The following is a 72,089-nucleotide window of genomic DNA, read 5'->3' as shown; positions in this document are numbered from 1 at the left end:
CATACATTCGTCCCTCTTGTCACTCTCACCTTCTGGATGGCAGCCAAGGTGATCTCCCCCTTCCCCCACTGGCATGTTATTAGAGAGACTGATAGCCACACACACTGACAGATAAAGCAGATATAAGAAGAACAGCTGAAGCAAAATACCTTTCCCGCACTGAGACACTGCCAGAATCCCAGATTGTACCACCTTTTGGGGGGGGGGATTTGCATATCAATTAACTGCAATATTTACATATGAATGAGTCGCTTCTTATTCATATGTACTTTAAATACAGACACCATTCATATGTAACTCTCACAGCAGGCCTATTTTTAGTGGTGGGCTGGGAGCTGGTGCTCTAGTAGCCCCTATATTAATCTGGCCCTACATGTGGGGAAAAACCAATAATGATATTAAAGCTAAGTTAGAGTTTAATATTCTCAGCACAGTTTCACCCCATTTAGGAAAATACCTAAGTTTCATTTTACCACCAGGGGATTTTGCCTCTGATAGCAATTTGTTTTCCTCCTTCCCTTTCTATTTCGCACCCCTTCCCCTCTATTGCTCAATCCTACTGTCTCTGCAGTTCCACGATCCTCCCCGTCACAGCAAGTTCCCAATAATGCCATCCCTCCAAACCAAATCATATCTCTGAAGGACGCCATCTCTTTCCACAACTCCACCCAGTCAGATTGCATCCTCCTCAGCCCCTCACTCACATCCCTCCCTGCAACTTAGTAAGCGTTATCACAGACCTAAGGAGGCGGCAGGGACTGCAGCATGAAATGGAAACTATTGGAATGATGCCTAAGGGATTTCATCTACCTTCAAGTATGCAATCTTGCCAGATGGTGTCCCCTCCCTCAACAGACATCTTGCCTCTTCACGCACCCCACTGATTCACACACCCCTAGTGGACCTCCGCCAATTGCCTCGCCCACCTCACAAACAGAAATTCCCCATACCACTTCATGCCCTCGCTGAGAGACCTTTCCCCCAGCTGCCTCATGCCCCACACTGAGAGGCATCTTCCTTCAGGATGCCTTACACCCCTGCAGCCAGACATCTTTCTCCGGACCCCCTTCCACTGACAACTTCTACTCCTTTCCTAGGGACCATCACACCCCCTGCTAACAGACAACCTCACAGTTGCCAGAAACCTCTCACATGCCTTATTCCACCTATGAAAGACATCTCTCCCCAGGCTACTTCACGCTGTCTGTCCCCTGGTGACATATACCGCCATAGCCACCTCACACCCCTTCCTATCCTAGATACCCCCCCTCTTTCCTTACTCCTCTCTTGCAAATGCTGCCCAGCACCATACTCTCTGGGCGTCTCTCCTGCACATACTGCCTGCTGTCATGCCCTCCTCACACCTTTGCTGCACAATCTACCCACTGCCATTTGCTTTGCACTCCTCTCTTGCACACACTTCCAACTGTTATACCTTCTACACTCCACCTTTGCTGATACTTCCCACCGTCATAACTAGGATGCACCGATACCGGTTTTTCGGTATTGAGTACGAGTACCGATAGCTTCCTGATTGCCTAAGAAACTGGTGTTCCATCAAAAGAACACCGGTTTCACTTCAGGCGGCTGCCTGGCTTCCTGACCAATCAGGAAGCCGGGTGGTGTGTCATGAGGTGCCGTCCAGCTTCCTGATTGGTCAGGAAGCCAGGCTGTCTAGCAACAAGTGAAGCCAGCTTCCTAGCCAATCAGGAAGCCAGACGGCACGTTATGACCCGGCTTGCTGATTGGCTAGGAAGCGGGCTTCCCGACCAATCAAGAAGCCAGACAGCAGCTCATAACCCGCCGCCCGGCTTCCTGATTGGAAAGGAAGCTGGCTCCATGCCCCATCTCCCTCTGACCAGAAGTTTCGCTATCGGAGGTAAGTATCGGAGCATTTGGACAAGTACGAGTCCTCACCCAAATATTCGGTATCTGTGCATCCCCAGTGGTAACTTATGATCTGTGATGAGGCACTGGATGGTGATCTGAGCACAGCTTAAATAGAGAGGTAGATTGAGAGCCTGGGCAGGAACGGGGGGTGAGGCAGGGTGATGCCCACAGCTTTCAGTCCTATGCGCAAAGGAGGGAAGATCAGACTTACAGAGCTATTCACTAAAGGTGAAGGGTTTGGAGAGGGCAGGAGAAGTGAACAATAAGGGCCAAAATAGCCAACTAGGAAAAATTCTCCAATTCGGCTCACTTTCCAGTTCAGCTTTGTTTTCCTGTGCACTTCTCCTGCCTTCTCCAAACCCTTCACCCTTTTGTGAATAACCCTTTATATGTTTGTAGAACTACAGGCACCAAATCAGCCTTGCCTGTTTGTAGGACTACAGGTGACAGATCAACTCTGCAGCTGATCTGTGACAAAAATCTGTGCTGTACATTACATAGTCCTGACTGTTGCACTGCATACGCTATGTTGTATGCTACATAACCCTGACAGCCACATTGTAAATCTCTGGTTTGAAACACAGACAGCAAAAAAAACAAAAAACGTTCTCTACTCTATCCAAAATGAAAACAAAATGTTTTTTCTTTGTGTACACCTTTAATAAGGTTTAAAAAAAACTGTCATCCATCCAGCGCAGCCTCCCACACCTCCTGCAGCTTTGGTCCAGAGGAAGGCACAACAAATCCCCTTGAGCAACTGTTGCCAATTTTGACACACAGGAGGAACACAAATTCCTTCCTGACCATCAACAACAGCTGGCTCAATTCCCTGGATCTAAATATTGTTCTCTTAGCCTTTAGTAATTATAACTTCAGATATTATCAGTGCCAAGGAAATCATCTACTCTTTTTAAATTCCATTACTTATGAATATGATCACAATTGCAACATAAACATAGATGTTTGGTTTGGATAAGTGTACTTTTTTGTGCATTGAGTTGTCACCTCCGGGAATTTAAAAAATGTACCCTTGCAGTAAGGGCTAGTTCACACCAAGCACGTTCCAGGAACAGAGCAGTTACAGAACGGATCAAAACTGCGTCCAATGTATTGCAATGGTATTTTGGGCTATAGTTCACACCGCAGTGTTCAGTTCCAAAGCATGTAAAAAAAACTGCAGCAAGCCCTATTTTACCTGCTCTGGAATGCATACAAATGCATAAAAAATGCATGCAAACGCACTGGAACGCACTAAAAGCCCATTTTAGGCTAAAAATATATATATTTTTTTTTACAAAAACAGCCCGAAACGTGGTAAAAAACGCGGCAGAACACACTGCACTGCGTGTGCAGAAACTCATGCAGATCTGGTCTGCATTTGGTGTGAACAAGCCCTAAGGGTTAAGGGCTCATTTGGTCTAGGGGGCTCAAATTAAGCTGGTTTACTTACCTGATCCTCGGCCCTGTGGCGGTCAGTGCTCACCCCTCTTCCCCTTTGCTCCAGCTGTGGAAAGTCTCTCGGTGTCCTCACATCTAATGCAAGTCAATGGACCTGATTTGACGTGATGATGTCAGCAGTCCTTAGACCACTAGAACCCAGGGGAGAAGAGGCTGCAGGGACCAGTGTAGCAGCGTGGCGAGACCAAGGATCCGGTATAAAGGAGTAAAAAAGCTTTATTGGAGTCCCCTGGACAAAACAAGCACCGGGGTAGCCCACTTCAAGGGTACGTTTTTTAGATTCCTGGAGTACTTCTTTAAAACCATTTCAGATGATGAATTTTATCTCTGTAATCAGCCAGAGGTATCAGCAGAGGACGCACACTGCCCTGAGACATACACGTGTTTCCTTATCTGAACGTAGTCAGCTGGGTCTGTTAATGATCATCTCCTGCCTGTGGCCATCTTTAGAGATTATATCTACCAGGTACATTTTCAAGTTACTGTAAATTTGTGAGCTCAGACTGGCACAACCCATATAATGCAATTTAAAAGCAAAGAATATCCTGAGCCACCTTACGTATGCCATATATAATGCCCATTATGTAGTACTGCTATTCCCAACTATTTTTTTTTATCAATCTATTTAATTGTGTATGTACAGCTAAAACCTTTCTTTTAAGTTTTGGATAGTAGGTAAGTGTTCACACCCCAGCCAAGTTTTTTGTTGTTGTTGTCTGTGTACCATTGGGAAAATTTCACTTTCTGATGCAGATATGGAACAGGAAGTTAGTGAAAATCACCCAAAGTGAGAGGAATTTCCCTCTTAGGCAGTTTTACCCGGAACAGGTGTCACTATTGGATAATTTCTATCTAGCTCTTGTTCTGGGGATAACGCTAACATGTTAGATTTCCCTTCACTGTCTTTCTCAGGGACAATGGTCACCAGTATAAATAGAGGGGTGAACATCCCCAATGGGGACACAAGCCACAATTAAAACTTACAGGAAGGTCTAACCTATTCCTACTCTACGCAAAAAAAAAGATTTTGCCTAGAAATACACTTTAAAAATTAAAAGTGGCCATTTTACATGCCACTTCAGGACTTTAGCGCCTCAGTTCAGCTGACAGCTGAATTAAGCACACTTGCAACCTTGACAGTTGCCATGCCTTAAAAATAACTGTTTAAGGAGACATTTAAGAGGAACTTTACTCACCAATTTAATGTCAGTTATGTTTACGGTATGCCAACTGTTAAGGTTGCCATTTTGCTTATTTTATCTCTCAACCAAACTTTCAAGCCCTAAGGCCTCATTCACACAGTGTAGAATCGGGCCATACAGATCCGTGTGGCGTGTATCTCTGTGGCGTGTATCCGTGTGGTGTGCATGGTCTCTATCGGGCCATTCCTGGGAGGGACAAGTGCTGCGTGTGATTCATGCAGCAGCCTCTTCTTCACTAAGGGAGGACGCGGCCGTACATATGTACACCCGAACTGCACATACTTGCGGGTTCGGGTGTCCGTGCTCCAGGGATCCCAACTGGAAATAGGTCATTTCAGGGTGGTGCCTTTCTCATTTCAGGGAGGTGCCCTGTGTCATCTAATGCTTCCTTTGCTATCTGTTGTTTTTTTTAGTGTTCTGACAGCTGCTGCCGTCAGAAAACCCCCCCAAAAACAACGGCATAGGAACTAATAGCTAGATTGCTATTGGCTATTTCAATTTGCAATAGCCAATAGCAAGCTGGCTATTGCACCCGTCCTCTGCTGCTGTCAGTCAGCAGAGGTGGACCTGATGGAGAACTTCAGGTCCACCTCTGCTGATTGACAGCTGCAGTGGGCGGGTGCAATAGCTAGTCTGCTATTGGCTATTACAAACTGAAAATTTAAAATATTCAATAGCTATCTAGCTATTAGTTCCTATTTTTTTTTTCTGACCGGCCGACGCCGGCAGCCCCGATGTCAGAAAGCAAAAAAAAAAAAAAAACAGCACAGAAAGGTTTACTCTGCTAGATAGAGCAGAGTAAACCTTTCCAGGAGAAAATGTTTCTCTCACCCAGGTGTCCAGGAGCCGCTATCTAATAGTGGGAGACTCCTGGAACCTCCGGGAGAGTTGAGATGTCTGGTGCTCGGGCGCAGACAGGATCCATCCTGTCAGAGTCCGAATGCAGACACCCGCACGGATTAGCAGCTCGGATGTGCGTACGGCCGCGTCGTCCCATAGGGAAGAACAGGCTGCTGCACGCAATCGCACACAGCACCTGTCCCTCCCGGTAAAGGCACAATGGATCTGTGTGGCCCGATCCTACTCTGTGAGAATGAGGCCTAAATGACTGATGTCATGATGTTGTAGCTGATCACATTTACAGCACCATGGCAGCAGCATTTCAAATAGTGGTTAAGATGGCACCTTCCTTGGCTCTAAAGGATAGAAGGTTGTAGTTCCGCTTTAAATTGGTGGGTAAAATTCTTCTTTAATATCGGTCAAAAGGGTAGCTATTAGATCAGCTGGATGATGGATGATGGAGACGGCAATAAAAATGTGATGGGGGGACTAACCCTTCCACACTCTATCCAAAACTTTAAAAAAATGTTTTGTCTAGAGTTATCTTTTAGGTTGTCCAGTATATTGACAATCTTTTATAGCCAAGTATGAAATTCATTGCTCATTGGAAAGTGGATTTACAGTTCCCGGTGCTGACAATTTTACAGTTTGCAAGCAGAACACTGTAATCTTCATATCGTTCTATGCAGTAGGGACATTGATATGAAAAGGTCACATACAATAATAACCTAAAATCTAAGTACTATACTTCAATCACATTTTATGACAGAAATTTTGGTTCTAGTTAGTGGTTTACCCTATGCCTGCTATTTTTACTCAAGCTTATGTTTTAAACATTAGCATTATAAATAAAGATGTTATACCCTTATTTAAATTCTAGATATACTGTGGCGCGTTTTTTTTGATGGTGCGGATACGATCTCCATATCTCCTAATGAAGCAATAGATAAACTCAGCAAGGTATTCAGCTATAAACTTTATTATAATACAGACACGCTAATTAGATGGTTGACTCACTTATTCAAAATAAACAGTTTTACTCATTAGCATACTTACTCATGGGAAACGAGTCTTATCATTAAAGGGGAATCATACCCCAAGAATAGATCAAGCTTAATTATCATTGTAAAACTCATAAGCCTTCCTGAATTCATCTTTTTGATGTATATATTTGCAATTTTTCGATGTTTATGAGATGAATTGCCGCAACAGAGCTCCGCAGGCTGTCATTTCATTTTATGATAAAGGGAAGAAAAACAATTCCACTTCATGATAACTAGGTGAATATGCAGCAAACCATAATCAGAATTACGATTGACCGATAAATATCCTGTTCAAATGATAGCCATGATTTCAAGGCACTCTAAAATGTGTATTACCACCCAACTAATAATATTTATAGGTATATACTTAAAGGAACATTCCACATTTGCTAAACAAATGTATACCAAATACTGTATAATTGCTACAGAGGTCATTTAGTAAATTCATGTTTTGAATGTTTAATTTCTGCTATGATTCTTCACACTACCCAAAAATATGTCATGCTTCCTTGCAGCCAAGGCAACACTAGTGGCATTCTATGCACTGGTTATAAATCCCACATAAGATATGTTAGGCATCCCCAGCACTGTCCTTAGGTTTTCCATAGTGTGCCTTTCATTTTAGTGATATACTGGCATAGGTTAATGCACATCTAAAGTGATGCTGAGATTAATGGATTTGTAACAGGGGAATAGGCTTGTAGTTCTCTCCATTTTCTCTCTGTTTCCATTGGATTTCTCCACCTGCTCTTATGTCCTCTACTTTGGGCTTTGAGCGCCATCTTGCGGAAGCCTGTGTCTAATGAGGCACTGAAGTCTCACGAGATTTGGGAGCTAATGTGAATGGGTTTATATACTTTATAAAGTTATGAAGTGAGTGGGGGCGGGGGGGGAGTAGAAAAGATGTCCCCGTACATAACTCATGCATCAGGGCCTACACAGATGGTTCTATGCCTCTACCATTTTAAAGTATTGAGCATATTGCATTGATGTGTACTGTATATTCCTGTGAATTTCCATTGGATCAGGCAGGTAAGGTGAGATTCAGCTACCAGTGAATAACAGCAGAAATTAATTTTGTCAGCAAAATAAAGTGCCACCAAGCAAATTAAATTCTCCTCCAAACAATTTGCTATCTGTGTTTTATTTCTCTCTGCTTCTAACTCGGTCTGACATGTATACTGCTGTGTATTTAACCATCTCTGAGTACAAGCAGAAAGCCAACTATACAAGCTCTCACTATAAGCTTCTCATTGCAACACTCAATGATTTTGTATTGTGCTGGGTCTTACCTTTGTATTAAGAGCCAATCATCTAGCTGGGTCTATCAGGGGCGCATTGAGTGTTGTGCGTGACAGCTCCTAGTGTATAGCACTCCCAAGTCATCCAGCTTGTGTATCTTAAAAAGATGATTATTTAATAAATCTACAAAGTCAGTTATCAAATATTGATGTCTTCAAACTAAAGAGTATAGAGTTTTAATCTGGCATAGCTTATTTAGTGATATTTAAATTAGTGTGGTAACATCTATCCCTGATGTTGTCTTTTTTACTTTACATTTCTAATGTATTTAGCAATAAGATGGCCACTTTTTATTTTTAAGATGTATCTCTTAGCAAAACCTTTCTTGCTGTTTTGTTTTGCATAGAGTAGAGAAGGTTTAGACCTTCTGGCAGGTTTTGTATTGATGTTCCTATTGGGGAGTTCCACCCCTTTATTTGTACTGGTGACCATTGTCACCAATAAAGAAAGTAAGGGGATATCCAAAATGTTAGTTTTCTTTAGAACAAGAGGTAAGGAGAAATCTTCTTATGGGGATACATGTTCTGAGGACAACTGTTTTAACCCCTCCCTTCATTATCTAAAACAAAAAAAATTATAACTGTATCAGCAGATTACTTTTGAATTACTGCCACTGTTGTAACAAATTCTCAATTGCTTGAAAGGGAGGAAATGCTTAAAGTGTCTTTCCACTCTTGCAGCCAAATTGGGACAACATGTTCCCATTCACATAGCATAACCTATTGTCAGAGATCCTGTCAGAGATCCCCTGTAAGTGCGCATGCGCCAAGGGCGCATTGTGGTACCAGCGAGAATCGCGTCATTCCGAGCATGCGCAGAAGATCGCCTCCAGCCGCGCAAAAGCACGCCACAATGGCGCACAGGAAGTGACACATAGAATGGAACACAGGCACTGCCATAGATCCTGTCAGAGATACACTGTAACTGCGCATGCGCCAAGGGCGCATTCCCTTACCAGTGAGAATCGCGCCACTCCGCGCATGCGTAGAAGATCGCCTCCAGCCGTGCAAAATGGCACACAGGAAGTGACACACAGAATGGCACACAGGAAGTGACACACAAAATGGCACACAGGAAGTGACACATCAACCTAACTACTTCCCCTATAAAAGGCCGGCTCAAGCACCACCATATTGCTGGTTTCTATTTCAGCTCTCCTGTGTTCCTGTGATATTCTTCTTGCCTTGCTTTGACCCGGATTGGACCTGTCAATTCTTGCTTGCTGCCTGCCCCCCTGACCTCGGATTTTTTACTGGAATTTGATTTTGCCTGACCCCTCTGTACTGTGATTGCTCGATTGGATCTGACCGCGGGTTGCTTACTTGGATTTCGGTTACCAGCATTTCTGGATATCGGCTTGCACAGTGTTATCACCACTGGCACTCATGCCATTCGCTGTCTACTTGGACTCTGTCTCCAGCCTCAGAGTCCTCGGGACACGAGGTGCAAGGGAGGCCTCCTCACACTCAGTCTCTAAACCAGGTATGTGATACCTATAAATATTTAAAAAATGCTTCTTGTAGTTTAAATTGCTTTTACTTAGGTTAGGGTTTCTTGAGGGTTAAAATTTCTACTTGCTTATCCTTTGTAATGTTATTAGGGAGTGTCAGGGGTGAATGGTTTAATGATTACAGCCCCATGTGTAAGATGAGAGTGTGCAAACCACTCATTTGAAAGGACTCCAAATGCACACTCCACAACTCAATGTGTTCTGGTGAGCTGATAAATGAACACCCTCTTTTGTAAAAGAGTGAGCAATTTGAATAGGGCCTTAGGGGGTTCTCACCCAGGGCTCATCCCCCACAAATACACTTGTAAGAGCTGGACCTTCATACAGCATCTGTCCAAATGAAGTGGCAAAAAATAAACGAGTCAGAGCTGCTCCCATGGGTACTACAAGTCCCAGCAATACATTATAGTAAGTCAGCTATGCAGAATGCCACCAGGAACCCCCCCCACTATAATGCATTACTGGGCAATGCCGAATACCACCAGCAATGCATAAAAGTGAGTACTATATCACCAGCATCCCACACACACACACACTTCCCCGCGCATTGAAGAACCTGGCCTCCAGGGGCAGCAGGGAGAGGTACACCTACACGCAGCACGCCCCGCCTCCGAATGACTCATCACTCTGAAGTCTCAGAGAGATCTCTCTGCCCTCTCTGAGACTCTAGAGCTAAGATGCAGATAGGAGAGAAGCAGCTCAGACGGGCACAGCTCCTTGCAGCCGAGGCCGCAAGGAACTGTGCCGGTCTGAGTGCGTGCGGACGGCAATGCATCCCTGCCGCACAGCTGCCCGTACATGCTACGGGTGGCTGTGCAGGGATGTAGCGGCAACTCTCTGAAGGGGGGGCCCTCTTCTTCCTCGCTGGGCCCCCCCCCAAGTCGCGGAACACCAGGGCCCAGTCGCAATTGCGACCCTGGTAGTTCCGCCAGTGCATGGGACCCTATGTCAAGAAAACTAAACTTAAATAACTGGAATGAGCCACTGCTAAGAAAACAAATGAAAAATATTTCTTATAAAGTATTTGCTGCCACTCCCTACTAGTTTGGAAGTAAGATATCAGCTGTGATCATGTATGTTTTTTACAAATCCTGGCATATATATTTTTACATTACGGCACGGAAAGCAGATGGGGAGCTTCTGTGGCAAAAGGGCTGCAATAGGGAGAACTTCAGGCCACGATATCCACCGCATGCTGGGGATAATGGCAAACATGGCCAACAGAATGGATGGAAATCGGTTGGAGGAACTACCTTTTGCTAAGAGCTTGGAGGAATAAAAAAAAAAAAGTACCTGTCAACCTGGGGGTGATTTGATACATCACCATGTTTTTTTCACCATCTACCTCTCCTTCCAGTGAGTGTTATGGAATCAAGTAAAATGACCATTTGTCTTACTAATGTATATAGGTGTGTAGCTATCCTCTTACTATTTATTCCTTGCTCAAAATGGCCATTAGCTGCACCCCCTCCCATCGTGTGAAGAACAAGAAACTAAGATGGCGCCTCCTTTCGGGACTACACCCAAGATGACAATGTTTGGATTCTGAAGGAAGTTTACCTTATATGGACATGACCAATCAGAAGTTTATGACACTATGCTCACATGACCTTTGCACACAGCACTAGCTGCTTGCCTATAAAAACCTTCGTGCCTTAGCGTAATAAACAGAAGCATCATAGACCTGATCCTTGTGTCTGTGTGATTCTTAAGGTGCACCGTATACAACAAATTAGGACGGGAGCAGATACTCATCAGATGGTTGATCTGACTCCATTTCATGAGGAACCCATATTTCCCTCTTCACAACCAGCACCACCATACAGTATGGCCCACATGCCCATTACACCACCCCTCCATCACCAACACCATCTTTCAACCTTCTTCTGCCAGCACCACTATCTTTCAACCCTCCTCCACTGACACCATCTTTTCAAGCACCACAAAACCACCCCTACACTCCCCAACCTTTCTCACCTTGTCTGGCTACAAATTGGCTCCACACCCAGACACAGGTGCAGTCAGTACTTCCAGGCAATTGAAGTGGCAATGTCATCTAATGACCCCAACCAATCACCCAGTATATACCACCATTTCCTTGTATATACAGTAGTTGTTTTATATTATTTGTTTAGAGTTTTTTTTAAATAGTTACTCTAATTTGTACTATGCTGGAAGATGTCTTCATCAGTTGTAAAGTCTGTTTAAAGAGTACCTTTTCTAGCAAATTTTTTTTTCAAAATGTTCAAAATTTCAATATTAAATAATTTCTTTCTTTCTTTCTTTCTTTCTTTCTTTCTTTCTTTCTTTCTTTCTTTCTCTCTTTCTTTTCATAGAATATTCCCTACACAGATGTGTAAATGTTTCTCCTTTAGTCATATTTGAGCATGGCATGCTGGAAAGGCATGGGTAACTTAACTGACATTACTTCTAGATGCCAGAAAGGGGAAACTTGGTTTAATTCAATCAGCACAGACCACCTTATTATAAATCGTCCATCCCCATGTAAATGTTTGCACTGGAAATTTTGGGGATAATTTTTAACAAATATTTGCCAATAATGTTTGATACTTGCGAAAATTTTATTGGACAGAGAATGAAATTGAGAAAGGGTATCCTATTGTGTACATTACATTCTCTGTTGCCCCCAGAATTTCCAACTGATTTATACTCTTTCTCAATCTCATGTCAAGGATAACTCCGTTCTACCAACGTATTAACCATTTCAGATAGTCTTTTCTCTCTATACAGTGAGGAAGTGGAGGGGAGACGTACCTCCCAGAGACAAACCAACCCCAAGATTGTCAAGAGAACACAGTCCGTATTATTTCTTCGGTTCAATTATCCGACATAGAATTATTAGTATTAAAACAGGGTTTGGGTTTTTGCACTGAAGAAACTATGAAGATCTTCACAGGCAGTCTCATTTGAATGTATTGTTTTTCAACAACTCCTTTTATGTCCCATTTACAAAACGTGAACACCCTTTATTTGTCAGATTTAAATTTGCACAATAAAAGTAATTTTATTTCTCCCACCATTTTATCTGCCGTGGAAAGGTTTAATGAGGATATTCCCACGATATTGTCGGATAGAACATTTTGGGATCATGTCCCATTGGCCTTTAGAACAATGTTATGCAATAAAATCTGCATCTCAAAGAAGTGATATCATTATTAAACCTACCGACAAGGGCGGTTCAGGGGTGGTATTGGATATAAATCAGTACTGGGACAACATTATATCACAATTATCTGATGTAAATGTGTATAGAAAACTGTGTGATAAAGAAGATTGCACAAGTGGTTATTTCTGCTTTTAAAGAAGGTGTAACGTGCCCCTGCTCGCTCGGTTCCACTCTCCCAGCATTCCTCAGATTTTAGACCGCAACGTCTGATTTCTCGGTCGTCCGATGCTTCGGGATTCGAACTACAGCTATGTGCCGTTCGAATCCAGTTGTAATAACTCAGAACAAACATCAGGCAGGCCATGTGTAAGTTCCAACAGGAATCTGCTTTATTGAATGCACACACACACTTTTATACACAACAGTTTGAACATCCCGCCCAAACAACCATTTCCTATTGGTCAATTGTAAAGTCCCCTCTAGTCCTCACTTAGGTCCTCTTGGCCATGCAAATGAGGACTTGAAACAGGGTCAACAGGGATTGGTCCGATAGCTTGAAGGGGAGGGCTGATATGTGTAATGACACAGAGAAGTCCCAGGAGATAATTACATTACATAAGCAAACAAAGAGTCAAACACATAACAATGCCTTCCTTCCAGACCACGGAGCCGTTTGGAGGGGATTAGCCTTAAGACAAACTGTGAACAATGAAACAAACACAGAGTGATTTAAACCTAAGACAGGGTGGAGGACCCCCCCCCCCCTGTGTAATATAATCAAGGAAACATGGTTCAGTTTTCCAAGGACCATACTCCCCCCTGGGAAACAGTCCAACAGCCACAGTGGGACCCCGAGGATGTTAGAAAAGTAGTCTTAAGGTTCCACGTCCGTCTGCCTGGATAATCCATTGTCATTAACATTGGGTTTCCAGAGCCGGTATTGAATTGTGCAATTGGACGGCTGTAGGGCCAGGCTCCCCCGCAACAGCCGTCCATGGGCCCCGGACACCAGGTTCAACCCACAAGGGGGGGGTCTCTATATTTCTAGGTCCATAGCTAGGAAGGAGGCTAGCCCTCAGGCTCCTCCAGCAACCACACTGGCGGTTCAGTCCGTCACATTTCTCCCCTCCCAACAGTATACTAACCAGATACCGGACCCCCAACTGGTCTCGACCTGTGTTAGTTGGACAAGACAAATTCACATGTCCGGCATCTGATTTCCTGAAAACAAACTGCCGCTGGGGGTTATTGAGGGCCCCTACATCTCCCTGCACCATGTCCTGTCACTGGGGAGTGAGAATGGCTGCCTCGCTACCCTGGGGCAAAGACTGCCACTGGGAACAAGTATCCGCTGCACCTTTTTCCAGATGCTCCATCTCCTGCTGGGGAGAAAGGTCGGCTACCTCCTCTCCCTGGATCTCCATCTGCAGCTGGGAGAGAGGCCGGCTTCTCCCTGGAGCTCACAATGCTGCTGGGGAGAGAGGTCAGCTACCTCCTCTCCCTGGAATTCCCTCTGCCGCTGGGGAGAGAGGTCAGCTACCTCCTCTCCCTGGATCTCCATCTGCAGCTGGAGAGAGAGGCCGGCTACCTCTTCTCCCTGGAGCTCACAATGCTGCTGGGGAGAGAGGTCGGCTACCTCCTCTCCCTGGAACTCCCTCTGCCGCTGGGGAGAGAGGCCGTCTGCCTCCTCTCCCTGGACCTCCATCTGCAGCTGGAGAGAGAGGCCGGCTACCTCTTCTCCCTGGAACTCCCTCTGCCGCTGGGGAGAGAGGTCAGCTACCTCGTCTCCCTGGAACCCTGTTGCCAGCTCTTCAGCTGGGAGTGGATGTGACAGCGGTTCCTCTGCATTCAAATCTATAAGGTCCCCCAAGCCTGAAGATGGTGACAAAGAAATGGGGTTGGCCGCCATCTCTGGCAGGAGCTTCAGGGGGGCTATAGGTGCGGGGCAGAGGATAGCAGCACTCTGCCCTGATGCCAGCTCTTCTGCTGGGGTTAGTAGTTCCTCTGCATCCAAATCTATAAGGTCCCCCACATCTGAAGCTGGTGACGAGGAAATGGGGTCGGCCGCCATTTCTCCCAGGAGCTTCAGGGGGGCTATGGGTGCGGGGCAGAGGATAGCAGCACTCTGCCCTGATGCCAGCTCTTCTGCTGGGATTAGTAGTTCCATCTGCTGATGGGGAGAGAGGTCAGTTACCTCCTCTCCCTGGATCTCCATCTTTAATAGTTTGAACGCCCGAAAGGGCAACTTACAGAAAGGCGCTGTATCTCTAGGTGTTGTCTCTGATTGCCGTAGTTGCGCCATTCTCCACTCATGCTGCCGCTCTAGTTCTCTCGCTTGTCGCTCATCCTGCAGCTGGATGCCTCTAATGGCATTTTGTATGGCGGTCTCTAATGGGTTGGCACCATATAACGCCAACCGCTGTCAAACTCGTTGCTGAAACAAGTCTCCAACTGACCGGGGTCCAGCATCACCATCCCTCTGATCCATCCTGGCTTGCTCACTGATCAGGGTGGCCTTGTTCTTTGTCCCAGCGATCCCTCCTCGGCTCTCAAGTAAGTCTTTCAGTGTGTCTCTCCTGCAGGCTGCATAGCTGGTCATTCCCTGTGGTGGTTTGGACTGTCCCAGTAGCTGGAGAGCAGATCCCGCCGCTTGCCACCAATGTAACGAGCCCCTGCTCGCTCGGTTCCACTCTCCCGGCACTCCTCAGATTTCAGACCGTAACGTCTGATTTCTCGGTCGTCCGATGCTCCGGGATTCGAATGCGCCGTTCAAATCCAGTTGTAATAGCTCAGAACAAACACCAGGCAGGCTGTATGTAAGTTCCAACAGGAATCTGCTTTATTGAATGCACACACACACTTTTATACACAACAGTTTGAACACCCCGCCCAAACAACCACTTCCTATTGGTCAATTGTAAAGTCCCCTCTAGTCCTCACTTAGATCCTCTTGGCCATGCAAATGAGGACTTGAAACAGGGTCAACAGGGATTGGTCCGATAGCTTGAAGGGGAGGGCTGATATTTGTAATGACACAGAGAAGTCCCAGGAGATAATTACATTACATAAGCAAACAAACAGTCAAACACATAACAATGCCTCCCTTCCAGACCACGGAGCCGTTTGGACGGGATTAGCCTTAAGACAAACTGTGAACAATGAAACAAACACAGAGTGATTCAAACCTAAGACAGGGTGGAGGACCCCCCCACTGTGTAATATAATCAAGGAAACATGGTTCAGTTTTCCAAGGACCATGACAGATGGCATTATAGATAAGAAAATCTTTTTACAAGTAGAATGTCCTGTTAAACCTCTGCTATATCTGCTGCCCAAAATACACAAAAGTCTAATTAATCCACCAGTGGGACTCATTGTCTCGCGTATTGGATCGTAGTGTTCTCCATTAGCTCAGTATTAGGATAAGATTATGCCACACTAAGTTTCCTTGGGCATATTTTATCTTCTTAAAGTTAAAAATAATAGATATTTTATATGAGATTTTTCTAGTCATCAGGGTTATATCATCCTTGTACGTTTCCATCGTTCATAATCTGGGTTTTCGTGCATGTGGTATACATCTTAAACTCTCAGGCTGATTTAACATGCAACAAATGCAGGTTATACTAAATGTGTTACAGTTCATGCTAAACTTGTTACATATTACTTTAATAAATATATAGAATGAATATTACTTACCACTATGGGTACAGTGATGTGTTCTCATGCTGCGCACACACACACACACACACACACACACACACACACACACACACACATATATACAGTATATATACACTGTATATGCATATGTTACTATGGTGGAGGAGAAACATGTTTACACAGGTGCTTTGTTTTAACAGCACTGCCTAACTTGGATGAGATTCATAGACTTTTTTGTTGTTTGGCAGGAAAAAGTGGAGTCACGTGAGCATTCTTTGTCCATTAAATGTTTTTGCAAGTATGGTATAGTAGTTTAGATTTATAGATGTATAAATCTGGTTTGGCCCCATCTTGAGTATACAGTGCAGTTTTGGTCCCAAACTCTCAGATGTCAGGAAAGATGTCCTTGAGCTGGAGAGAGTTCAGCAAAATTAATGAAAGGGATACAAGTGAATTTAAACTTATTCACCTTAGAAAAGAGGCGATTAAGAGGGGACCTCATTGCAGTCTTTAAAATCATCATTGACAACCACAATATTTGGAACATCTGTTTAATCCAAAAACTGTATTGAGAACATTTACACATCCTCATAGGGGATATTATATGTCAATCTAAAATTATTACATGTGTTATGTGATGTATATGATCAAATGAGGGTTGTGTCATATTGGAGCAACTACTCAAAAGGAGTAGTTGCGTCAATACAAATATGCTATCAAAGATAACTGGGTGCCCAAAGGTAACCATTGGCAAGACATTTTATTGAAAAATCTCATACAGTAGCTTAACTTTAATATATTGTCATAGATGCAGCACCTAAACTAAAGTGTGGAGGAAGTAGGGAGTTACTGTTAAAAGGGAAGGAGGTGTTTTGGAGCCATAAACTCAGCAATTTACCCCCATTAGGCTTGAATTGTGATTTGGATTCATCATTATTCCTATAAAATGTTGATTGTTGCATGTATACTTGTTAAAATCACTAGTGGTATTATGTCCTCAATGAATTATGTACTGGAGAACTGCAGCGGCTGCTACCGTCTCTCGTTAGAACAACTGCTTAGATTGACTTGCTGTTCTTTTAGCAATAAAATGTTTGAGTGTTGTTACTATTTCCAGTTTTTAACTATTCATGTGATATATTTTTTAGATATAACAGATCTGTTATTTGGCCTGACAAAGGTCTTGTTGCCCAGGAATGTTGTCAGTTTGTTCATGTTCTTTGAAACTAAAATAAATGACTGAAACACTGGTAATGATAGTCCTCCCGCTAATGCCCTGACTCCACCTAGTTTATTGATGTCCCATAAACTCTGCCCTATGCGTTGTGCCATTGAACTTCGTCACAATGACGTTTGAGTGGGAGGTACACACTATGGTGAACTTTTGTGATTAGCTAATTGGTTGATAGTTTCCCTACATTTTATGTATATATGTTTGCACTTTGTATTGGTGATCACACTTTTTGTTTGCCTGAAGAAAGGAACGCCTGGTCCCAAAAAGTCGCTTTGTTTATGTGACATCATGTTCAGTCAATAAAGGAGATTGACTGCTATCTTCAACGGAGTGCGAGTGACTTTATGGTATTTTATATTGGGCATGGCGTTGGTGACATGTACTTCCCTCTTACCTCTGATATGCATATCATTACCACCGTGACATTTTCTACAACCCATTTTTATTGTTTATTTGTTATTTATGTAGTTGTTTTTTACCTTTATTTTGGGGATTTTTAGGTGCAGATAGCATTGTCATGATTTTCTGTTTGTTGCTTGCAAATTATTACAATTATGTAATACCATATATTACCATTTGTTACCTGCATATTATCACAATCGTTTGTTTTTTTGTCTGAATATTCCACAATTGCCCATTTGCTGCCTGTATATCCTCACAACTGCACATTTGTTATCCTTGTACTGTCATGACTGCCTGTTGGTTGCTTGCAAATTGACATGGTTCCCCTTTTGTCGCTTGTGTAATGTCATGATTACCCACTTATTACCCACATATTTTAACAATTGCTGATTTGTAGCCCAGATATTGTTAGGAATGCCACCTGCCTTAGTATTGTCCAGTAAGTAACTATATTAAACCAATGCTTGCTTTTTGCCATAACACACTTATGGGTAACGGCACTGCTATTAGCCCCTCCTCTTGTCCCACCCCCACCTGTCACAATCTCAGGCCAATTGAGGTATGTGTATCTGTTAAGTTTCAATATAAGAAGCTCCACATTATTGTTAAGGTGAAAATGATTCCATCACGTTGTTAGAGCCACTAAGTAAAGAAATTGTTATTGGTTCGGTTATCCCTGGGCTTATTTCTCTCTGATGCTAACTTGGTGTGACATCTAGATGTGCTCATTTTAATACATTTCTTAGCCATGGAATAGCTTCTCTGTCAGATAAAGATGGAGCTGAAGCTATTGCTTCGAAAATAATACAGAATTTGAATAGTTTTATAAGCGGATGTGTCAAGCAAACACAGTGGTTTGGTAGTTGCATAAGAAATAACTTGCTAGAATACTATTGTCTGTGTTATTGAAGTAAATTTGATTGACTTCTTTTCTGGGAATATGTGGCTGCACTTTTTTTTTATTTTTATATTCTATTGTCCAGACCCAGGAATACACATATTTGTACTACAACCTTAGGATTTCATAGGAATTTCTAACATGAAAAAAAAAAAGTAAAATTTTCATCCTCAGAGAGTGCTATACTCTATTCATAGTGTTATTATTATTATAGAGGATTTATATAGCGCCAACAGTTTGCACAGCGCTTTACAATATAAGGAAGACAGTACAATTACAATACAATTCAAGAAAAGATGGTAAGGAGGGCCCTGCCCCTGAGGGCTTACAATCTAGAAGTGTTATACAATTATTATAATATAAGGAGGTAGGGCTGTACTTACCATAATGGTTAAATAGAACCTGAGCCTACATGCAGTATATGCTTCTGTCCTTGTACTCACACAGTACTTCTTAATTACTGTGCCACAGGCAAGAGTCTGCTAGACACACATAAACCTTAGGGCAAAGGATCATTTAAAAAAAATAAACTATTCTATTACATATGGATTATATATTAGGATTATTTAATGGTCCGAGTATCATGCTCGATTAGAAGTCTCTCTACATCTTAAAGTTTTATTATGCCCTCAAAGATTATGTATATACTGTATGTAAAAACATAAATGACATACTTCTTATATTGCTGTTGGATTTTTCTTTGCATCTTTTTTTTCCCAGCAGACTCTTTCATCCTAATTGATGCCTACTGTATTTCCTCCTATAAAGTGACTACGCTGCCATTCAGGGTATTCCTGGAGACCCAGTGTAGCCACTGTAATGTGCAGGCTCCCAAATTGGCTCAAGTACGAGCGGAACCAAGTCTTTATTCAAAGTCATTCCCATGCTCCTTTCAGGCTGGTGACTGCATATGATGTAGACAGTGCACATCCCAACCAGTAGTTTGTTGAAACGCAGTGAAGAGACAGCAAAGCATCTGGATGAAAGCAAAAAGTATGTTCTCAGTACATCAATGATTTAAATGGCGCTAGAAGGACTGCCATTTTGCAGTAAGTGTTTATTACTACTTTAAGGAAAACAGAGCCCTATATTGAGGACAGTGAGGTGCAATTTGGGAAAGAGAGGAAAGGCAGTTAACAAGAGGCATGAATGAGGCCATCTACACCAAACTAGAACAATCATCCCTAAACAGAGGTGAGGGCCTTTGACACCATCTGTCACTCAAAATGAAATGCCATTTTAACATCTCTATATTGAAGATTTAACAACAATTCACACTTTCATCCATGTAAATCATAGTAAGGACACCCTTTGCAGACTTCCTGGCACCATTGGATGATAGAACATGATGTTTCCACAAACTTTCATACCTCCCATCCTGTTCTTGAATTATCAACATATGTCTTGACATATTCCATGGTTATTGAATTAATGCATCTGTGTTACCTGTGTGGCATTAAATGCTGGGTTATATTCCAGACACTCATTAGAACTGAAGACGCGTCTTGGATAAGCTGCAAATCGTCTTCAGCATTACAGAATAAGTCTAGTTGAATTTGAAGAAGTACTAGTAGCTGTACGATGACCTAGACACATGAGAACTCTAATAGATATAATAATAATACATTGGTAAGCAATAGCTAATGTCCTTATATTATCGATACGGAGTATAGTTGATTGTCAAGAACATTATAAGTCATCCTGGAAACATGTCAAATTAATTGAGAGAGCAGCAGTAACACAATTTCTATAAGGCTGGAGAGAAGGGTGAAAGATCTCCTTGCCACTGTATCTTCTCTGTTATGTCTAGTGCATGAAGTAAATATAGTATTTGGTGTTCTGATGTTTCTGTCTGACACTGACTGCATATATATTTGCAGCATGTACAGAGTTCTACTTTCTTTAAGTCCCTGGTCACAGCCTCAGATGATAACAGCATCTTAAAAATAAGTCCAAGAAAAATCGTTCTACAACAAAGAAAATAATATGTGACCACATTTAGCAAGTACTTTTAAAGATGCAATCTGGGCAGAAAAACTTGTATTCAAATTTATTCCTTAATAACCATAAACAGTAAAAGTCCACTTTGTGTGCACCAAATGCCTTTGCAAACCCAGAAATTAAGGGCAGTGGTAACATTGTCACTGTGCGGCATATAACCTGTGCAGAGAACAGAACTGTGGAAGGGACCCAGCAGGCTCCACCCTCTATAGGCTGCCTGCAGAAAACTACAAGAGGGGCGGAGATAAGACCAGTCACCCTGCACAATGAGAGAGAGCAGAAGTGACCACTCATTATTGCAAGAAGCTCCTACACAGAGGCAAAGTTTAACCCTGGATTACTGCACAGATTTGGAAATAATACACAAAGCACGCCAAGATTCAATTAGGAATACATGAAGCTCTTGTATTTAGACAATAATTGCTTACCCGGTAGTAGTAACTGTCTTATTTAATAAGGTAGAACGTTAGATTTTGTCTTTTAAACTCCTTGAATCTGTTGCTGCTCCCCCTTGCTGGACCCACTAAATAATTCACGGTTGGGGTTTTTACACCAGATACTTTGGGTTGCACTGCGTAGGCTTGTCCAGCCTGGTCCTAATGCGTAGACAAGGCAGACTGCTTGTTCACCATGAAGTCAATGCATGCCACTGTGTTGTGGTGAATAGGAGACCTAGGGGTTGATTTACTAACCTTATAAACACACCACGAACAAGTATACCCCTCTGTAGTGTGTTCCCTCCCAGCATGATCTATTGGTGGAATCTAGACACCTTTGTAGTGTGTACACACCCAGCAGGTGTGTTGTGCAAAGCCCTCCATGAATTGCAAGGTGATGTTGTGTAAATTAGCTCTATGTTGTGTTGCTTGCGTTGATGAATGCAGGGATGTAAATGCATGAGCTAACCATCTTTGTCTAAACTGTGAAGCAGCATTATATATGCATCATGTGCATGATTTTTCCATATATGGCATTAGTGGAAATATGCTTTTAGAGACTTTTTGGTTGATAAATACGTTTTGCTGTGCACAAATCACACGCACCTGGTGCGTGCGTGTGTTTAGGTTAGTAAATCACCCCCTAAAGTCAATTTTTTACTTTAAATCCACTTAAAAGTGGACCCAAGAACCCAAAACAGTCCTTTGTCCTAAGTCTTTAGATACGGTGGCTGCATTAATGTTTCTTTTTTCAGGCTATTTTTCCTTTATTTTCACCTGGTGATCTTTCCAGTAACACACCTTCTGTTATAGGGTGAGCAGCTTTGTCTCCGTTGGACAAGAAATGTGGTAAAATTACAGAACATTCCCCCTTACCTCATCTCCATAATATAGGGAGGAGGTGTTCTGTGGTTCACATAGCTCACTACAGGAAGTTAGACATTCCCATGTCATCATGGGAGCGAGCTTGGAACGGTGGCTACTTTACAACACACACAGGGACCATGGGGAAGTAGCCATCATCCAGAAGGAAGAACAGTGTCACCTTAAATTCAGAGATGATATGAGCATCTATAGCTGAGTGATGCACAAATAACCTACATTTTTGTTAATAGTTAAAGTAATTAAAGGCAGGTTTAAGATTTCATTTCTGAGTTTAGTGTCACTTTAAGTAAGGGTATGCATGTGTAGCGCCCTCTAAAATGTCGCTATTCAATTTAGAGATACCTGGACTGTAACCAGTCTAGATACTGATTATACAGAGCTCTGCATTCTATATGTGTCCCTGAATCTGCTGGATCGATTGCTCCTCATGTTGCTGAGGAAAAGGGAGCCTTGGCATGCAGTGAGGGAGGATCCACCCTCAGGTTATGACTATGCACCTGACCCTAGCCAATCCCTGAGTAGGATGATTCAGAGGCATGATGAGGGCAGGTAATAAAAGGTCTGGGGACACTGTGGAGAGCTCTCTTCCCCCTAGGGGCCTCGCCCCAGGAGGTCTGTGGAGATGCAGGAAACTGGCCTGGGCCTCAGCACATGGCAGGTGCTGAGGGACCTAGATGCCTAGGATACACTGATATTTTGCTGGGCCCATACACGTGGCAGGTGCTGGGTGCCTTGTTCTAAGAAGATACTACCACTAACCTGGAGTGCTCCTTGGCAGTTGCAGATGCTGAGGGCACAGAGATTCCAGATCCTGTTGCTAAGGAAAATACCTGATGGAAGCTGGGTCGGGGAGGAGTCCGCTTGTTGAGGGGTACCGCAGAGGATCTGATGAGAGCGTCCGTCTGGGACCCACAAGGGAGATCCCACACCCTATTCCAGGTATCTGTTCACAGTATTACTACTACTATTGGTCTCTGGGACCAGATCACAGTGCTATCGGCCTTAGCGGTTGCTAAGGGAGAAAGCTGTCCTCCGAAGTATTTCCAAGGGCATCCTACAGATCCTAAACCCTCTCTCTCCTGTTGAACTTGCAAATAAATACCCCAAAAAGAACCCTAAGACTCGAGCCATTCTGTCCATGAGTGTCGGTGTGCTGTTGCTGATCAAAGGGGACCGGTAGCTGGAACCAACAGGGAGGAGAACCTATTTCAATATTCAGCGGCTCCTTTGGGGGTGAGCGCTACACATGAATATATATCAGCACAAGAAAAATGATATATAAATTACTATTTAAAATTCTTGGAAGAAGCAAAGACCAAAACTGTTTTTAGATGCGGGTTAATACAACATGAATACTTAAAAAACGTGTTTTCTTTAAAGTTATATGAACTTGCGTAAGGAAAATGTTTCAAGAATACCCGGATGCTGTGAATAAATGTAAAAACAGCTCCAACCTTTCCTCCACAGAGCACCATGTTACAGAATTCTCAAATCACACAAATAAGCAACAATCTGAAAGATCTCTTTTGCTAATATAAATAAAAATGCATATAAATACATACTTATTAAGGTTATGCGGGTCAAAAGAGACTTGAATATTATGACTCTAGACATCGTTCTGGATCGTCGAGCGAGTGACTCTCTGTACTGAAACAGAGACTGTATTACTGCACGAAGTAATAGCCTTGTTCCATCGCTGCCTCCCACCATTACCAAACGAACCTGTCCTAGGTCCATCCTGAAGCCGTACCAACAACTCTTGAATAGTGATACCATCCACAGTTGTTCCCTGCTGTCTACAGAGAGTTCAATCAAACGCAAACACATCCTTTATTGAAGACCATAGCGAGACGGTGGATCGATGCTGCGGTCCTGAGAGCTTCTGTCTGAGCGTTTCCGGCTGCTTATCACAGCCACTACCTCACGGTGAGTGCACCTTTCGAGGGGATATATGTGGTATTAACCCTTATCCCCAACATAGTTCACGGAACTTCTTTTGAACACCTTTTTTTGAATATTTTTTCGAATACTTTTTGAACAGTCCTCTTTGGATTTGACACATCACATCATTCAACAATTATACGGTGGTTGTCACTAACAACAATTGGTCCACATACCCTGTGGGATCAATGATCCAGGGCCAATGATGGTTTTTTAGAAAGACTTTAAGTCACTAATATTCATGTGTGTATTATACTATTATAGTTTATACATTTGAGTCACATATATTTATTTGATTTTATGGTTTATGATATTAACACGTTATATGTTGCGGGCGCTGCATAATTTGAAAGTTTAATATTTTGACCTAACGGTCGTTTTGCTGCAGCCTTCAAATTAAATTTGCACTTTAGCACTTACACATCTTTATAGGTCCAGCGCAGAATCATTAAAATCTATGACTCTAGACATATCTGAATGTTTTTGTCTTATCATAAAGTTACTAAATAAAATTATAGGATGTAATGAACCTTCCTAAAAAAAATAACAATTTGTTATAAAGTATATTTATATATGTGTATGTGTATTTTATATATGTATATATATTTCCTGGCACATCATGGCAGCACACAATGGGTTAACGCTCCACCCCTTAACCCCATAGGACAAGCCCTCTATAAGTTTTGCCCCCTGTGGCTTGGACCCCATTCTTTTTTCTGTCCTCGCCATGCAAGCTCTCAGGATGGACATATTTTTACTTTTTACCCTTACCTGCTGTTTCTTGCGGTGTTGCCACATAGGGTTAAGCCTCCCTGTGCTGAAGTCCCCGCTCTTCTGCCTTTAAAGAAGGTATGCCACGAGGAGTCCCGTTGTCAGTGCTGGGACTAGTCGTTCCAGGGTAGCAAAAAATCCCTTGTGTGAATCCACCGTGTCAGCCTGCTCCTTCGGTGTCGGCATCCAGTCTCGGCGGCGTCTCCGGCTCGCTCCGTCCGCCATAGACTTCTATGTCATGGCGGACGGGGACAAAGTCTCACCAAAGATGGCGGATATAAAAACACTGAGCAATACTTTATAGAGTTTAAATTAGATATAGCTGAAAATCACCGGAGTCAATCGAAAATCAAATAAAGCTAAATAACCTATGTAGTATAGGAAAACTAAATAAACTGAGTGGTCTCAACATTCAGAGTACTGGTCTAAGTTACAGAAGGCTATGCTGGACCTCCTTCAAATTTTAGCAAAGTGGAAGTGTCCTTGCTTATATATAAAAGAGTCAATCAACCCAAAACTTCGATTTTACTTTTCAGATGTCATAGAGGTTAGGAATTTCTTACATTTCTCATGGACTCTACAAGTGAATATCTGCACTTAATCTTCACATCTGCTGTGCCCATAATGAGTGGGTCCTACTTTTCCTGTTGGATTTTAATTTTTTTTAATATGGAGATTATAATAGGGGGAGCTGGAGCAAAGAAAAGTGGGCAGGAACACTCAAACTCCCTGGTGGACAGAAACAAAATTGGGAATTATAGCACTGATTATTGGAGTGTCCAAGATATCAAAGATATCAGGGGCAGGTTTAACCATCATTTTGTGAAATACCAGCTTGAATGTTCTTATAACTGTGACCCATTAGCTTGGTAACTTTCTGAGAAACTCTTGTGTGGCATATTATTTTGGTTAAAGAAAACTCCACCATTTGAATAGAGGATAACCAAGCATTGGCAAAGTCTGTGCCCCTGTGATATTTAGAAAATAAGTTAAAATAATGGGAATATGCTATATACCCCTTCAATGCTATTAACTTAATTTCATAATATTTCATCTGAGTTGGGAAAAATATATTACATAAGTTCATGGCATACTTTACGTTTCATAATGAAACTTGAACGGTACATCCAGCATTGCCCTTTATACCTAATTTGTTGTATTTTTCAGGTTAATGCTTCATTATTCAAGTAAAAGTTTAACACATGACAATGCTTGGCACTCTTAAATAGTCCTAATGCTAAACAGTTAGTCATTCCTAGCATTTAATCTACCAACAACCAGCATAAGGCTTGCTGTCAGTTGGCTATAATGTTGACAAGCAGCTTCCATTCTACTTAGTAGTCAGTGTATGGACTATGAGCAGTCATGGCATTTCAAGAGATCTTGATGAGAATTGGGGGCATGGGACGTTACCAGATAATACATGTCATTCTGCTATCCCTGCCTGTGTTCATGCTAGCCAGCCATAACCTCTTGCAGAATTTCACCGCAGCAATTCCGAAACATCGCTGTAAACTCAATGATTCCTGGGAGGATGGCAATTTTACTGGGATTTGGGTGGAAACCTTTATTCCAGTTGAGTCTAATGGAAAACCGTCTAGATGCTTCCGCTATACCAGCCCCCAATTCCATGTGCCTAATGTAACCTCTTCAAGTAACACAAGTGATGCAGAAAAAGAGCCATGTATAGATGGATGGGTCTATGATGACAGTGAGTACTCATCTACTATCATCACACAGGTAAGACATTTAATATTTTTTCTTATATATATATATATATACATTGGTATCTCGGTTCACTAACGCCTCTGTTCGCAAACAGTAAGTTCGGCAAAATTTTGCTTCTGTTCACGAACTCCGCATTGGGTGACGAACACAACCGCAGCCATCTTCCCAGCTCTGACACTGGTCGTGGCTTCCTCTAGTCGAGATTGCGGTCTGATCACAGTTTGATTCGGTTCCTGACCAATTCGGCTCACGACCAGCGCCCTCCTAGGATCAGATGTCATAGCTATACAAAGCACATCAAGGATGGGAAGAGAAGCTGAAGCTGACTGTTTTTCCTAAACCTAGAGGAATATGTGTGCACGTTCAGATATGTGCCAAAATAAAAGTTTCTTTTTTTATGTAATATCTGATTATAACTATTATATCGCACTGAGGAGACTAGAAAATAAACACTTATTTCCTATGCTCCTTTCCTCCATCTAGTGGCAATAATGCACTATTACATAAAAAACATTCAAAAATTAATTTCACCTGTAACGGAAAAACCCTTACGAATTTTGTTTTGACCTCTATTCGCACAGAGCAAATTTTCACAGACATTCAAAGGGCAAACTTCTGTGATTATGAATAGACCCCCTAGTGTCAGTACCCCTAGAAACAATTGCTGGAAAATTAACCAAAGATTCGCCCCTTGCAACCCTTACATTTCTAGCTGTCTAGTCCTAAGTACACACTATTCTATTCCACCAACAAAATGAAATGCGCAAACCATGCAGGGACACAGATGGATTGTGTTGGCCAGTAGAGTGGCAGCTTGGAAAATGTTATCCTACAATGGAATGAGTTACTCACAAACAGAAACATTATAAGAGGATTTCTTTGTTTTGTTCCTAGAAGTCCTGCTGTCCTAGGATACAGACTATGATGACAATGCAGAACTCCAACTCTGAGAATGCTACAATGTCATTTGTGTTCATAAAACTAAATCAACCTGTCTGTGGCTAGGTCTTGCATCAGAATTTTGAGTTTAACCAATTGTTCTGTTGAAATCAGAATCACTCTATTAACTCACATGCACTTAGATAACATACCACCTATTCTACATCCACAGCAGAATTTATAATATTAAATTACAGCCACCAAAAATGAGAATTTCTTTAAGCTTGCATAAAGTCGCTATCTGTCCTGTTGACCATTGTCCCGGGGACTAAAGTGCACAATACCTGGAGGCAAAATATACCAATGGGGACACATGTTTTGGTGACAACTGTCCTTATTTTGGACAGATTTCGTCTTACTTATTGTTGTGTTTATGGGACAGGAAATAAAGAAGAGGGACCACTATTAGGTGGCTACCGATTAGATCCCCCATACCAGGAAGAAAGTTCCTTGGAGGATGAAGTTACAATGGCTAGATGACAAGGGTAAACCCAAAACACTTTAATCCCCCCAAACAATCCCACAATCATTGATGGTCAGTGGCACTTTAACCCCTCCCCCCCTCCCAAAAACAATCCCACAATCGTTGGTTGTCAATTGCATTTCCAAATCCATCACCCCCCCTAAAAAAACAAAAAACAATCTCAATCATAGATCGCCAGTTGCATTTTAAACCCCTGACTTCATCCCCATTCATTGGTGGTTATTGGCACTTTACGCCCCCTCTCCCAAAACAATCCCACAACATTGGTGATCTGTGACACTTTTTAATCCCCCCCACCTTAAATCGCAAGCCTTCCCTCTTGCTGTCCAATGACAGTGGGATCAGAAGCATTGTGTGCGGACCTGGTGCATGCAAAATCAGAAAGCAGGTGGCTCTTAGCTGCCAAATTTCTAATCTTTGCTGCAGGGAAAACCATGAGTTGCACGTTGGATTTTTGGACTATTCTGGTGCTCCAACAATCAAAAATATTGGTGACTATATTCCGTTACAGCAACATTTTTTTTTTGCAGACTGCAGAAAATGAAAAAAAAAAAAGCGTGAGGTTTCCCTCCAGTTTGCTGGTTCAAGTCCAGCCATGGGAGGGTAAAGTTTTTTTTATTTCATAAACGAATTTCGGCAGGACAACCGCTAACGAATTTCGTCCGAAACTAATTTAATTTCGGACCCGAAAAACGAAACGAAACAAATTTTTTTTTTTTTCAAAACGAAACTAAACTAAACGATTTTTTTGCTGGTGCACATGTCTAATTTTTATTGCAAGATACAATCTGCCTGGTCTCTCCCTGTTTTATTGCCAAACCTAGCGGATTATATACTGTCCAGCCACTGAACATTATTTGTTGCTATTTTCTCTCAGTACACTCTAATTTCTTTTGCAAAACTAAACCTACATTGTTTATTTCTATTTGCTGCCTATTTGATTGCTTGTGTACTGTCTTGATGTTAGCCAAATTCTACTAAACACATAGCTAAAGTCTATATTTTTAATATATTGGGAATAAAGGGATAAGAAGGGGTCGGGGTAAAGAGGGGTTGTGGCTTTAAAGTGTTTTTGAGCACTGTTCTGACATTTTATTAATCTTGCCAATTTATGTAAAATTCAGGGCTTTAGATGTACACTTTCCTATTTTTAGCTCTGTTGTGGCTGCTACTTCCACCAGTAAAACATAGACAAAGCTACCTAAATAAAACTTTTTTTAAAATTTGAAATGAATCAGATTGGCGTGCTGCATCTGTATTTAAAGCAAGCTAAACCTAAAAGTAAAAAAAATAACGAAATTACAATTAAAATTACACATCCAAAATATGTGATGCCAGAATGTTGTGCCCATAATGCCACATACAGCTTAAAAGAATTTCTAAAGCATGTAATTTAAAGGATTGTTATTGTTTTCCATGTCACCATTAAAGTCTCCTCTCTATGCTGTACAGTATTATTTAAAAAAAAAGTTTTTGCCTTGTTAAATGACCCCCATGACTGTGCCCAGTTTATTATGCCCTTTTTTGCCCTTTTAGACTTCAAAGGGATTCACTGCTAAGCTTGAGTTTTGCAATTTTCAAACAGTAATCGAGGGTAAAGCTCCCCAGAAGGAACATAGTCAGCAGTAAATCCTGGCAGGGGTTTTAATATTTCCCTATACATGAAAAACAAGTTTCAGATACATTTTAACTTATTTGCCTGGATAAAGAAAATTATTAAACTTTAAAGAGCCTCTAAACGTTAATAAAAGGCTGGCATTTAAAGCTGTCCACAAATAAATATGTTTCAGGAGATTATCGGAACAGAGGATATTTGAAATGAAGCTGGTATAACAAGGTTAATATTTTCAATCCCAGAGATGATTCCTGCCCAGTAATCCAGTTGATAAACATAAAGAATTGCAGTTGAAAGAGCTGGGCGTCAAACAATTGTTTCATAAAAAATTGTTGCATAAATATTCAGGCCTATAACTGCCACGCATTCCTGTTTATGGACAGAGCAAACACTCCTGGTTCCAGCCTTAGCTCAGAGAAATTATAGCAATTGGATAGGAAAATCCTTCCGAATTATTGATCATTACTTACAATTGTACAGTTCATTGGACTGTGCTGGGCCCCCTAGAGGCCGGAGGCCCTGGTGCGTCCGCACCGCCTGCACCGGCGGTAGTTCCGCCACTGCATGGTTCTGCAGAGGTCACAGTGCCCATAGACATTTGAACACTTCCCAGCCTTCTGTGTATCCAAGTGTAGGGATGGGTTCAGCCTCAGACCCAACCCAGAGGGAACCAGAGCCCATCCTTATCCAAGAGAACCAGTGCCAGTTTTACACAGCACTAAGCATATAAATATCTAATCTCAAATCATTATCGCTATGCTTAGTTGTCTTTTGATGGGCTTATATTTGCCTTGTTATTTGGCTTAGTTTGTATCTACTCTTTATTTTGAGTTGGAGGACAATTTTTCCATGACAGTTAATGTTTCTGCTTCTGATAACTGGAGAGATGGACACAGGCAAAGTAAATAAAGCCGAACAAGTTGATAATATAAATCTTACTTCGTAAACAGTTATAATAATTTAAAGTCTAAACCTGCCCAGGCTTTTTATTTTTGAAGAGTTTTTGAGTGTTAAAGAGTTACATTTTCTGTTAGGCTTTTTGTCAGAAGACACTTCCTATCATTTCCTGTCCTAACAGGAAGTAGTGAGAAAATTATCCAATATGGATACAGAGGGTAGTTAAAGTTGAAGAGAGGCTCTAACCCTTCCTCGCTCTACCTAAAATGAGATAAAGAAGTTTGGCTAGAGTTGAACTATAAGACTAAGGGGGTTATTCACAAAGCTGCCAACCGAAGTGAAATGAACTATGTTCTGCTATTCACTCCGGCTCAGTAGGGCTGATTTCAGCCGTATATCAGCTGAAATCAGCCATATATCAGCTGCCTTTGTTCAGCCGAACATGCTCTGCATTTTTAGCTGAGCGGAAGTGCAGAGGGACTTCGACTCAGCCGATCCAACATCTGGATCGGCTGAGCCAGAGCTCCAGCAGCTCCCTGGCTGCCGTTCGCCCTATTCTCATAGGGGACGAACGGCAGTGAGTGATTAGCCGAATGCTGCCGAGGTACCAAGCAGAATAGAAAATAAGTGAAATAAGGAAAAAAAAGTTTACAAATTGTTTTAAAATGTCGAAATTAAAATAGTTTAAAGAAAATTAAAAAAGAGAAAATTAAAAATACTTTTTAAAAAACGCTGGCAAAGATGCTGGCAAAAGAAAAACAATTGGGCGGAGCTAGCAGTGACAGCTAGCTCCGCCCAACTGTTTCCTATTGGCTGGCACCTGCTAGAGTCTTCTAGCAGGCCCTGGCCAATGAATAACGACTGGGCAGAGCCGGCCATGACGTCACGGCCGGCTACGCCCACTTGTTATTGTTTAATGGCAGATCAGCTTCCCCAGGATGCTGATCTGTCATTACAACTGGGCGGAGCCTGCCGTGAAATCATGGCTGGCTCCGCCAAGCTCTCATTTGCGGAGCGAACGGTCGGCATTCGGCAGGCCGTTTGCCCCGCTTCTGCTGCCACTTCGGCTCAGCTGAGCTGCTCGGCCGCCTTTAGCTGCTCTACACGCTATTGTGAATAGCCTGTGCATGTTCGGTTCGGCTGACTGAAGGCAGCCGATGTACAGTTGAAATCAGCCATACTGAGCCGGAGTGAATAGCCGAGTGCCATTCGGCTCACAACACCTTGGCTGTTTTATTCACTCGGCTGCCCCCTTAGTTTAGCAAACAAGTTGCAAAGTTTATTTAGGTGAAAACATTAGGGATACATTTCAGTACATGAAAGGTCTGATTGTGCCTTCACACCAATGTGTCCATTTGTAACACTAATATTCAGTTACCCATTCCAGATATATGTCCAGCAAAAGTGGTAGCAGGAAAGCAGTCATATAGAGGAACTTCACATTTACAAATCATCCCCCCTCCTAACACTTACCTTTGGTACTCTTCTTAAAGAAAAACTCTAGGCAGAAATAATCTTAACCCTTGCAGTGAGGCTACCCCATGCACTGCAAGGGTCAAGTGCTTGTTTTCGTCTAGGGTGTAAAGTAAAAAAGATATAATCATCTGAACTTTGCAGCGGGCTGGTTGTTAGAATGGTCCTTGGAGCTGGTCTCATCTGCTCCAACGATAGGATGTCCTTTGGCATCCTCACATCCAGTACGCCGTATTGGACGTAATGACTCCCAGGTCTTCGTCATACCCAAAAGCATTGAAGGTTATACAAAACAAGCAGATCAGACTGTATTCCACAGCAAACACTGCTGACATTCAGGAACTGGCTTCCCACCACAATTGTATCCCAGGTATCCCACGTGCAGACAGGCACTTGTAGCAACACAATCCAAAAAATACCACACTCCATGGGTGTTCACAAAAGATACAATCTTTGTACAGAGCAAATACACACTGTGTATTCCTCTGCATATGTGCTCAACCTGTAACGCATTTCAGCATTTCGACTTACTCATAGAGTAAAACTGAGAAGCATTAGAATCTCTGTCTGATTTGTAATATTGGTTACATAGATTTCCCCTCTCTGTCATAGTGACAGCGGTCTAACCATAGAACAAGTGAGGAAAATCTGCAAAAGGGACACAGGCAGCAATAACATTTGACTGGGGTTCTAGCCTTCTCCTGCTCTACTTAGATCTTTCTATCTAACCCGGCTAGCAGTAAAACATGACATCAGTTCACAGCGTTCCTTACTCTTCATATTCCACTTCTCACCTTACTTGCCTCCATTACAGTAGTTTGCATATCAGATTTCTGTGTTGTTTCTTATCATTCTCCTTCCCCGACCCTTCTTTCTTGCAGTGGGATCTGGTCTGCAGTCATCGCAGAATGAGACAACTGGCTCAGTCCATTTACATGTCAGGAGTTCTGGTTGGGTCCATTATATTTGGAGGTCTCTCAGACAAGTAAGATTTTGCCAAGTTCTACCATGTGTCTGTCTATATAATATGCATTATGTAATCTGAATTTGTGACTACTTTGGCTGAAATGAAAGTACACCTGTAAACTGTCAAGAGAAAGCTACACGGGATTGTACATCTCCATGAAACAACCACCCCATTACCACTCACACAGTAACTTAATGATAATAAAGGAAGCTGCAGTGTGGAAAATTGTGACTACTTTATCCTTTATTTCACCAGACCTTTACTTTTAAACACACAGACCAATACCAATGTTAATACTTTACCCAAACAACCGGCTCAGTCTGCCAGGGCTAGAGCACAAATGTCCTGTACCAGACCACCAGGTACCACCAGAAACACTGTCCATCTATAAAGGTGGACAACGATACCCTTCATAAAGGTAAAACCACAACTATGAGAGGAAGGGGAGATAACAGCTTGACTGAAGATCCAAGACTCCAGATGTTGAAGAGCTATTAGGGAAAAATCCCTAATCTCATTGGCTGCTTCATTTTCATCCGAATTTCAGTTTCCAATCACTTGTTTTTAAAAGCTGCCCATTAGATCAAAGCAGTTGGAAATCTTCAGGTAATAGCTGTTTCTGTGACTTTCATCAATGACCAGGATCTCAGGTGGAGGGGAGATCATGATCTGAATGATAAATGGACAAACCAGCGAGAGCAGACACAATTCCATACCTTCCAACTTTATGAGATGAGAAAGAGGGACACCTTACAGCACAATGTATTTAGGCAATAGACACACCCTTGCCGCCCTCTAGTTATGTGGATTATTAAGAATTTATATGCAAAGAATGATTGGTTAAACCCACATTTGTTGTTTTTTCACCATTAATTTACAAATAGCAAACAAGATAATTAAGTATTAAAATAAATGATTTAGTACAGAAGTAGTTAATTAGAACCTTTTCATAGACACCTCTACATCAGACCAAAAAGGGGACAACTGAGGAGGAAAAAGGTCAGAGGGATTTGCTTTCAAATGCGGGACATTTGGAAGGTATGGTATTCTGTATCTTTATTAAACTAGACTAATTAAAGATTTTAACCGTAATGTCAGTACAGGAAGGAAGTGAGAGGGACACTTCACTAGCTCTTGGCAGGTGTTGCAATTGCTGGCTGGTTGTCTGGCTGTCTCTGGGTTAATACTTATAACCCACAGACCTGATAAAAGTATGCTGTCAATGATTATCAAAAACTTGTCAGAATTTCTCATTTCTATACTTGTTCTGGGTCAGTAACTCCAAAAGCATGGAAGCCAAAGCACCAGCATGACAGTCAGGGAACTAACATTCTGAAAATATAATGATAATGATGATAATAGTTGAGCAATGGCAGCCTACAGAATTCTTCTCATGGCAGGTGTACTCTAAAAGTAAAAACACAATTAAATTTTTTTTATCATGTTACGCATTACAAGGCCGAATGATTTGTCTAGTTAGCTGAACTCCCAAACCAGTAGAAGTCTATGCATTTTTTTTAGCCAAAGATTTTTGGGAATGCATGAAAATAATTTAAAGTGTGATATTACGCCTAACTGGCATTGTCCATTTTGGGTGGATGCTAGTTAGCTGAATCACACACCATCCTTTTATACTTCTGGAGGATTCCTACATAACATTTTTTAGGCTGACCCACCTGCTGCGATCTTTGAGTGGCAAATCAAGCAGAAAAAACTGGTACATTTGTGCAAATTAGAAATGTGCACCAGTAATTGAACACTATCTTCAAAAACATGGTAACATTTTCAAACTTGGACTTTATCCAATTATTTTCTTTTTATGGTTTTTGATGTAGACGGAAAAGGTTTGAACTAGGGATGCACCGATACCGATACTAGTATCAGTATGGGTGCCGAGTATTTGAATGACTCGTATACACCCAAATGCTCCGATGCCTAGCCCAATACTTTCCAGCCAATCAGGAAGCCGAGCAGCGTGTAATGACTCGGGAAGCTGGCCATCATTACAGGTGCTGTGTAATGATGCGGCGCCTGGCTTTCTGATTGGCCAGAAAGCCGCCTCCATGTTTTCTCGTTATCTAGTGACGAGAAGCATGGGGACGGATTCCCTGATAATCAGGAAGCCAGGTGGCGAGTCATTACACGCCGCCTGGCTTCCTTAATGGGACCGGTATCGGTATTTGGTATCGGCGAGTACAGGGAAAAAATATTGGTACTCGATACCGAAATACCTGTATCGGTGCATCCCTTGTTTGAACCCTTACACTCAACGAGACGCTAAATTAGCAAAATTTCTTCACCTCTGGACACAGATGGTAATATAAGTATTTTGAATAGGGGGAAGGGTTAGAACCCCTATTTTAATGCTCTGTGTTCTCTTTGAGGATTTACATTTGTTGTGACCAGGACAGCAAGTTAGGGGAAATCCCCCAAGATGGCATATAGACAGCGATAAAAACATAGCAGATGTAGGGTTTGAAGCGCCACACCAATTAAATTAGTCCAGATACACTTTATTCCATAAGGGTCAGAGGACATTCAAATAAAGTAACCAGTGTATTTCAGAGTTCCAAAACATACCCCCTTCATCAGGGTTTCATGAGAAAAATAATGTATGTGGACAACAATCTCTGCAGCTTGAAAGTTGTATTGTGTTGTGATGGGAGTACTTTAGACTTGATGCTGCCAAACCAGCTGCTGACAAGCCTGAAGTGCTCCCATCACAACACAATTCAACTTTCCAGCTGCAGGGTTTGTAGTCCACATACATGATTATTCTAATTAAGCTCTGATGGGGTGTTGGACCCCCGAAACGGGTTGCCTAGACTAATTTATTTGGTGGCATTTTAATTCCTACATCTACTGTGTTCCCTATCAATCCCAGGCTACTGTGGAAGCTGCCTACTCGTTAGCCAGATTACCCATATTCATATCACTTAACTACTGCTTTATAAGAAATACCAAGAGAAACCCCACACTGGTCCAGCACTTTCTTTCCACTTTTTCAAATATTAGCAACAAAAACCTGATAGCGATTCTTCTAACCCTTCACCACTATATTAAAAACCTTTAAAAGAATTGATTCTGGGGTTCCACTTTAACTGACATCTGACTGACAACTGACTAAAAAATCATAAAATATACACTGGGGGAATTTATCAAAACTGTAGCAGACTGAATCTGGATCAGTTGCCCGTTGTAACCAATCAGATTCTCTCTTCAATTTGTTCAGGTAAGCTTTACAAATGAAAGACAGAAGCTGATTGGTTGCCATGGGCATAAATCTCCCTCACTGTGTTTTATGCATTAAGATGGTAATAGTAGTATTACTTGAAGTACTGAAAACTTTTATTAGACTATTAAACACATTTTCCTATCTGTCATGCTAGGTTTGGTCGCAGACCTTTACACATATGGTCAAACCTTCAAATGTTTGTGAGTGGAATATGTGCATCCGTTGCTCCCAATTACATCCTATACTGTGTGTTCCGATTCCTGACTGGAGCATCTCTCTCTGGAATTGTTCTCAACTCATATTCTCTGAGTAAGTATACAATTTATTATTATGCTACTGTATTAGTATGTGTGTCCAACAATTTCAAAGCTGATGTCTGGCCTGGAGAAAAAGTTACCCTTCAAGTGTTTACACTGCAAGGGTAAACTGCTAATTTTGTCTAGGGTGATTGGAATAAGGTGAAATACTTACCTCATTCCTCGCTCCTGCAGGCTTCCTCTATTTTGTATGCATGGTCCCCCAAAGTATCTTCTATTAGCAATTCACCCCACCCCTCCAGGTCACAGCTCTCTAAAGTCACCATATACAGTACAAGACCAGAGGTATGTTGTAAGTAAAGATGCCAAGGCCCCACCAAGATCCCCGGAGTGCTGCACAGTGGAGGAGAGCACCGGCTGCCAGAGGAGCAAGAAATAAGTCACCTTATTCATCATCCCGTAGACATCATCCCGTAGACAAAAAAAAACCCTTAAATAGAGTTGGGCTGTAATGTATAACATCTTATCAATGTGTGTCAGTTGTTTCTATGTATACTTGGTAATTACATATGTGCATGTGGGGTAGCCATATTAGTTCATTACATATGTAGGTCCTGCTATCTGCTTTGCATTGCAGTAGAGTGGTTTTCCTTTACTGTTCTCTCTTACAACCCACTAAAAAGAATGCACTGCTTATGTGGCTGATATCATATTTCAACAATTGCTAAGCAGGGAGGCTGAGAGATTGCAGTAAACAATAGAGCACCCTCTTTTGTAGCTGGGCTGTAATTATACAGTATGCATTTATTATGTTAACACAAATATAGAACAGCAAAGTCTGAAAATGAAAGCCAGGACAACCACAACAACAATTTATTTAAAGTGTCTCTCCAGCCAAAAAATGACAAACTGTCCTTTGCAAGTTTCCCTCAAGATATGCTCATCGATGTACAATTTTCACAGCCCTAGACTGTATAGAAATTGTACAGGTTGATTCTGCTCTTTCCCTAAATAACATTGTATTTCTTGTGCTATGCCAGCAATGGGGATCTGTTGCAATTGAATTGGCTGATCCCCTCAAATATTGTTGGAAACAGAGCCACTTCATTCTGCATTTAAATGCCTCAGAGGCTTCCTGCATTGCTCATGCGCCAAATTGTTACCCGGTTAGTCAGATACAGCGCTTCACTTTGCTTTTAGGAGCAGAGTGACATCTGTAACTGGCGTTGTCACTTCCTGTACTGATGTCGGTGCAGAGGGGAAAGCTCCACCCACAACTCTGGTGAGAATGAATATTACTGAAGGGATAGCGGTCACGCAACCACAAATAATTGAAAAAAAAAAGGTAATTGTATGCAGTTTTCAAATAAATTAACTTTATAGAGTTAGAAAGCAAACTTAGAGCAACCATTTGGAAAGTTAGTGATATGATGATGACTTTCCATTTACTTTAAGGTTAAAACTGCAGAAATAACTCAAAATATGTGTTCACTGAAAAAACATTATACATTCTCTTTAATTATGGATGCTTCCAGAACTGGCTTTGCTTACCAAATAATACTGCACTTTCTTTATAGTTGTGGAGTGGATTCCCACTGAATCACGAGCCTTCACCAGCACAGCCACTGGATACTGTTACACAATGGGTCAGCTGGTCCTGGTGGGATTGGCTTATCTAATTCAGGATTGGCGCATGTTGCAGTTGGCTGCATCCATCCCCTTCTTCATCTACTTTTTATATTCATGGTAATTTCTGTATTACTTCTTTTTATGGTTTTATATTTTAAGACTTATAAATTCTTACCATATTTGTTATAAAATGTAGAGGACTCATGTTAGAACACCAAAATATTTCATAGTATAGCTATACTAATAAGCCTAAACTGACAGACAAGAACAACGTTACCTTTACATTAATTTGTCCCATCTGCCCCCCATCCCCATGCCACTTTCACTTATCTAACTTCAGTCAGAGATCTCCATTTGGCCAGCTCCAGTCCTGTTTACTGAACCAGCTACTGCGCCTACTGAGCTGCCTGTTTCTCCATAAGGCTTAAGCCAGCATAGGCCATGGCTGGTGAAGGAAGTTGCCAGGTAATTTGCATTAAGTATTAGAAAGTGTTTATAACATAGGGAGGGCAGGGGGTTATTGGGGCAAATGTATGTAAAGGGGGAGTTGTCCTTTAAAGGAGAACTCCATGAAGTCACAAATAAAATGAAGGCACAAGGTAGGTATAATGTATAATTGACTTTTACCTCCACTGTGCAGTGGTGTATTTAGGTTTTGTGCTGCCCTAGGCGAGACTAGATTTGGTCCTCCATAGGGAGTGCTACTCCCCATTCAGAAATTCATGAATGAACAGCCGACAACCTGCTACTGACAACTTGGAGGAGCCAGCCATTTTTGGAAAATCTGAAGTAGATTGAACAGAGATTGTATGGCGGATTGTAAGGTGTATGGTGATCTGAATAGATAGCTGGGAAGTTTATTGGTGTCAGGGGTAACATATGTGAGAAGTAGAAATTGCTCATCTCTCCTAGAACCTCTGGATGATCCCTAGGCTTCTATAAACCCCTCTGGGCTTGTTCACACCAATTGCGGTGCATTCCAGAGCCGGAGCTGCTGGAACGAACCGCAATCGCTCACTTCCCCCTTCGTTCTGGGGTGAGAAGGGGCATGGCGGTGCATTTAAGTCACACCCCCTGCCCGCAGTGAGATCAGATGCATGGCAAAACATTTCCTGCATCTGGTCCAGCGTGAACGCAAAAAAAATGCTGCATGCTTTGCATGCTTTTTTTACGTGCACACTGGACTGGAACGCAGGCAATGTTTTGCCATGTGTCCGATCGTACTGCGGGCAGGGGGTGTGACTTTGGTGCCCCCAAACGAAGTGGAGAATCATGAGGGGGGTTGGGGGAAGGGGGAGACTGTGTACTTGTGCAGCGTACAGGGGAGGAAAGAGAACGAGTGGGACGAGAAGGTAATGTCCCGTGACCATCCCGTGCTGACACACACTTACAGTAAACCGCACATACACAGTATCTCAGGGTCTGATGAGGAAGCTGTTCACTGATAATGGCTGCGGCTTCCTCATCAGACCCTGAGATATGAACGGTCCGAGTATTTACCTCATGTCGGAAGGCGAAGCTGTCCCGCTCACTGTCCCCTCTCCTCACCGGCCGCCTCACCCTCCGCCTGGGGGAGGCCGCCCCCCTGAAAAATGACGCCCGAGGCAAACGCCCAGTTTGCCTCGTGCTAGATACGCCCCTGCCACTGTGTCCCTTGCCAGTAAGAGAACAGGGCTTGAGGTACTGCTACATAACACTTTTGCTAGCGGCGGTACTCAACGCAATAGCAGTCTATAAACCCAACTAGTTCAGTTCAAACAAACCCAGAAGACTAGAATTGTGAGGCAATGGTACATCATTGCTGATAGCTGTGTTTTACATGCTATTTCCATTTAAAGAGCATGGTGGTTATAACTGTAAATAATTAATTACATTTACCTCCTTTACTTCTCTCGTTTGAGATTTCATGGATGGTCTGTAGATGATGTTATAATAAATGGTAACCTCTGCCAGCTAGACAAATATTTATTGAATACTGTCCACTAGCTTGGCTTGTATGAACATTCATGTATCTCTATGGTGAAGAGAAGGGAAGAAGGAGATTAGCACTGCTTATCAATAGGAGGAACAAAAGCAACTGGGACAGATTCTCTAAGCTCCTTAATTTATTGTTCTTTCTGACAGTGGTCATCTATGAGATGGATGCAGAACCCATAAACATGACATCAGGGCCACTTCAGGCAACTGTCACTCCTCAATTCATTCTCACATTATTCCATTATGGTGTTCAGGCAAAAGCTGACAATAGAATCCTTTCCAGCAATCACAGTGAAAAATTAGATGCTTTCTATAAAAGCACATGTCCTTAGAATTAAAACATGTAAAGAAGACAATGAGGTTGGTGTATGCAAGGGGTAGAGCATGTTCTCTTATAAAGCACATGTTCACTTATCTTAATGAGGTGAAACAAAGTTTAGATACAATAAGCTAAGATAATTTTCTCTTTGCAAAGTGAATTTTCACTTAGCTTAATCAATATGTTGAAGTTGTACTGATTCTTATTATTCAATCATATGCAGCAAAAATGCTGTTTTTTATTTAATTTTCCTTACACATGATTTGGCATTCTTTGCAAAAATCAAAATGTAATTTTATTTTGTTTCACCATATTCACTAAAGTGAATTTCAATTTATTTTAGTGAAAGAGGTGAAACAAAGTAAAAATTAACTTTGAACTTTCTGAACATGCTCTACTTTAGTAAATCAGGGCCAATGCTGGATCATGTACAGAGAAACAAAAAATTATATTGCATAAACGTTCTTATAGTCAGCAGTTCTGGTAATCTTTTCTCGCTTGCTTGCACAAAATGTACTCTAGCCTAAAATATTTCCATTACTAAAGGTTATGAAAGGTTAGAACCGCTTTCTGGTATTGCTGTCTGGGTTACCATTGGATAGATTCACCCTCTCTATTTATCCTTGAAAACCATTGTCACCGAGACTGAAAGTGAGGACAATTCCTAAACTTTAAGTTGTTAACAGAATGAGAGGGGAGATCTTCCAATGGGGAATTCTCTCACAATAGAAAGATTTTCTCGTATTCCCTCTTTTGTCAAAAGACATAAAACACAGAGCCTGTACCTTTCAAGCAGGTGATACAACATTTTCAAGAACATCTTAAGCAATAGCCCATTTTTCTTTTATTTGACCTCAGGCACCTCTTTGAATACCTACTGGAATGTTTGCTAGCATTCATCATACACATGTTTACTAATTATCTTTGGTAGTACTCAATAGCATTTCACAACTATGCTGTAAATAGCATTAACTTTGTGGTCTTAGGTCTGTAAAACATCTTATATTTATTAATGCTTAGAAGTACTAAGAGTTTCCTTTTATTTATAAGCTGTAATCAAATTCCTCAACTTGAGAGCCCCAACATTACAACCCATGATAAAGTCATTATCTGGCACTCAGGTGGCTCCCTGAATCCAGTCGCTGGCTTGTTCTCACTGGGAAGTATGAGCAGGCCATTAAAGACCTGAAGAAAGTGGCAAGAATTAATGGAAAGACAGAGGAGGTGGAGAAACTTACTGTGGAGGTATGTACTAAGAATAGTAGATTAAATATGATATAGCATTCTACCTCAACAATCAGTTAGTGAATCAAAAATGCAGTAAAGTCATTTGTAATGAAGAAATAAACAGTACATTAAAGGGGATAAACAGCAACTCGTTTATTAGAGATGGCCATCCATTTCTGCTTTATTGTCCTAACATTTTGGGCCATTTATTAACTCTCAGGAATGTTCTCCATTTCTGCACAAATACAATCCAAGCTTCATCTAAGTCATAACGATAAAGGACAGCTACGAGACAAGCCTACTAAATTTAAACATGTTCACATTGGAGGTGAGGAGATTAAGGGGGGATATGATCTCCATGTACAAAATGTTCAATGGTGGTAGAAACATTAGCGATAAACTGTTTAAAATTAACTCCATTACAATACCTAGAGGCCACCACCTAAAATTGGTGGAAAAAAAATTCCTGCACAAGGGGCGAAGGGGGTTCTTCACAGTAAGATCAGTTAGGGTCTGGAACTCACTGCCACAGGCGGTGATTTCAGCAAATAATGTGGAATTGTTCAAGAAACTTTTGGACGATTTCTTAAGGGACCGCAATATACAGGGGTACAGGTACTCCTAGAATGAGATCCTAATAGGTTGGACTTGATGGACTAATGTCTTTATTCAACCTCAAATACTATGTAACTATGTGACAGTCTTATTTTAAAAATACATACACAGCTGTTAACATTGACACACCTTGCTTTAACAAATGGTTTAAGGAATGAAGGTCACTTGGCAAGTCTAAAATATGCAATTTCTGCTGTTTGTCTGTTGTTGATCTAAGGACCCTGCGGTCCTTACAGTGTACCTCTTTGAAGTGTCTAGATACACTAAGTTTTGTAAAACATTTTATATTATTTACACAGATATGGTAGATAATTTTTATGTGGTAGGATCCGCATTCTGGAGTCCACAAGGGCACCCCAGCATGTAGGTGGCATGATTTGTATCACAAGAAATAAAGTTTTTAATTTGCTACGCTTTTCCAGTACTTCTAGATGTGAAGTGGGTTATTTTCTGCAATTGTCCAACAAGGCAAACACCTCCTACAGATGTAAAAAAAACTTTTTCCTCTAGAAAAAGTATAGTTATTCTTAGGGGGATTAATAATGTTGTGGACCAATTTTGTCCTATGGGAAGGAGCTTTTCACTTTTGGAAAATTGTGTCCTTTAGAATAGGCCAAAGTTTTCGTAAAATTCTTTCCAACTGTTGGAATTGGATATTAGCACCAGTATCATATTTATAATCTTAATTTAAAGTAATTTTCTCTTTTGCTGGTTTATCTCGAAAAAGTGAATATCTATCCATACTCTTTAACTAATATTTCCCAAAGACCCTCTGTTGTAGCCTTGTTGTCCAAATCTTTCAGTTAATGATTTGGCTTGATCTGTATAGTGTTTCAATGATTCACAATTGCATCTGATCTCTTTAACTGACCATACAGAATACATGAAATCCACTTGACAACCTAAAGTTTGTATAAAACTATTACGTCCAGTAACTTTCAAAATTCATCCATTTGTGTTCTAGTTTTTATGTTGTAAACAAGACTCCACTGACTCAGAGGTACCCTTCCAGATATTGAAATGTCATCAAGGAAAAGTTTTCAAAAAATTAGATTGGACCATCTAGCATTATATATACATTATAGACAACCCCGATACCAAAAAAGTTTGGACGCTGTGCAAAATCTACCTAAAAAAAGAATGCAATGTTTTGCAAATCTCATAAATCTCATTCACCCAAGAGCAGTTTAATAAACTGCTCTTAGGTGTATCTGCACATAAATTTCCTGGGACTGCACACCTCAAACCAGCAGGATTCACCTTAAACCCATGGTGCTGGAGAACCTAAACCTCATCCTGATAAAATTTCAGGCAAATACTGAGAGTAATGCAACACATAAAATGGAATTCAAGGAATTGGGTGTCTCCCCCAGTAAATTAAAGTAAAATTTTCTTTACATGACAAATCTTGCTAGGAATGTTATAAATAAGTGTTCAAATTAGGAGCTTACTGTATGTTGGTAATTAGTGATGAGCCGAACACCCCCCCGTTCGGGGTTCGAATTCAGACTTTCGAACACGGCAGGGCAGAAAAGGACGAGCGAGCGCCCGCCCCCCTGCGATACCAGGCCACATGCCCTTGGCACTGGAAGGGCACTTTTCCAGGGTCGCCCCTGGAACAGCACCTTGTCCTTGTGCCTATGGGAACAAGGGCTTCTTCCCCACAGCCCTGGGGCGTTGGTTGTGGGGGTGCGGGCAGGGGGCTTATTCACATCAGGGTACCCTTTTACGCCGTTGTCCACATATGATTGGGCAAAGTCATCATGACTTTGCCCAATTATGGCTCTTACAGAGTAATGGGCCCTGATCGGGCGAAGTCTTGCACCTGACCGGTGGTCAGGTGCAAGGCTTTAGCCAATCATGGCTCACAAGGCACAGTGCTTTGCGGGGTGCTCGGTGTGCGAACAGCCCGCCGAACGCCCTGATAGTTCATGATAAGAACAGATACTACACTTGATCTTAGCCAAAAGGCCGACACACAAACTGCCAATGTTCGACATGAACTAACGTTCAACTCGAACATCGAGCTCATGCCTATTGGTAATGCTCTGTGGGTGCTCTGTGGGTGGTATTGTTGGTAATGGAGACTTAAGTATCAGGGTATAAGTACAGAAATTACTTTGTCATCTTAATAAAGTGCCATTACATCAAATACATTTTCCTCCAAACTATTTTTTGTCCGTGTTTTAATAATCTCTGTTTGGAATGTGGTCTGACATAGAGGCTAATTATTTTGTAAGGGTATTTAATGATTGAAGGAGTAAAACTGGAGCACCCAAAGAAGAATTACCATTAAAGTGTTTGTAAATCCACACATATTCTGACCTAATTAGAATAGCACACAACACTAGCATTCAATTTACATAGCAAACACGTTAAAAAAAAAAGCATATTCTATGTAAATTAACTGCTGGATCAGAGGGTGGGAAAAAGCTGCAACAACATCAGCAGGACACGTCCTCCTCTCCGGGCTGAACAGAGTAGAGTGGATCTGTCTATTAAGGCACGTGACCTACATTGCTGCCTGTGATGTGAGCCGCTTTGAGGATCAAGGCTCATAGTAGGCCATGAGTAGACATGGCTTACTTATTAGAAGACCGCAGCATGCACACTGCAATGGCAACGCTGCAGAAACCGGATGAACCTGCATATCTTTGCCACTGAGAACAAGGATGTCAGAGTGACTGGCAGGATTGACAGCTAATCTTTTTAAGGGCAAAGTTTAAATTATACAATAAAGAAAATGGACAAATAAAAATTATTAGGGAGGCTTTACTGTTTGTTTTTTGGGTTTACAACCACTTTATTATGGAAATAACATACAGTACAAATTCTATGCAGACAGCATGCCAAGTGTTATATAAGTACCACTACATCACTGTCCTACCCCATCTCATGGGATTTTGTAACTCTTCAAAAAAACTACAGCACCTACAACATAGAAGAATATTTTATGATTGGTGTGCATGCATTCATGTCACATTGTGCTAAATTTAGCAATAACAATGTTAAAAATATCCTGTTCTTGCTTAATATTTATGCAAATCGAAACGCCTTAGAGCAAAATGCTTACACACCTTTACCTGAGAAATCAGTGTTGTGGAAATTTTATTAGGATGTGTTTTTAGTGTATTGTAATGTTTTGTTATTAGTCTCTCAGTGTCTCGGTTTAAATAGACACTGGGGGATTAATCCATTGGAGGAGATTTCTTATGCGCAGCGGAGCTGTGTCTTGGCGAATGTATGGACACCGGCTGGGGCCCCCCGTGCAATGCATGGATTTATTGGCTTGCGTGGATACATTTGTCTTGAACACAGTATATGAAAGGAATGTGCGTTTGTTCTCTCTGGTGTGCCTGATCAACACGCCTGAGATGACATAACGTTGTCCCTGTGAATGAGCGAGCATGAGAATCCTAGTAACGTTATGTGGCATTGCTCACTGAGCCACGCGGGATAAAGTCACTCCGGTGGTCATTGATTGTTACTACATGTGATTTGTTAGCTGACTCCTGTTCACTTCCTGTCTGACATCACTTCCTGTCTCGCTGTTTGAGACACCCCTTCCTGTCTGACATCACTTCCTGTTGGGCAGGTATAAACAATAAACATACCTGTGTTCAGGTCTCTTAGCATGGGATTATCGAGCAAGCAACATCTGTCTCCTGACTCTACATGACTCTATAGAAGGCGGGACTTCCAGTCCTCGCATAAAGGAGCGTAGTACAACGGGGGAAATTCTTTGCGTTTGGCGCAGCTTAATGCGACATGGATTTGTGCGTTGAACCAAGTGAATTTCCATAACATCAGCCAGTAATACTTTAATATATGGTCTTAAGAATCTGATGCTAAAAATAAATCGCTTATACTAATTTCACTTTACATTTAAATATGTATTGCATAATGGACATGTTGGGGAAAATTAATTTTCATGTTTATGAATCAGACTGGGACATATTTAGCAAAAAAACAATTATCAGGGTTAAAATAAGATTTACAGGACAGAGTAGGAAGTATAATTCTTCTTTATGTTTACTCAATATGAGGACCAAAGGATATAGTGAATGATCTGTGTCAAACAATTGTATGTTGTAAAAGAATTGTTGTCCGTCTCAATCTCGCCTTTGCCTTTCATGTATAGTTTCCATAGGGTTTTATCTAGATGGGTGCTTCATACAGCTGTTAGAAGTTGCTGCTGTCTGACTCCCGGACTAGTTGCTAGTTCCAGGGCAGAGCACAGCGCTGTGCCTAGCACTACTTTCAGCAGTGAGGTAAGGCAACCTCCAGCACTGCATCCAAACATTGCCAATGACAGGTAACAGCTGTCACGTCAGGTTTCATGAAATGCTATCCATTAGTGTCAAAAGCACTATTCACCTCAGAAACCTGTCAAATATTATATGCTGTAGCTTTATTGGTATTGGGGAGCCCCAGAAAGACTTATCAGAAGCCGGTCTTGCCATTGTTTCAAGGGTCACCAGAAAATCATAAGTTAATAAAGTTAATAATAAAGTTAATTTCTGCATATCCAGTCCTGGAAGTCATGATACTTGAGCAGTGGCATAGGGCAAGTCCACTTTGTCCACTCATAGCTCTACTAGTGTTTGTGTTGGCAAGTCTCTATATAATCAATTGTTTATATATTATATTAAAACTTCTACAGTATTTATATCAAGATAACATATTCTTATTATTCCACCTCTTAATTTCAGGTACTTAAATATGACATGAAAAGAGAAATTAATGCTGCTTGTAAGGCTAATTATACTGTGTTAGATCTGATAAGGACTCCTGTGGTTCGTCGCATATCCATTTGTATAAGTTGCACTTGGTAGGTACTAACCTTCTTATTATCACCTATGTAAAGATAAAAGTGTTAGCTTAACCATTATTTTATTTTTTTGCCAGTCAAAGTTTTATAAATATTATGATTGTGCTTCATCACAAGTACTGTATTATGAAGTACTGGTCTGTTCTCCACTTACCTTTGACTTGCATGTGGCTTCCACCAAAATTAGAATAGAGTTGTAGGCAAGCTCCTCCATTCACTTCTCTTTTGTTAAATGTACTATCACCCAAGTATGCGTGCATACCAGCTATCAGATGATAGAAGAATTTTGCTCTTTTGGAGAAGGAGGGTAATGTTTTAAAGTGATATCACTTACATTTAAACAGTTAATAATTTAACCTGATTTCCTCACCATGGCTATGAAGGGGCGTATCTTCCCTGTTAAATAGTCTGGCTGACAAATTTCTGAGCTAATGCAAGTTGGTAATGTATCTTAAAAATTGAATTTGGACTGGTAGACTTATATGTGGTCACTTCTTAGATCAATTTTAAATTGCATCTGGTTAGACAGATGCAGTTACTAGTTTACATTATTATTTCTTACACTGGCTGCATCACACAGACCAAATAATATTGTGAAGAGGCCTAAATGCTGTGTGAAACTGGATTGTTTTAGGGGCACCATCTCACAAGTAATTAAAAATGGGATTTATTCAGCCTCTTTGAGAGTACCAACTACCACCTGAAATGCAATAGCAACCCATCTAGTTGAAATAAACGAAACATAGATGAACTCACTGATTATTTAAAAAAATATTTAACCAGTCATTTAAGTGAAACCTTTTGTTTATTATGAAAGTCTCCTTAACCAATACAACACAAGTAGTCATTATTAAACCAAATTGTTTGCCACTGTGTATAAGTAGATAATATAGCAACACATTATTACCCAATACAATAAGGAACACAACAAGCCAGATCTACTGACTGAGAAACAACACTGCATGCATAAAGAGATAGCAAAACAACAATTAATAGTACACTGTTGGCAGTAACTCCTAGGTCCTTTGTAGGATTTATGCATAGTATGTAGGTTCTGTAATGACGGGTTCTCCTCTAGATGAAACTGGCTCTATGGAAGTTGTGTGTAGCATCTGAGTTAGTAGCATCAGGAAGGTGTAAATAAGCCAGTCTAAGACAATCAGTGGGTATTGTGGGAGACTTGGTGTCTGCATACAGGCATGCCTCCTGAAATGTCCTTCAATTAAGATTTAGAGGCATACAGTGGGGGAAGTGGAAGAATAAAAGTTACAAAACTATGCATGTTTCCATTAAGCACTAGTGGCAGAAGCAGATGCGACATCAACAGGTGAGGCTGGAGTTCTACTTTAACAATTGTGTCTACAAAATGTGAGCTACAAAGAAAATTAGGAACATAGGACCAAGTGTCTAATTGTTTGCTGTTATGTAACCTTGCATGTGCTTCCTACGCAGGTCAATGTCTGACACTTTAAAAATGATGTGACTGTGCCAATACCCTCTATTTTATTACACTACCAAACAGCAGAACTAACAAACAACCAACCAAGTGCTCAGTGGAGGCCGCTTTTGAGTTGTCCTAATTTTACATTGTCATTAGTAACATCGCTGGGACTTGATGCAAACAAGCTGTTTGATCTCTTTTAACATGCACCTACATATGTTTTTTAAAAATACAGTGGGATGATAGTTTACTAATGCTTTGGAGGGTAAAGGGAACAAGCATACTTGAACTATGGCCAAAGTTGGACCCAAAGGCCATAGGTTTAGTAGTAGTATTTTCCATTTTTAACCCTTAACACTTTCACTATATGGGCAGTTATGTTTACATAATTTTCTCTGGACACCTAAAGAGCCCTTCAGATTTCTAATGTGCACTTTTTTTTCTATGACCAGGTTCAGTACCAGTTTTGCCTACTATGGTCTTGCCATGGACCTTCAGAAATTTGGGTTCAGCATATATATCATTCAAGTCATTTTTGGCTCTGTAGACATCCCAGCCAAGTTTTTCTCTTTTTTTGTGATGACTTATATTGGGCGTCGTGTTCTTCAGGTCTCTACTTTAATTTTAGCTGGTGCTGCAATTTTAGTGAATATCTTTCTTCCTGGAGGTAAACTTGATACACTCTAATTGTTTTGATGTTTTATTGTGAGTTCTTGTTCAGCCTCTCGGCCTACTTATCATGAAATAACTCAAAAATAATTATTTTGTAATTTAAGTTAAAAATCTAGCCAATATTGCCTATACACTGCTTGATTTTCATAAGAAATGTCTCTTGTTCAAGAATTTCTAGCAATCATAAAATGGCAAATTGTCACCAGCACACCAGGAGTATGCAAAAGAAAGGGACATTTATTTTCAAAGACTCAGGGGTCTATTCACAAAGCTGCCGAAGGATCTGGCCGTAGCTTCGGCCGATCCTTCGGCTAGCTTCGGCCCCAGGATAAAAAATTAGCCAGGATCATGTGATCCATCAGCTTTTAGCGGCGAGAGATAGGCACTGATAATTGTCACTGCAGAGCTTCTACTACAGATAGCAATGCCCTGTCCTAAAGCCCAAATCATATGAACCGTGCCTGTGAACCTTACACTGTATTTTGTTGAATACTGCTGTAGCCCCTACCACCTTTAGTGGAGTGGCTACTAGAAATGTAGTGATTGCCAGAGCTGTAGCCAGTCTGGGTGAAATATAGTTGGCATTTATCTGGTTAATTCCAGGTGTTCTGGCATTGATTGTGCCTGCTTGAGTGGAGTGTAGCTCTGCTGCAGTGTGGAACAACCAATGGGGGACACTGTGAGTGTGTGTGCAGTCCACCAGCCAATCACTGGGGCTCTCATAGCCAGTGGTGCATGCGGGGGCAGGGCATATATACTTAGGGGAATTGCCATGTGCTCAGTCCAGTTCAGTGATTGCTCAGAGTCCAGTCAGGGCTGGGTGCTGTCCATCCTGCCCCCGGGCTAGGCCTGGGGGTGGGAATTCTAAAGTGCAGGAAATGCTTTGCTAGGCCTCAAGCCTGGAGGAGGCCTTTGCTACTTATTAAGGAGAAGAACCAGGGAGGCTGATGGCTGCCGGAGGTGCCTGGAATAGAGTGGACCTCCGGTGCAAGTCTGGTGTCTCTAACGTTGCAAGATTCTAAGGCCCCCTTTCACACTGGGCAAATTGGGAATCCCAGTGGTGTCACCCGGGTGCGGGCCGCACCCCCCGCACCCCCCTTGTGACTCCACTGCCTGTTCACATTAATGACCAGGTGACAGCGGCCGCATCTGTTAGCAGCAGTACATATATAATCATATGTGATACATGCAAAATGGGACACCTGGGATTCCTGCCTCGGGAATCCCAAATTGCCCCATGTGAATGGGTCCTTGCAGCCACAGGCATAACTTTCAAAGGCAGATGAATGTTGGGATTTGTAATTTCACCACAGCTGGAGGGCCAAAGTTTGGCTACCCCTACTGTAGTGCATTGGGGTGCCATTGAAAATGAATGCCACTGTAATGCATGAAATGTGCAATGCTGTAGAGAGCATAGGTGTGAATGGGCCCTCATACTAACCGTGGCTGTAATCCGAACCTTCCCTGTAACCCCAACCCTGACACTATTTAGACCTAACTTAAAAAATAGTTTCTCTTCATTAATAAATCAGTAAAAATACAAAGCCTAAAAAAGTATAAAAATAGAAGAATGGGTCACATAAAATGCAGTCTGCCAAAAACACTAACATGGCAGTTTTTGTTTTACCTGTTGATCCTGCCAGTAGATTCGTTATTTTCGTCTGGCTTTAGCAGGCCAAGTTGTCCAGCTAAAGTAATAGTTACAGCTGAGACAAACCTTTATTACCACTTCTTTCATTGGAGACACTTTTTTTCCGATGACAGCTGTCTAGAAAGGGATTTCTCACTCACTTTGAAGATTTTTTCCTCTTATTTCCTGTTGTGTCTCAGAGACAGGAAGTAAAAGGAAATCTCCCTGATGGTACACATACAACAAAAGAGAAACCTCACAGGCATTTTAACCTATCCCTACTTTTATCTGAACCTAAAAAACAAAAAAAACGTGGCTTTACATACACTTTACAGTCCATTTAAAAGGCAATCCCACCAAAGGCTACCTTGTGAGAAGGATGACAACACTGCTTTGTGATTTTAGTGCATAATGAACAGTGCTGTCACTCTATTACGGGAAGTGAGAAAATAACAGATTGACTATCAGGATCAACAGGCAATAAAACTATGGGGTCTATTCACTCAGCTGCCGTAGGCCGTAGGCAGCTGAGTCAATGACCGACCTAAAGCGAAGTGAGCCAAGCGCTGTTCGGCTATTCACTTCAGGCTGGTACGTCTGATTTTAGCCGGGACTGAGCAGAACAGAAAAATAGTTAAAAAAGTACAAAAAAATAAATAGACAACGATTGTGCGGAGCTAGCGATGACAGCTAACTCCGCCCAACAGTTTTCTATTGGCCGGCGGTTCTGCTGCCGTCAAAAAAAAAGAAAGAAAAACTCTCCCGGGCACTCTGAGAGTCTCCCGCTCCTGGCCGCCCAGGAGAGTAACAGTGCTTTTTCTTTTTTTGTCTGACACGGAGCAGTGTCAGAATAGAAAAACATAAAATAATTTTTGGCCATAGGAATGCATTGCTAGATTCCTATTGGCTATTTCAATTTGCAATAGCCAATAGTAAACTAGCATTGCACCCGCCCTCTGCTGATGGATCTGATGGAGATCTGCAGCAGAGGGCGGGTGCAATGCTAGTTCACTATTGGCTATTGCAAATTGAAATAGCCAATAGGAATCTAGAAAAGTAGTGTTTCTCTCCTGGGCGGCCGGGAGCGGGAGACTCCTGGAGCGCCCGGGAGAGTTTGCTGTATGGAGATCAGTGTCCCTGGTTAGCTGGTAACCAGGGGCGCTGATCTCTCTGCAAGTGCCCGGAGCCAGCCGTAACATCACGGCCAATGGCCGGCCGCTCGGCAAGCTTCGGCTTTCAGCGCGGCTCAGCCGAGCCGAGGTATATGCCTTTGGCTCGACTGAGCCGCTCTACTAAGTTCGGGAGCTGTACGGGCTATTGTGAATAGCCTGTACAGCAGCCCTTCGGTTCTACTGAACCGAAGGGGTCCTGGGGCCGAAGCTAGCCGAAGGATCGGCTGAAGCCACGGCTAAATCCTTCGGCTGCTTCGTGAATAGACCCCAATGTTACAGGGTAAGCTTAGCAAAACCAAAAGTGCTATGATAATGCTAGAAACAAACTGTAGTTCCACCTCAACATTAAGTGCAGAGTGCAGACAGTGCTCTGACACTGTAAAGCTTGCAAAAGCCATTCATTACTGACCAAAGTGTCCAAAACATTGCCATTTTTGTCAGTCTGTGTAAATGGCTGATTTGCATAATATTATTTGTAGATGTTATATGGAAATAGCTGCAACCCCCCCAAAGGTATTTTTTTAGGTCCTTAGAAGAGACACCCATATGGAACTATGGAACTTATTGGATTGGACCTTATTGATTTAAGCACACTTGCAGTAAAACTTTCTACATTCATTTGTGTCTTCTAGACTATCATACTGCACGATTTGCAATGGTCGTGTTTGGGAAAGGATGTCTTGCAGCTGCATTTAACTGCGTGTTCTTATTCACAGGGGAATTATACCCAACTGTCATCAGGTAAGACATGGAGTGGGAAGATAAGACCTGATTTATTACTTTTCCTAGACTGATAATTTATTACTTCTATTTTAGGCAGACTGGCATGGGGCTGGGAACTATGATGGCACGCTTGGGAGGAATTGTTGCTCCGCTCGTTCAGATGACTGCAGATTATTATCACCACCTCCCCCTCATTATCTTTAGCCTGTGTGCTATACTTTCTGGGGTTGCAACTTCTCTACTTCCAGAGACACTTGGTGTGCCTCTCCCTGAGACCATACAGGATGTGGAAAGGTAGGTATCCCAGTACCGTTATCCTTTGATTCTGGCTACATACATAGTTACATAGTATTTGAGGTTGAAAAAAGATACAGGTCCATCAAGTCCAACCTTTGTGTGTGTGTTGGGCATGCGTGTCTATAAGAGTCCCTGTGTGGTCTAGTATTTAAGAATACCCGTACCCCTGTATCAGTGGCGGAACTACCGCCGGTGCAGACGCACCAGGGCCTCGGGCCTCTAGGGGGCCCAGCACAGTCCCAGCGCCAGATCGGTACCCAGCGGGCCCCCCATCTCTGCGCCGAGAGTGTCGGATCATCAAAAAAAAATCTTGCACCAGGGCCCTTTGTTCCTTAGCTCCGCCACTGCCCTGTATGTTACGGTCTCTTTAGGACGGTATCTAATTGATCTTTGAACAAGTCAATATTCTTAGCAGATATCACTGCTTGTGGCAGAGAGTTCCAAAATGTAACCACTCTAACTGAAAAGAAGCCCTTACACCCTTTGTTTATAAATCTTTTCTCCACCACCTCTAGTCCTTGTTAGGGAGTTTACAGTAAAAAGTATAGTGCCGATGTTTCCATCACCACTGAACCATTTGTACAGCAAAATCATGTCCCCTCTTAATTTTCTCACTTCCAGCGTGAACAAGTTTATACTTAGCAACCTTGTCTCACAGCTTTGATCCTCAGCTTTGATCCTCATATCATAGATAACATATATATTTTTCACCCCACTATACACCAAAGTCCAGACCCTGAGAGGAAAATGTTAGCTTGCCGCAGTGCGTAGGGGGTCATTCTGCACCCCCCAAGAGGACGGGTGCTACGTACTCTTGACTGAAAGTCTGAGCCACTGAGCATACAAGGCATTCTCTGTGTTTATCCCCATAGCTTCACAGGTCAGAGTTTGTAGTTCTTAAACTCTAGCTTCTATGTTAGGCTGTTGCCATAGTAAAAAAGAGCTCCTATTAAAATAATAGTATCGGTAACTTTACAAGGCTGTATGAATACATTCCAGACATGTCACTATTTAGAGCAACCAGGGCAGTTTCCATTGAGTACATGGTCCATACTTCTCCTACTGCATATCCTAAGACAGAGGCGGCTCTTTAATGAGGCAAATTAGGCGGTCGCCTTAGGCCTCGTGGCCGCCTAATTTGCCCTGCCGCACATTACCTCGCAGCCAGGTAACGTTATGAGCTCTCTGCCCTGTCGCTGTCAAACTCAGACTCTCAGTTTGGCAGCGACAGGGCTGAGAGCTCATCCGGCCGGTGGTCTTCTGGAGCTCCGCCCACCAGCCAATGGGAAGAGACCTCACCCCTCCCATCCACCACGCGAGGATTCCAATCTGGCTGGGAGGGCGGAGTTCAATCTGACTGGGAGGGCGGATCGTCAGGGGCAGATGGACAGGGACGTCGTCAGCAACTGCTGGTCCTGCACGGTCCCGCCCGCGAGACGCTCCCTGCACAGTCCAGGTGAGAGGCAGCCTTCACAGGCTACAGCAAAGGTGAGAGCCCTGTGGAGACCCTAGAGAGCCCTGGTGAGACCCCACAGAGCCCTGGTGAGACCCCACAGAGCCCTGCTACCCTGGTGAGACCCCCTCAGAGCCCTGGTGAGTGCCCAGAGAGCCTTGGTAAGACCCCACAAGGCCATGGTGAGACCCCATGGAGCCCTGGTGCTTGTGAGACCCCATGGAGCCCTGGTGCTTGTGAGACCCCACATCGCCCTGGTGAGACCCCACAGACCAGTGCACTGTGGGGTCTCGCCAGGGCTCTGTGTGGTCTCGCCAGGGCTCTGTGGGGTCTCCCCTGGCCTACTGTGGGGTCTAACAAGACTGGTTAGATCCCACAGAGCCCTGGTGAGACCCCACAGAGCCCTGCTACCCTGGTGAGAGCCCTGGTGAGACCCCACAGAGCCCTGGTACCAGGGCTCTGAGGGGTCTAATCAGGCTGGCGAGACCCCACAAAGCCATGGTTGGTGCCCTGGGGAGGCCCTACGGAGCCCTGGTGCGGGTGAGACACCACATCGCCCTGGGGAGACCAGGGCTCTGTGGGGTCTCACCAGGGCTATGTGGGGTCTCGCCAGGGCTCTGTGGGGTCTCGCCAGGGCTCTGTGGGGTCTCCACAGGGGACTGTGGGGTCTCCCCTGGCTCTAACCAGGCTGGTGAGACCCCTTAGAGCCTTGGTTTAACCAGGGCTCTGTGGGGTCTCACTAGGGCACTGAAGGGTATAATCAGGCTGGTGAGACTCTACATAGCCCTGGTTTAACCAGGGCCCTGTGGTATCCCACCGGGGCTCTTTGGGATCTCACCGGGGTCTGTGGGGTTTAACCAAGCTGATTAGACACCCACATAGCCCTGGTGAGACCTTACAGAGCCCTGGTTAAAGGAGGGCTTTGTAGGGTCTCACCAGGGCTCTGTGGGATTTAACCAGGACTGGTGAGACCCCACAGAGCCCTGGTAAGACCTCACAGACCCCTACTTTAACCAGGGATCTGTGGGGTCTCACCAGGGCTCTAACTAGGCTGGTGAGACCCCACAGAGCCCTGGGTTATTCAGGGCTCTGTGGGGTCTCACCAGGGCTCTTTGGGGGTCTCACTGGGGCGGCTCTGTGGGGTCTGGTTAGACCCCACAGAGCCCTGGTGAGACCACACAGGCCTGAGTGGGGCCTCGTGTTTAGGTTTCGCCTAAGGCCTCGCAAACTCTAGAGCCGCATCTGTCCTAAGATACTTATTAACTGCTACCTGGCCCCTGGCTACTAGCCAAAATAAGCACCATGTTTATCACAGTCATTTTCAGATTATAGCAAAGACAAAAATTCCCAAAGCAGAGTATAGAAATGAATGAGAAAGCAATACATACAGTAGGCCGTATAACATTTCCTACATACACAGAAAAAATGGGTTAAAAAGCCACCCTGTTATAGATTATAATAATAATAATAATAATACCTACCTGCCCCACCAATAATGCTCTTCATCTTCGCTCTCCTGCAGAGCTACACTTTCAGAAACATTGTCAGCACCTGACACCTTCGGATGTCTGTGTCCCCTGCTGCAGACATGTAATTCCATCCCTACAGTCACCCCCTTAGTACTGTGTCCCTGCAGAGCTGCAGTGATGTGGCAGATGGCGGTTGGAAACCAGAGTGCGCGGCAGGGGACATATTTGTTCAATACACCTAGAAAAATGAAATGCTGAAGTTTCTTTGACCAATGTAGCTCTTCAAGACACAGATTAGCTGCATTCACACCTAGGCAACATTGTTTTCGCTTGTTTCTATGTGCTTTTCCGCTGCAGGTTTTTGCATGCTTTATGCGCATCCATTAAGTTGCGCGCTTTTATGAGCAGATTGTGACACATTGATGTAAATGGCCAAATGCACATATAACGTGCAGAAACGCAGCAAAAACACGCGTTTTTGAACATTTCCATTGAAATCTATGGGGCCAAGATGCACTTAAGCTGCCAAAAAGAAGCTCATGTACTTTTTTTCCCGTGACAGGAATTTTGCTACAAGCAAAAAACGCTCAGATGTGAACATGGACATAGAAATTAATAGGATTTTGTTTTGGGCTTTTCTTTTAGCGTTTTGTAGGGCATAAAAAGCACTACTACATGCTAGGTGTGAATGAGGGCTGAGAGAATCCACCTCCTCCGCTACAGATGTTAGGCCCTATACAAACCTAGGTGTTCTGTAGTTTGAAGCTACAAAATGCTCAAACCAAGGAATCCAAATGTATTCTATTGCCCCTGTTCACACCTGCTGGTTGTAGCAAAACGCCTGGAGCTTGAAAAGTACATGAGCTTCTTTTCATGCAGATTTGAAATTTTTTGTCCCCATCGACTTCAATAGAAACGCCTTAAATAATTTTTAAACTTTTTTTGAGTGCTCTGTGGGAGTATTTTCACAGATGATGCTGCTTTCAATTGGGCCAAAATGGAAAACCATTAAGGCTTGAGCATTTTATTTTATTTTTAGCCAATGTAAAGCTAGTTACTAGGCAAAACAATGCTGAAAAGAGAATTATTTTGTAAGTGTTTTTCCCCATATTGCTCTTTAGGATCACAGGAGGACATATGCTAACCTTCTGACCCAAAGCTCAGTATATGGCGGGCTATTGCCCATCATATACTGAGAGCGCCGCAGCCATGACGGATCCCGACAATACTGCCTGGATCCACCCAACGGTGTGAGTGACAGTTGGCTCTGCCTATCTAGAGTCAGAGCCAGCTGTGCCTGCCCCCTCCCCCATTCGTTCCTCCACTCAGTGCTGGAGGATCAGAGAGGGGACGGGCGAAACCCTGCGGGGAGCGGTGACCCAGTCACCGCTCACTGCAGGGAGACAATCGGGAAGTAAGCTAATCGGCGGCATGTTTCTGCTCACTTCCCAATCAATAGAGCCAACCTGTGACAGCTTCTTTGTCACAGGTCGGCTCTGACTATGAGAATGAGTAGAAATCACTCACCTCATAGTTCTCCTTTTGGTTTTTGTGCATTTTCCAAATGTTTCTCATGCCCTCCCATTGAAGTCTATTGGGGCCAAAATACTTTCCAGAAGAGGTTCATGTACTTCAATCTACAAGTATTTTGCTACAAGCAATATAAAAATGTATATAAACATACATACACAAATACTATAGAGATGGCCGAGCGGTGCTGAGCCCACGTGCCAAGTAATGCCCGTTTGAACGATCAAGCGATGGTGAACGTGTATGGTTATATATTTTTTCTCTTTTTTTTTATGTTCTTTATTTTTACGCTCCCAACCCCCTTATGAGCGAGCAGTCAGCTCCTAATTAACCCAGTCCTTGCGCCCATGCGGCATCACCCATCATGCAGAGTGAGAACACCGCCGTAGGTAAATGAGTGATGGGAAAATCGTACCCAGTGAACGTGCAATCAGTCAGTGTTTGCGAAGATGTTTGCCGCCCCCTGCTGGCACGAACAGGGTATGCAGGGAGGAGACTATGTCCCTGAATGTCACGTGCAGACCGAAGAGCACCGTGGCCGGTGAGCGCTGCCCCCCCTAACCCACACGAAGCTCCGACATGCGCCCCGTTAACCCCCAGCCTATAGAGGCGACCTGACGAGCCCCGGCAGTAAGCAACGAGACCGCCGGCCGCCGGCGGCGTTTACCTGGATCGTGACGTCCGAACCGGAAATGACGCAAACCCCGGAAGTAACGATCGTCCGTAGCGAAGGCAGGATGCTGACGAAGGTCGTGCCCAGGTGAGTCTACCTGCCCCTTTTATGTGTGAGAGGAGGGAAGGACTCCTCCCACAAATACAGGCTAATCAATTAGCCTTCAAACATATATATACAGGTGAAACTCGAATAATTAGAATATCGTGCAAAAGTAATGGCCGTAATTGCTGCAAAAGGGGCCCAAACCAAGTACTGAGTACATATGCATGCTTGTACTTTTCAGAGGTCCGATATTGTTCTATGTACAATTCTCATTTTCTGAGATTGTGGATTTGCGGTTCTTGGGGTTTTCATGAGCTGTAAGCCATAATTATCACAATTATGACAAATCACGGCTTGAACTATCTTGCTTTGCATGTAATGAGTCTCATATATTAGAATACATCTCATATATTAGTTTCACCTTTTAAGTTGCATTAGTGAAATAAATGAACTTTGCACGATATTCTAATTATTCGAGTTTCTCTGCCCTCTCATTTTACAGTTAACTCATCTGGGTCATCCAGGATGGGAAAATAACATTCCAGAGGAAGCACTTATTGAGTGGGTCAGAGTTGTGCATGTAAGGATTGCAGTGTTGAGCATGTTCTTGAAGCATCTGTTGGAGAGCTTGATAACAATGTAGAACTTTCTCAGCTAAAATCAGTAATGGTCCCTTATTCTAATACCCTCTGTGGAGAAATACAAATATGCCTTCTTCTCGCCATCTCACCATGTTTTTCTCAACATAGGGCCTGTAATTTCAGAATCCTCTGACTCTTGCATGGATTACATCCAGTAAATTATGACTTTGTGCAAATCAGGTTTGACCAGCTGAACATGTAACGAAAATATGTTTGTAGAAGGTATCATAATAGTCTGGGAAAAACAGGATCTAAGCACCACTTCATCATCATCATCCCAAACCCGTGTATAGCAATATTCTGGCTACCATTTACCTCTAGTGGGACCTATGTTCTCCTCACTAGCTTTATCTGTCTGCTAACCCTATTCCCAGTACATTGGAGTGGGGAGCTCTGAGTTTCAGAGCAGTTCAGAAAAGACTCCCCTTCTGATTCCTGGTAGTGTTACTTCTGAATGAACACTAAGCACATCCTTTGGATTTTTTTCAATATCAAAGCAGATAAGTGGTGTACAGAAGTGTGGGGCAGGTGGCACTTTGACTGAAAACTTTGTTTTGTTAGTGTTTTCACTGTACAGGTTTTGAGGGTTTCCACATTGTGCTCCAGTTCCGCCATATCACTGTAATTATGATTTTAGTGTTATTTTTTTATTGTGTTGTTTTTTTCCCCTCAGAACTGATCATAAAGATAAGGGGACCAAAAGTGCTGAGGAGATGGCTCTGAAGAACACTGAGTATGACACAATAAATGGGAAATCCTAAGACTGCCCATTTTTCACCCATGGCAATACCAAACAGCTGAAAGGAAACATACGCACAATAATCTGGGAATTAACTCATTACCACTGTTCATTTTCAGATTAATAAACTTGTCAATATTAATCACTGTGTATTTTTTATTACTAAATGGCTTGATTGTTAAGTCAAGTTAAGTCTGGTTAAAAAAAGGAAAGATTGTAAGATATATCAAAAAACACCAAGGGGCCTATTTATAAACAATTCATAAAGCCACTGGCCCTGTGAATCTCTGTGAATATTCACGCTGTGTGAATGGATGCAAGAAATGACCATTCATGTTATATTTTCTTTATAAATCGAATGTATTTTCAAATGTCATCTTGTAATACCGCATTATGGCCACTAGATGAAGTTGAGGAGCATAGGAAATAAGTATTTACAAGATGACATTCAAAATTCATGCAAACATCTACATTAACATTCATTTTGTGCATCCATTTACAAAGAAAGAATATTCATAATCAAAGCGATTTGCAGGGCCAATGGCTCTCCTAATTAGAAATACACCCCCAAGTGTCTTATTCCTGAAATGGACAATACACTTCAACAGTTGCCATAAAGAGAGATTCTTCGGTGGTACTTTGTGCCTTTACTATTCACATATCTGTATGACTATTCCTAAGCAACAAAAGTCAATTATCAATTTTGCCCAATATTATTTTCTCGAGAAGAAAACCCATACCTTCAGCACTTAAATCAAATATTAAAACTAAATCTCATAGACAGAAATAGATTTGCAAATTTTGACAGATGGAAATTCAGTGATGAGTCATACATATCTATCTTATATAGGGTCTAAAAAGGAGGAAAAGAAAGAGAAATGAACATACAGGTAGTAGTTATTCCTGGACCAATTAAGCCTTCACTGAAACATGGATGTGAAAAAAAATATTTTCACGTGTATAAAACAGAACTGCAACAGCATTATAACATCACAGCAGGTTGAGAGGATAATGAAGAAACCATAGAAGTTTTTTTTTTCACAATGCTTACTCTTTAAAGTACAACTGTAGGCCTTTGTATGACAGTCTAAACAAGCACCAAATCCAATTAATTTGTAATTCAAAAGCCTCAAAAAGTATGGAAAAAAACACTCCCTACCATCCCTGTCTCAGCCAAATCCTCCTTCATTTGTGTCTCATCTGGTCCCCCTCCCAGACACTAGGAGTAGGAGGGTTTCAGGAACAGATGCAGTGCTATGAATCCAGAAAGGAGTGTGCAGGACTAGATATTGACAGGTGCTGATTGACAAGCTACAACATTTTTTATCCCACTGTAGTGCAAGCAGGAACAGGCTACATGAGAGTGGCAACGCTGCTCTGAATTCAGGAGCAGTGCAGCTTCATTGTCACACCATCACAGGAAGCTTTATTAAGTGGACTTCAATGGTAGGCTCAACAGGTATTTATGGGACTAAGAGATAACTATAGCTGCAGATGAGGAACTCTTGGAATCTAAAAAAATAACCCTTGCAGTGGGGCTACCCCCTCACTGAAAGAGTTAACTGCTTGTTTTGGTCTAGGGGCTCAAATTAAAAAAATATACTCACCTGATCATCGGTCCCACCTGGCTGTTAAACCAGTCTCCACAACCTCTTCATCCCCGGGCTCTATCCGACTTTGTGATTGGGGTGGAATGTGAGATCGCACTCACAGAGTCGGATAGAAGTGACATTTCAGGACCAGTGGCAGATCAGTTCTTCTGCACATACAATTTGCGAAGCCGATCTGCCCTGGAACAGCTGAGAAGCGTTGGAATGCTTGACCTATTGGTGGTCACACATTCCACTTCCAAAAAACTGGGCGGGATTACATTGAAATGTGTGACCACGTCACCGTCACAAACTTTGATAGAACACCGCCATCAGGGCGGTACGGTCGGTACCCATGTGAGGGGTTTGGGCAGCCTGGGGGGTCCCTTACATGAGTATCAGCTGTACCAGGGGCGCATGGCAGAGGTGACAGGGGAGGGGGTGGAGGAGGCCAGGCCCCAGCAGCAGCAGGTAAGAGGAGTTGGGAGGTACCATGGAAGTACAGGAAAAGGGACCCTGGCTATGCATGGTGTCCTCTGCAGGGTCACTCTCAGGTGGGCTCTGCGCAGCCTCAGGTAAGCCCTGAGTCCAGTGCGTTACTAAGCCCGGAGTCCAGTGCGTTACTAAGCCCAGAGTCCAGTGCGTTACTAAGCCCACATATACCTATATACATGCTATACATAGCATAAAGGTAAAAAACAATATATGCAATGTTATCTTCATTTTAGATGTCAAAAGGGTTTTGTGGCTCCCAGTGTTTTCTTTTCTGTGGGAAACAGGTCCAAATGGCTCTTTGAATGTTTAAGGTTGCTGACCCCTGCCCTAGACCAAAGAGAGCATTTTTTTAAAAATAACTGACATTCCTCTTTAAGGGCTGCAGCACATATTTTTTTATGGAAGGTCATAGTTCTTCTTTAAAGTATTTTAGTTCTGACACACTTCATAGCTAGGCTCAAAGAATCACCAGCATCTGAAACAAAATGACATTTCAACATTAAAGTCAAAGTAATATTTTCATTACTGCAGTCATGTAGACAAAAATTAAATAGCATGAGTAATCTATACTTCTATCTTTCTTGTTGATATTCTGGATACTATTCATTTATCAGGACATTTTGGTCTGTTAATAGGCACATTGGGTTTTATTAAAAGAGTATACAGTGTAGGCCATAGCTGCAGTCACATGTGCACCTATGGAAACTTTCTGGTGGGTCAAAGGTTGATGAGACAGCTAAGGATGGGCATGTGAAGGAATTGTAAGAAAGAGTTACTGTCTTCTGTGTGCTCAGTGAACAGTCTCTTCCTTTGTAGCAAATATTTTTTATGAGGTCCCTCTGCTGTGCTTCCTCTATTAGAATAAAAGAGTACTGGTCTCGGTCATGATCTCCATGACTGAAGTTTTGGCCACAACAGCAGCACGTTTAATGTTTTTCTCCTCATGCAGAATACCCAATAGATTGGTTACCTCTGCTCTGGCTAATTAAAAAGCACATTGTCAGTAGATATTGGGCCTCTGTATGCAAGGCAGTCTGGCCACCAATGATCAAATCGATAACGGTGTAACAGAGGTAAATGACCTCAACATTAGGTAAATGGTGTCATTCATGAAGACTCCTTATTGTATGGGCTACTGTAGTACAGACACTCTTGCACCATGATATTACAATTATTGTTACATTGAATTGGTTACCTCCAATTCCTAGATAACACGCAACTACAGTTCTGTGCTAAATGGGGTTCATATAAAAGTTTTTCCATTAGTTGATATATATCGTTTGCCCAATTAGGCCCCTGGCCTATTTGTTTTCAACATACAATAAATTATTGCAAAGTCCTGTATATCCAGAAACAATGTAGCAGCTTCATTGGTTGGTGTAACAGTAAGAAGCAGTGGGTAGTCAGGACTGCATGGACATCAAGGGTGTAAGTGCAGAGTATTGGGAGGTTATACTGTATGTGTTTATTGCAGAACAAAGGCCCTTTCACACAGGCATTTCGATCAGGTCTGCCTGTCAGCTTTTCAAGCGGATCTGATCGGAAGCCCGATGGTAATCTATGGTCAGCCGGTTCTAAACGAACGTGTGTCCATTTACGTCCAGTTATCCCTAGCTCCTGTCAGGTCCAGAAAAACAAGTGGATCAGAGTTACGTTTCAACAGACCTAACCAGGGCTGGCCTTAGGGGTGTGCGAGCTGTGCGGCCGCACAGGGCGCCATGGCAACAAAGGCGCCAGGCTGCCGACACAGCTCGTCCTCGGGGCGGCTTGTCTCCTCACCGCTGGCCATCCGACATGACAGCGTTCCCTCCAGCGCCCCCCACCCCAGGGCCGGATTTACTCTCCCTGCCACCCCAAGGCCAGGTCCTGTGATGCGCCCCCCGGGAACAACCCTGTGAACCTTCCCTCCCTTCCCATCAATGGAGAATGGCAACCAGATGGCAGGGCTGTGTCATTTATTTTTACTGTTTCTTAATTTTTTTAAACTTTTTTAAATAAAATAAGACCTAGTTGTGACCATTCCCAGGGCTGGTGGTGGAATAAGGGGGAACTTGAAGAGCCGCGGGAGAGAATCAGCGGTGCCAACGAAGCCAGCGCTAGAGGAAGCGAGGCGGCAGTGAAGGGAGCAGAACCGCAGAAGCTGATGCTTCCTCTATAGCGCCGGCTCCAGTCACAGGCGGAGTAATACCAAATGCCCTCCGCCTGTGAGGAATCCATAGTGAAAGCGCACTTTGCTCATTCTGGCCAGCGATTGGTTACCAAATTGCTCTTGGAAAGCTACGTCACCCCTGATTGCCCTGATATCCCTATTCCTAAATTTGCCACTCACTCCTGTCTTCTAAGTCTTCTACCGGTATTATGGTATGGTAAGACCTACCCCAAAAATAAGACCTAGTGTGTTTTTTTTAAACCAAAAAAAATATAAGACAGCGTCTTATTTGCGGGGAAACACGGTAAGTGCAGGGGGGAGGGGGAGCAGGCTGCACACTGTTTACATGTGAAATCGGCGACATCGCCGATTTCACATGTAAACGAAAAATCGTCTGCCTCACTCTACATGGGTGGGGGCGCAGGAGGGAGTGCTGCCTGCTGTCAGGATGGAGGAGCGGTGAGGGGGAGAGAAGCCGCGCCCGCAACTGTCAGGATGGCCGAGCCCTGGACCTAACCATGACAGATCAGAGGTAATCTGATGTAAATGCCTGTTTACATCCAATTCCCTATAGACCAACATGGGTCTGGTAATTTTTTTTTTTTCTGAAATGGTGGCATTCATTTCAATCAGCAGGTTGTAACTGAAGGCGCCCATCTGAAAGGGGCCTAAGTATCTGGGGTCAAAACACCCTAGAACAAATTCAATTTAGGAAGGCCTTGTGTTTCCATAACACCAGGTTACTACAACATGCACTGTTTATGGAAGTAAATCTGAAGCTGTGAACAGGTGAGCTATGTTACAAGCCATTGCCTCTTTTTCTGCTTTGGCTTAAGTGCCCAGTCCTAGAAATGATCATTGTGCCCTCTCTCTGCCTTTTTGGGCTTGTTGCAATGTTTGAATTAGCATGTGCTCAGTAAAAGACTTCCTCAGGATAAGAGTATGATCATTGACCAGTCATAAGATTTTCCAAAGTACCTATGGTCTCATGAACATAGTGGTTTCAATTATGAAGTTTCAGATTTTGCATAGATAATAAAAGGTCTATAGCATATTATATATGTATTTTTACTCACCTTTCCAGAATATGTTCTTGCTCATGAATGCGTTGTTTTATAATAGAGATCCATAAACGTAAATGTGAGTTAATATTATTTATACATATAATAGAAAGGAAACAAGAAATGTTTTTCATATCACAGTATGGTAATTAGTCTAGAATTAGTAATTTTGTACATATATGTATGCTAACAAGAGGACTACCATAGTAACCTAACATTAGGTACATCTTGCAGTACAGGCTGTTTTTGTTTAAATTAGATACAATACAATTCCAAATGTGGTTACTTAAAATAAACTATTTTCTTTGTATTACATTTCCCTGCTATGTTTCTCTACCTCCCTACATATTAATGGTGCTGTTATATTTGATATGTTGGAACATCCTGTGCAGGAAAGATTCAATCACCAGCCTCAATCTTTTTGGATGAAGTGTTGCAATGGTTTGAAGATGGCCTTGCCTCCTTTTTGTGATTCCCAATCTTTTATGTAATTCCCAAATCCAATAACTCTGTTCCAATGTTGATAGTCACAGTTTGTTGAATGCCACACTTTTATATATATTCTCAGTATGACTTGTGCGAATCTTGTCTGTGTTAATATTTTAAAAAGTTGTAGGGTCATTCTGTCATAATAGCAATTCCTAAAGACGTAGGTGTTTTTACTTTACCATTCTCTTGATAATCGGGTACTGACTGGATCCTTAGTGGTCGACAAAGTCACCTATCCAGTAAACTCCTAATGACTTAGGATACCCTGATCTGCTTGTGGTGGCCAGATCAGCACTTTATAGCATTAGAAGGATGCAAAAAATGATAACAAACAGAACTTGCATAGGAAATACCTGTATATGTATTACCATTGCAATGTCTAATATTTTGCACAATAGACAACATTCAATTCATTAGATCCCTGTACATATATAGTGGCAAAATGTTTATTTTATATAAATGGTCCTCCTAAACATGCAAACCTTTCCCCCAAGAAGAAGCATTCGAGTGACATTTATTTGTTCCTTAGTTAGTGTTTTCTTTCTGAACACCATGCCTGACCATTACCATCCAAGGAGTCCATAATCATACATGAGACTTCCATGATGACTGGTCACAACGGACATTCTTCTGCCCTACACATATACAAATAGAGAGATTATCATATGGTATGAAAAATGCTGGCTCAGCTATAAGATACCCTCTGTTACAGAGGATAACTGGAGATGAATGCCAACTTGAAGAATAGCCAGTAGGATGGAAATATATTGTGGTTTTGCAGATAACAAGCGAGTGGAATCCTACACTGCTAATGGGATGCAATAGGGAGATACAATGTGCTATCTATTAAAATGCCCCTTTTACCCAAATTCTTTAGAGCAACGGTTCTTAACTCGTGGGTCGCGACCCAAAAGTGGGTCGCGACACCCTCTGCAGTGGGTCGCGGTGTCATGTCTGCATAGACCGGCCCATCTGCATTAGAGAGAACTAGAGGGGGAATTTGTGGTTCAGCCTGTGGGAACCTCATAATGTCAAACTGTCCCCTCTCTCTCGGCCTCCCCCGGGCTCTCCGATAAAGTGATATGGCCCGGGGAGAGAGGACTATTTCCTCACTTTCAGGTGTAGGCCGGTGTGCTGCGCTTGGTTGTGTGTGATCCACCTATTAATTAGTCTCTAAATTGTGAGTATAGAATGTAAAAATCTATAGTGTATATAAATATATTTTATCGTGTGAAAAAAGGTTGTATTGTAAAAAATTATGGTTATAAAATCTGGTAGAAAATGGCTTGAACAAGTGAATTATTCCATATGACAATCAAAAATAAAAATAAAAATAAAATAAACGAAAAAATGTGGATAAAATGGAAGAGAATGTGGATAAAACTGAATAAAGTGAAAAAGTGGAAGATAAAAATATATAAAAATGTTAAAACTCGCTTGGATAAACAGTCAAAAGCTACAAACCAGTATGCAAAAATCTGTATGCAAAAAAAAGCTGGCTAATTCTTGTAAGAATATATCCTAGCGCAACTATTTTGGTTATAATTTCCTCACTTTCGGCCGGTTATATATATATATATATATATATATATGTTGCTGAATACTGCACAAGTTGTTTTGTGTAATAAATTAAAATGTTTCAGAAATGAAATCATTTTTGGGTCACGCCTTAATGATCAAGGAAACATGTGGGTCCCGAGGTTACACAGGTTGAGAACCACTGCTTAAGAGGTATGTAAGTATTATTATATCGCGATCAATATTATGTATATAATGAGATAGATAGATAGATAGATAGATAGATAGATAGATAGATAGATAGATAGATAGATAGATAGATAGAGTAAAAGTACTAGTGTTACAATTCTAGCAACTATCACACTATCTGACAATAATCTACTACACATTAACTTGGTTGTTTTGAATAAATAATGCAGCTAATCTGAGTATACAACACATTAACTTACGGGAAAGGTAAAGGTTATGACATTTAGTATTGAAATCCCTATTAATATTGTAACATTTTCACCATTTTCAAGTTTAGAAAGTTTCTGTTCTGAAACAAAAGAACACATAGTTAGCAGATTTTATAACATACTTGGCATGGGCTTTATCTCCATCCACTGTAACATTGCACTTATTTGGGTATGCAGTCATTGCAACGCTCTGAAATAATTAAAGGAGGAAGCATTGGGTGATGTGAGTCATAGATGTTCCTTCACTCAGTTGCTGCATTGGAAAAGGGTGACTGACAGTCAGTGAAATAAGAGATGGAAATACATCCTCTTCTCCTGCCCTAAATGTACTCATGTTGCCAATCACAAAGCAATAATGACTTTATGAAAAAGGACTTTTCACGTATCCTAATGCACTTGTTTCTGTGATAAATGATAAACAATTTCTGGGGTGCAGAGCCCAGTAGGGAAAGCTGGATGTCTCTGCAGACCGTCAGGGTATGGTTACCAGATGAAATCCAGTGACACCCTACTGACCAAAACCACTTATCATAACACCGTCTGAAAATACTTGCCCCCATTTGTAGCCACACCCACAAAATCATTCCACCATTTTTAAAACTGCTTCAAACTATTGGACAAAGACTTTTGGAACAAGAGGCAGACATTCGAACTACAAAGAAATTTTTTTTTTGCAAGTAGTAGGCACCAGATATGCATGGTTAGGAAGGAAGCCTTGAAGATATCAAGAAGAAAAATGCTTCTCACCGAAGGCCCCCCACATCTAGGTATGGTACTGCTGCTGAGACAGGGCCCCAATTAGAAATCATGGGACCCTGTGCATCCTACCTGACTGGAGCCCCCCAACAGGGAGCCCCTGCCAAGCCCGGAACCCCCAGCTGACCTTATGAGGCTCAGGCCCTTTATGGAAGTACTGCCTGTAACCCTCTTTGGAGGTCCTGGCCACCACACCTTATGATGGGCTCCCTCAGAAATAGCATACATTGAAGGAAATGTATCAACACTGGAGCAGACAAAATCTGGAGAAGTTGCCCATAGCAGCCAATCAGCTTCTACCTTTCACTTTCACAAATTGAATACAGGATCTGGTTGGTTACTATGGGCAACTGCTCCAAATTCTTTCTGCTCCAGTTTTGATACATTTCTCTCATTATGTTTGGCTCTATTACACTGGGCTGACATTATGTACTATGGACACGTGTCACCGACAAATAGGGACAGATGGCAACCATACACTGTCTACAACCCCAGTTCCAAAAAAGTTGGGCTGCTGTGTAAAATCTATATACAAACACAATACAATGATTTGCAAATCTCATAAACCCAGATTTTATTCACAATAGAAAATAGAAAACCCGTCACATGTTTAAACTGAGAAAATAAGGTAATTTTGAAATTGATTGCAACATGTCTCAAAAAAGTTGGGACAGTGCAACAAAAAGCTGGCAAACTAAAGGTGCCCATACACCTGCCGATTATCGTACAATAATCGCGGGTGATCCCGCGATCATACGATAAACGGCAGGTGTATGGGCAGCGCGCGACCGCTTCTACTGTAAGGTTGCCTGCCTTTCGTCTTCCAAGCACGATGGAAAACCTGACGAAAATCTACGATTTTCGGCGGGTTGGTAGGGTGCTCGGAAGACGAATGCCGCACGGACCGGTGTGCGGAAGCGCACACTGCCCGCTCAGCACTGCAATCATCGGAAGCCCTCCCCTCAGCAGGGAGGGCTTGCAAGGATCACAAGTACGATCTGCCTGTCTAAGATGGGCAGATCGTACAAAATTTTAATCACCTTACAACCATCGCACAACGAAAGTCATGCGATGGTTGTAAGGTGTATGGCCAGCTTAAGTGTTACTTACAAGGAAGAACGGGAAGAACATTTAACTACCATGGCAAGGGTTTAATGTGATAGATGACATAACGCTGTACATTACTAGGCAGTCTGCAAGCACAGCCCAAAACCGATCATTACAGAAGTTACATTTTAATATACAGCTGTATGTTTACGAGGCCAGTGCTTGTATCTTTAGTACAATATGATCCCTTTTCACACAGGGCTTTTGCTTCCAAAGTGCATTAAAAAAAAAGCTGTGTGAAAAATGGTCCTAACCCCTGACTTGACCTAACTCTAGCAATCAGCATAACTCTTACAATGAATTTTGACCTGAATTTAAACCTGTCAGTTAAAGTATAAATAAAAAAGTTTTTTAGTTTTAAATACAGTAGATATATATAGGAAAGTCTCTTGAAATAAGAACCTATCTCGGTACTTCATGGGACAGATCATTTAGCTATCAAATCTCAATAAAACATGGCTTTTATTTTATCCAAAATAAAAAACTTGAAATAACCCCCAACTTTCCCCCTACAAACAGAAAACCCTTAAAAATGTAAACACATGGTCTGCTTGCTCTCAAAATAGAATTCTTCTTGTTCTTCGTATAAAGTCTAAATATATTTTTTATGCAAACCTTTCGAATGAACAGAAAGTCCTCGTGCCCTCCTGGGCAACAAATGCGGAATGTACATGAAATTATATCATATCACAGCGGTATAAAGCAGCCTTGAAAACATCCAAGTGGGTATAGGTGAACCGTAAATATATCTCATGCCCTCTAGGATATGTAACTGTTAGGATAATTTTGTAAAGGAGTCATATCTTCCACAAAACAAGCTGCGGAAAATAGATGATACAATTTAGCAGAACTGATTGTTGCATAGATATACTGTAACAGTCAATCCAGCGTGGCAAAATAATTCAGCACTACTGACCAAAAATAATTCTTATCTAGTTCCTTGCGTCCTGGGGCATAGAAATACCTCAAAAGCCATGCTGTGTTTCACGGAACTGACACTACTTATGACTCAAGTACCAGGCAGTAGACGTTCAAAGGCTCACCTTCCCGTACTAGCCAAATCAGTCCACAATCTGAGCAGGGCTCACACTCAGAGATGCTGCCCTGTATGGTTTAAATCCACAAGTAAAAGAAACAACTGGTGGCATGCTGATCCTAAGAAGGGTACCATCTGAGGACTAAATGGTGACCACGAGTTACATACAGCCACACTTTTCATGCTAATGCGGTTTGTCCTTGCTGGGTACTTCCTCAGAGCAAGGCATGGCAATATAATTATTTTGTATTGAATAGAGTAGGGAATGGTTAAACCTAGGGATTCACCGATACCATTTTTTCCAGTATGAGTACCGATACTTTTCCTCATTACTCGCCAATACCATTTACCGATAATTTTTTGGGGTCATGTGACAGTTTTTCTAAAACATACAGACTAATGATTTTAGGACAGTGGTGGAGCACCAGGACCCTGTCCCAGCTGCAAACGCTCTGCCCCGTTAGTTCTGCCCCTGACTCCAAGCTGTAGAGGGACTACAAATCTCAGCAATACATTATGCAACAATGCAGAATACCACCAGCTATAGAGGACTACAAATCCCACTGATACATTATATAGGAATGTAGAATATCACTAAGTATAGAGGACTACAAATCCCAGTGATACAATATACAGCAAGGCAGAATACCACCAGCTATAGAGGACTACAAATCCCAGCAATACATTATACATCAATGCAGAATAGCATCAACTATAGAGGTCTAAAAATCCCAGCAATACATTATACAGCCATACCAAATGGCAACCCGCTATAGATGGCTACAAATCCAAACAATTTATTATACATCAATGCAGAATAATATGAAGCTATATACTCTGTGCTGCTCTGGGGGGCCTGCCTGATGTCTGCAGCGGAGGATCCCAGGATATACTGTTATAATAAGTTTCCCAAAACACACATTTTGCAATCAGTATGTTTTTACTATGGTAATGTCTGGAAGAGGATTAACGTGCACTGAGATAACGAATAGTAATTCATGCATGTTCTTTAAAATTTGTGGCTATTGCATAAAATAAACATGTGGTGTTTCATCTAATCCCTTTTATACAGTGCTGAATAGATATTAGCACAGATCCTATGACTAGAATTATTAGCCTGGCATATTGCATATTTAAAGGAAGGGATGTGCGTACACCAACATATTTTTTTATTTACAATGTGACCTAAAAAATAATTGAATGTATTAAGGCCACTCGAACTACAGTTAACTTATTACTTTGTAAGTGAAAGTGCCAGAAAAGTTAAGTGTGGAAGAAAGTAGGGGCCAGGCAAGGCAGATTAAGACTTTTGACCCCCTGTACCTAATGCTGATTCATGGTGAGTCCTCAGAGACTGTTAATTGTTGAGGTGTTAACAGGAGCAGGAAAAGGAAGCGCTGACTTTGTAGACCTATTACAGAGTCTTCTCCATCTCATTTGGAAAACATCATCTCTTAACTATGCAGAGCATTTCACATCCTTTCCTCTCACTCCTGCAGAACATTGCACAGCCTCTCCACCAACAAAAAGAACTACGCACCCTCTCCTTTCACACATGCAGAGCAATACACAGCTCATACTTTCAGACTGCAGACATTCACAGGCAAAGCAGGCTCCATCTTGTTTAATAGTCATATTTGTTCTAAAAACATGTTCTTGTCTTTTCTAAAGACTGCCATTAGAATTTTCCTACAGACTTTGCATATTCTGATTGGCCAAGACAAAACGATACACTTCAAAGAGCTGTTTGAAGTTAACTGCTTTACTGAAGGCTTTATACGGGGCTAGCAGCACACATTGAATGAAGCTCACGGTTAGAAAACTCCAGCAGACCATCAGCTATTTTCAGTAAAACCTTGCACAATTTTAAAATGTCAAAATATTACAAAATTCCAAACACCTTGCCGATCAAAGATGTGTCAAATGAGCAACAAGGTGCAAACATTTAGGCCTCGCTTAAGCGAATGCAGCCTCCACTTCCCTATGAAAAGTGATCAGTGGTGGAATGTTTTTCAGAGGGCAGTGGAGCAGTGGCTGTTACCTCCTGAATACAGACTTTTTTTGGTGTCGTCCGTGTGAATTAGGCCTGCAGTCAGCATTTTGGGCTAAGACCCTATCACAGGTGCCCCTTTACAGCCGCAGCGCAAGC

General features: G+C 42.1%; 1 protein-coding gene across 1 annotated transcript; it reads left to right on the top strand.

The window, feature by feature from the left end:
- The first annotated feature begins 25,842 nt into the window (after positions 1 to 25,842).
- LOC108785272 (solute carrier family 22 member 6-B-like) lies at positions 25,843 to 59,346 on the top strand. The gene is made up of 10 exons (XM_018554323.1): positions 25,843 to 26,344; positions 32,622 to 32,725; positions 36,097 to 36,251; positions 37,777 to 37,945; positions 41,246 to 41,369; positions 46,679 to 46,797; positions 48,691 to 48,905; positions 52,345 to 52,453; positions 52,529 to 52,729; positions 59,217 to 59,346. The coding sequence occupies exons 1-10, from the start codon at positions 25,970 to 25,972 to the stop codon at positions 59,302 to 59,304; spliced, it is 1,659 nt and encodes a 552-aa protein (XP_018409825.1). The 5' UTR covers positions 25,843 to 25,969; the 3' UTR covers positions 59,305 to 59,346.
- The last annotated feature ends 12,743 nt before the right edge of the window (positions 59,347 to 72,089 follow it).

Source organism: Nanorana parkeri, unplaced genomic scaffold (assembly GCF_000935625.1).
Source record: "Nanorana parkeri isolate BGI_ZX_2015 unplaced genomic scaffold, ASM93562v1 scaffold153, whole genome shotgun sequence".
Lineage (NCBI taxonomy): Eukaryota > Metazoa > Chordata > Amphibia > Anura > Dicroglossidae > Nanorana > Nanorana parkeri.
Note: the sequence above shows the minus strand (reverse complement) of the source record. Positions and strands in the feature narration are given on the sequence as shown.

Coding starts and splice junctions, on each gene's coding strand:
- LOC108785272 (XM_018554323.1), top strand. CDS start 25,970: ATGGCATTTCAAGAGATCTTGATGAGAATTGGGGGCATGGGACGTTAC. Junction 32,726..36,096: donor TTTGGAGGTCTCTCAGACAA/GTAAGATTTTGC, acceptor CTGTCATGCTAG/GTTTGGTCGCAGACCTTTAC. Junction 37,946..41,245: donor ATCTACTTTTTATATTCATG/GTAATTTCTGTA, acceptor TCTGGCACTCAG/GTGGCTCCCTGAATCCAGTC.